The 61,502-nt window shown below is 39.3% G+C and overlaps 5 protein-coding genes and 1 pseudogene across 7 annotated transcripts; 2 read left to right on the plus strand and 4 right to left on the minus strand.

The window, feature by feature from the left end:
- Window positions 1-24,295: 24,295 nt before the first annotated feature.
- Window positions 24,296-28,638, plus strand: LOC121760055 (nuclear transcription factor Y subunit A-1-like). 2 transcript variants are annotated; one of them, XM_042155658.1, is made up of 7 exons: window positions 24,296-24,375; window positions 25,517-25,623; window positions 25,802-26,069; window positions 26,574-26,689; window positions 26,770-26,835; window positions 27,748-27,909; window positions 28,033-28,638. In XM_042155658.1, exons 3-7 carry the CDS (start codon window positions 25,817-25,819, stop codon window positions 28,294-28,296), a joined length of 861 nt encoding a protein of 286 aa, XP_042011592.1. In that variant the 5' UTR covers window positions 24,296-24,375; window positions 25,517-25,623; window positions 25,802-25,816; the 3' UTR covers window positions 28,297-28,638. The 2 variants fall into 2 exon arrangements, with proteins under 2 accessions (XP_042011592.1, XP_042011593.1); XM_042155659.1 differs by having other exon boundaries at window positions 25,517-25,569.
- An 86-nt stretch (window positions 28,639-28,724) lies between these two features.
- Window positions 28,725-34,144, minus strand: LOC121760054 (annotated as a pseudogene).
- Window positions 34,145-35,581: 1,437 nt separating this feature from the next.
- LOC121760382 lies at window positions 35,582-36,196 on the plus strand. Its single transcript, XM_042156064.1, has one exon. The coding sequence runs from the start codon at window positions 35,582-35,584 to the stop codon at window positions 36,194-36,196; it is 615 nt and encodes a 204-aa protein (XP_042011998.1).
- Window positions 36,197-38,416: 2,220 nt separating this feature from the next.
- On the minus strand, window positions 38,417-40,300 carry LOC121760383 (centrosome-associated protein CEP250-like). The gene has a single exon (XM_042156065.1). It carries the CDS (start codon window positions 40,298-40,300, stop codon window positions 38,417-38,419), a length of 1,884 nt encoding a protein of 627 aa, XP_042011999.1.
- Window positions 40,301-42,784: 2,484 nt separating this feature from the next.
- On the minus strand, window positions 42,785-45,129 carry LOC121760066 (golgin subfamily A member 6-like protein 1). The gene has a single exon (XM_042155669.1). The coding sequence runs from the start codon at window positions 45,030-45,032 to the stop codon at window positions 43,137-43,139; it is 1,896 nt and encodes a 631-aa protein (XP_042011603.1). The 5' UTR covers window positions 45,033-45,129; the 3' UTR covers window positions 42,785-43,136.
- Window positions 45,130-56,269: 11,140 nt separating this feature from the next.
- LOC121761024 (factor of DNA methylation 1-like) lies at window positions 56,270-60,605 on the minus strand. Of its 2 annotated transcripts, none has more exons than XM_042156606.1 (7): window positions 60,475-60,605; window positions 58,698-59,589; window positions 58,283-58,464; window positions 57,860-57,949; window positions 57,435-57,722; window positions 56,793-56,996; window positions 56,270-56,693 (listed from the first exon to the last, which is right to left on the minus strand). In XM_042156606.1, exons 2-7 carry the CDS (start codon window positions 59,587-59,589, stop codon window positions 56,463-56,465), a joined length of 1,887 nt encoding a protein of 628 aa, XP_042012540.1. In that variant the 5' UTR covers window positions 60,475-60,605; the 3' UTR covers window positions 56,270-56,462. The 2 variants fall into 2 exon arrangements, with proteins under 2 accessions (XP_042012540.1, XP_042012539.1); XM_042156605.1 differs by lacking the exon at window positions 60,475-60,605 and adding an exon at window positions 60,290-60,405.
- Between the last annotated feature and the right edge of the window lie 897 nt (window positions 60,606-61,502).

Genomic DNA, 61,502 nt, shown 5'->3' on the forward strand with positions numbered 1-61,502 from the left:
ACCTCTATAAATACCACTCACCATCCCTAATTTTTTCACAATTTTCACACAATCCCTACATTCACTATCTACACTTTCACTCTCTAAAAATGTACGGTCGAGACGACAAATCACTCCGCTCATAGGAATCGGGTTATGGAAGCAATCCTTCACAGCCGTCGACGGGCTATCCTTCACAGCCATCGGGATTTAGCGCCTATGCTTCTCAGCCGTCGGGCTTTGGCGGAGCTCCATCCCAGCCTTGGATTTGGAATCAATCTCCCCCGTCGTGGGCATCGAGTCCAAACCTTCCTCCATCTCAGTCGTGGAGGTCTTCTCCAACGCCCCCACCTATATAGCGGAATCTGAGTCGCTCCGCATTTGGAGATTACAGACCCAACCTCGACGCGCTTAACCAGCCGCGTCCGGAGTCCCCTTTCCAATCCAGTCAATCTCCGTTCACTGACGCAGATCAATACGCACTGGATACTATGATGGTTCTGCTCACTTCCGACACACTAGATACGCCGGCGGCACGGGTGGAAATGCCCATTCCGACCCGAGGCTCTGGCGGCAGTCGGGGCGCGGGTGGCGGTAGGGGCGGAAGCGGCAGTCGTGGCGCGGGCAGCGTCGGTGGCGGCTCGGGCAGCGGCGGTGGCGGTGGCGGTAGAGACGGCTCTAGCTCCAACCGGGGCAAGCCCTACACCAAACATGAGAGCATTGCCGTGGCGAGGGCGTGTGATGCCATCACATATGACCCCGTGGTGGGCACCGATCAGCCTGAGGGGAGCTTTTGGAGGTGCGTCATGATGGCATACGAGGAGTTAAAACCCGACGGCGCCGAGAAGCGCGACCCAGAACAACTCTGAAAAAAATGGGGTAGGATTCTGCGGGCTACCAAGCGGTTCGCTTCCATATACCAGAACAACATTCTCCACGCTGAGAGTGGCCGAAGCGAAACATACGTGAAGGCCCTGTCGATGGGCCAATATAACACGGAGGGTTGGCCGAAGTTCACACTGTGGGAGGAGTATCTGGTCCTTGCTGATTGTCCGAAATTCAAGTCCATCGTGGCGCAAGAGGTCAACACAGGTCCTGGGCCGAAGCGTACAAGGCACAACCTTGGCGGGGACTACAGCAGCGGAAGCGGCTCGCACGAGTTCGAGCAGCCCGAATAGCAAGTCGAAGAGCCAGCCGCTACTCACACTAGGCGACGACGGCCCCCGAGACAACAGGCCTCTACCCCCAGCGCTAGAGGGGCTAGAAGTGCCTCCCGCCTATCGGCGGCCGCGTCCGGATCTCACATCCCCCCGCCCGCCCCATTCCCACAGCACATGGTGCAACCCCACGAGGTCTTGAGAGATACCATAGATGTACAGTTGATGCAACAACTGCAAGACGTATGCAGCAAATACGCAGCGGAATCTGACCCGTACGTCAGGAACGTCTACAAGAGGCTCATCACTCGGATTAAGAATCGGCTGGGGTTGGTAGATGATGCTCCCGGGGAAACCGCGGCCGGCAGCAGCGAGGGAGGAGAAGAAGAAGAAGAAGAAGAAGAAGAAGAAGAAGAAGAAGAAGAAGAAGAAGAAGAAGAAGAAGAAGAAGAAGATGATGATGATGATGATGATGAGGAAGCCGACTCCGACACCGAGTAGACAGTGGCGGAGTTTTTAGTTGTATTTTAGTTTAAATTATTCGTTGTATAATTTTACCCGTTTGCAATACAACGAATATTCGGCCCCAATTACCTCGTTTTCTAATTATTTACATTGCGATAATTTTAATTATACCTGATTGAAACTAAAAACAATTTAAAATGAAAATTGATTATAAAATTTGGGGCTATTGGAAGTGTCCACCGTAATGGGCGGAAACAAAATTTTGGGGATATGGACAAAAAAACTGGGGCTATGGATAAAAACTGCGGCGGGGCTATTGGGGTGTCCGCCTTATTGTGGACACCCTTACTCTTCTTGGAATTTGGGTGTTTATCTTTAGATCTAGGTAGATTTCAAGCTTAAATTATTCATCCCTCACATTAGTATCTCAAATTTCAATCGGGTAATACTTATAAATTTCAACCACAACACTACTCTTTCAATAAATCAATTTTTTAAATATTCAATTTCATATATTTTTTAAATTTAAATAATTATAAAATGAAAATAATTAATTAAAATTCAGAATTTACGTAACTAAAATTTAGAAAATTACATAATTAAAAAATTAAAAAGTTATATAATGCAAATAGAAAAACTACGTAATTGATATTAGTTGGAGTGTTCAAATTTCTGCAATAAAATCATGTTGGGTTTGGTCGAAAATTCGTTTTCCCAAAGAAAACTCTAAGTTTAAAATTCTCGAAATTGAGGTGGTGCACCTTGGATGGGTTGGCATGGGGGTCGTCGAGCTAGATGTGGCTTCAACATAGGCCAAATTAGTTGTGTTTTTTTCTTTCATCTTTCATTATGATGGTGTGATGAGTAATACATGCATACATGACGTCGATGATGCGTGATTCGTACCATATACGCGACAGACCTTTTGCGATTGTCCAACAAGAGTACATCGAAAGCGCGTTCAACATCATTTCGCGTTACCTCTTGCCATTGAACAAACGATGCGCTCTTTAGGTCAATTGGACACATAAATTTGACTAGCACCTGGCATATTGGATATGCATATCATCGGTCAAGTACTAGCCCATGTTGTAGCGTTAACAATTGAGATTGAATTTTATTGACGCTCTCATGCCAACGCATACTTTGTTGAAGATAGACAATTAGTTCATGGTGTTGATGTCATTGTTCGATCCGGACACGCCAAAGAGTGCATGACAAATCCATAAGAGTTGGTCAACAACTACTTGGAAGAGTGATCGTCGATTGCATGTCTTTATATCCGCTGGTGAATGCGTCTCTGAAGTCGGCAGAGTTTGTTATGTGTTTTTGTTTGTTGTGAAAATGCGATGCTAGGTCGAGACACCAAGTCCTATGAATCCACTAGATCACTTGGTCTAGGAACTCAATGTAACAAGGAATACTCTGTCGTTGTACACACAAACTCTCCTTCAAAGATCCCTCAACCCGAATACTATGGATTAGTATAGAGAAGCAGGGGTAGATCCCACGAAGATGGACACGTAAGAAAGCATTTAGAGACTCTTGACAAAGGCGGCTGCTGCCACGCAAACAGGGTTGAGGTATAACTACTACTAGACCTGGGAAAGAAATGTAAACGCTAGACCTAGAAAACTGTAAACATGCTGAGATCAAACATCATCGAGACTTTGGTATATTAAACTCACTTCCTAGACCGTGTAAACGACTACCTAATTTAGCTAGACAGAAATCAACTAACAGTGGGGACCATGACCCAGAAATAGCGCGTACGGTTAATAAAGCTGCAAATAACTAACTGAGCACTTAACTAACACGGCATGCATTTCTTCAACGGAATTAAACACGGAGATGAAGGAAACAGAGCACATTCCCAGATTCGAACAGAATGTAAAAGTTTGGTCATCGGAAACTTACGACAAGCCGAAAATAACGCAGATCTACATATACTAGACGAAGCGAAATGAAAACTCGAAGACTAGGCATCAAAATAAACCAACTCTGCTCAGATCTCACGTCGAACGCTTAATCCACTTCGGATCCAAGCAATCCGAAACCAACAACAACTAGATTCCACTCCATAACTTCCGATCTAACAGATCTACTCCGATCAACTCCTAATCTAAACGTTTCCACAATCAAGCTACAAAACCAAATTCAAACCTCCGATTCATTCACCAACAAACTCCGATCACTCCGATCAAGCCATTACTCTGCACAGATTCAGTAAACAATTGCGAAACGCATCCAAAACAAGTAAGCTAGCTCAAACTCTAGAAAATCACAACGGCAAAAACAGAAATCAACATTATCGACATAACAGAAAATTAAACTTGCATAAAACACGGAATAGTCGATAAAACAGAGTGTCGAGCTTCGAGCAGCGAAGCTCGGTGAAAACCACAAAATACGAGCAAAATAAACGGAAACTTGTTTCTTTGCCCTCAACAGGACGGTGTTACACCACGCTTGAAAATGCGAGAAAGCAGAAAATGAACCCAAGCGCGAAACCCCCTGAATTTCCCTCTAAGAACCCAAATGTATAGAAAAGTGAACTAGCTGCAGACTGTTAGTGAGGCCTCCACCGAGAAGATCCCTCCAGAATGCATGCATCCTTCCTTTTATAGACACGGACATAATCTTCTAGAACCTTCGTAGAAATCTCCATTCTACACTTCAGTTCTGAGATTTACTCCGTCTTGCAATTTCTTTCACAATGTTCACTTATTCGCCAGTTTCCTCAGGCGTGTGATTGCCTCCGACACGGACATAATCTTCTAGAACCTGGTGAATTTCTTCTATACACCTGACTTAAAACATGTGTTAGACCCAGCAAATTCACGGATTTATCCCCTAGACCTATGCATGAAATTAGCCTTATCAGTCTCTCTACGTCATAAGCCAATTTTTCCATTGCTAGTGCATACAATCAATGCTAGCTAGCATTATAGGGAAGTGTGAAACCTCTAGTGCATATTCATTAATCAATAGGTGTCTTGCATCGTTGATCTTCTTGAATATGTCTCGTGGAACGTTTCAATGAGCTTGCGAGAAAATCATTTGAGGTATCCTTGCCCCACCATGTCTGCAACGTACATATATGCAGTGGCGGACCTACATGGGGGTTTGGGGGACCCATGGAACCCCCATTAACTTCGAATATTAGTATATATTATATATTCGTTGGAATTATATACCAACTTAGCCCAGTTGGTAAGAATCCACGCCTACCATCTCCCACCCTATGTTCGAGCTTCATTTTGGTCTTTTTTATTTTCAATCGTATTTTTACTAATTTTCTGATGTTTATTTATACTATTTCTTACACAATTACACACAAAATTCATGTTTTATGTACTTCATTAATTAATCTATTTAAAATTAATTATTTCAAATTTTCTTTTAGCCAGTATATTTTGTGATGTTTTTTTCTCTACAACTATTATACACAAAAATTTTCTAAGTTATATACTTCATTACTTAACTTATTTCAAAATTTATTCATGATTAATAATATTAAATATATACATATCTAGTTTCTATATCATCTAACTAAATCTATCTCTTTACTCATTTCTCTCGCATCTTAATAATACCGCGACTTTCGGCTACGACGACATCAAATAATATTTTACGATTGTTATCAGAGAATTGGACCCCCCCCAACTTCAAAATCTTGCTTCCGCCACTGCATATATGTACTCGTCGAATGGATCCCAACTAAACGCAAGTTGTCAAATAGTCGTTGTATATTTTTGCAACGTCGAGAATCCATGCAGCCATCACTATCGGTTTGCTGCTAGAAATATGCATCAGGTCCTACCAACGTGTTAGGCTGTAAGCTATGCACATATATAAAATATAATATGTGCATATAAAATCGGCACTGAAACACAATTGCACCCATTGTGGCTTGCCGAAGAAATAATCCTGACGCATGTCGTCATTTTAATGCTCTCAATGCATGTACGTCCTCGGTACATGAAGCATCAGCGGAGGCGACAAAACCGATCTTTCTAAGTACTTTTTCTAAGTATTTACCCTAGAATAGCAACTTTGACCTTATGGTCTATGGAGTATGGGACACAACTGCTTTGGTTACAAAAAAAAGTATAATCTGCAAGAAGAACAACTAAAAGGGATGAGCTTCACAAGCTCAATAGTGTAATCACATATAATTCTCAAAACTCAAATGATGTATATATAGTCATCGTATATGAATAGTTATAGTGACTTTACCAATTTGGAAGATTCGATTGGTTTTGTTCAATCCATATATAATTAACTCATAAAATATGGAGTACCTATTTTATAACTTCACATAGCCAAAACTAACATTCATGTAGTCCACATGAGTTCAATTGCTCAACAATCCTCAACCTACACCATATTAAGCCCAACTACCAATATCACACATTATCAAATACTAACATTTTAAGCAATCTATCATTTATCATCTTCAATTCATATTCTTTTGCTTTTACTAGCGGATTCACATATCACATATGATTTCAGCGTGTTGTATAACTTCCATATTATGTCATAAAACATTACTTAACCCATTCATTATCAACGTGATTCGGAAAATATATATATCAAATTACTTTGTACGAACTCGTTTAATCATAGAATATACCTAGTAAGTTTTGAATATGCTGCCAAATTATACCACGTAGTTCTAAATGTCAAGTTAAAAAAACCCTAAAAACTTGCACCAAGGACGGCATAAGCATTTGAGGTATATTTAAATACAATTGTCCTTAATATATACTCCCTCCATCGAACTATCTTCATTTTAGTCCATCTCTTGAAATTATTATTTTTTATTTAGGAAATCTTTCTCTCTCTAATGGGGTGAAAACTATTCCCCATTGTCAATAATTACAATTAAGCATTGGCCCTTCAAAAATTAATATTTTTGAGGGATGGGGAGAGTACTCCTTAACATTCACTCCACTTCTTACAATTATGACTCTAATTTAAGTTTATCTCAAATTTTCTTCTAGTATTTTTTTTTCCTTTATACCATTTCTTAAAATTTGCCTAAACTCAATCGAGACTCATACTCACGGACGGAGGGAATATATATTTTCTTTTGTTCTTTTTTATTTACCCCATTGTTAATTGACTGCTTTCTTTTGCATTTCTGTTTTCTTTCTTATATTTTTTTCTATTTTTTATTTTTCTAATGTTGAATAAAAACTAAATAAATAAAACTGAAATTCATTGTGTTAATAGTATGAAGGGGGCATAAATGTTAAGAATTAGAAACAATAAAATTTTGATTTTATGCAAAATACTTCAAAAACTTAATATGATCCTTGATATAAACATAAACTGTTTATTTGGCTTGATTTGGTCATTATGAACTTATTTGATCTTCAAAAGAAAGCACTAGTATTATGCATTACAAAAGAAGCCTAATTAGACACTTCTTTCTTTTGAATTCGATTGAAAAAGATAATCAAGGCATTAGAAAAACGGGACATAGAAAACTCCGTCAGATATAAGTGAGACATTTGTTACTCAAGGCATTACGTGTCTACTTCGTTTGCTCTTTCTGTTGTGTATTACTTTTGTTGTTTTATTTTCAGTCTATGATTCCAATCTGCCCTTACAACTTTATTCTAATTAAAGATTGTGATGAACTTCTAGAAGAATGATGTTTAATTTGGGTGATGCAAAGCTCAACTTTTTATGTCCTTGCAAATGAGTCAAATGAGGCTATGTGAGAGATTGTGAAAGGCCACCCCAAGTTCTGCTGCGATGTTCATTGTGGTCCAAAGAGAACGAAGTCTCCGCCTCCTACCAATACCCGAGTAGCGGCGCAAGCACCAAAGATAACCTCACTCTCGAGTCAGAGGACTCGGGGTCGAGTGATAGTCTTTCTATTGTAAAAATGGTAAGAGGGAAGGTCGGGGGCAGTGGCGGACGCAGGATTTTAATGGTGGAGGGTCCAAACCAGTGTTTCCTAGTATCATGGTATTTTTTAGCTACGGCGAATTAGAAAATCAATTACTATAAAATTAAAGATATGTGTAAAGTGATTATTGATAGATGCACCACCAACGTGAAAAAAAAACTGTCGAAAGAGTTTAAAAAATAAAAAATAAACTATTAAAGAAAAGAAAAACTTAAATTGAATTCTAAATTATAGCAATTTAAAATGTAGAGGGACATCACTGTCATTAGTTGATAAGGAAGCCAACTGAGCTACCAAGTAACTTTAGCATAACGTTAACATTGACAATATATATTCATTCGTAAAATGGTTGGGGGTTCCATGGGAACCCCATACCCCTTTGTAGGATCACCAGTGGTCGGGGGAAGATGAGGCGACAACGAGTAGTGGAATCAAGGGTTCAGATTATGGATAATGTAGCCGATAAAATGGATTCAATAAGTTGCGCGATGTTGGTCAGCATGTACTATAAAGCGTTGTCCAAGACATGTCCACGCTGAGCAACGCATTCGGCAAAAGTACGAAAGCTTTGTCGACCAACTTGATGGAGTACCATTTAGGGTTAAAGTGATTTCTAATTTTTTAATTGTATTATTTTATGATTTTATTTATATAACTTTTAGTTTTCAATAATGTACTTTATTAATTTTAAAATATCCAATTTAAATAAATGTACTCCATGACATTAGAGAAATAAAATAGTACTGTGAGACTATTAATGTGTAGCTAGTTTGTTTGAGACAAGTGGATTGTGGGTAATTGTGAAACTCTATTGCTGTCCATTAAAAAATAATTGTAATACTCTCTGATGAATCCGCGAATTTCTGGTGGTAGTAAATGCAGGAAAGTAGAAATCACAACACAGAGATTTACGTGGTTCGATTTACTGAGGTAAATCTACGTCCACGGGAAGAAAAGAGGGCAGAGTTGTATTGCTTGATCTGTTTTCTACAGCTTACAAATACAAGCTTGCTATATGATATTCTCTCTCTAGAGTTGGTGTATCCTCTATCGGATCTAAGTTCCGTTTATATATAGAACTGAGATCGTGGCTTGCATCACCACCCTAAGTCGTGGAGGTCACGGAGGTCATGAGATCCTGCATGGCCACTAATTAGGCGGTGGCTTACATCATCAGTAATTATGTCGTGGATGTCGTGGAGGTCATGAGAGCCTGCATGGGTCCACCACTAGATAGATCGTGTCTCCCAGTCCGGTATTGCCGAGCAGCTTTTGCCGATGCTGAGACCGAACTGCTGAACTATTGCCGAGCAGCTTTTGCCGATCTGAGAGTAGAGCTTGATGCCGACCTGAGGGCAGAGCTTGATTGGTTGGTTTTTACTGAGCTGTAGGCTGAGGCCGAACTCTTTGGTCATGCCGAACTGATACTCTTTCTTGGGCTTTGTGCTGGCTTGTTTAGTACGTACTCCATCACTACCCCCCCCCCGAAAAGCGAAGTGAATCACTTCGGCATCCTGGATAATGGTACGGGGTAAGTTGATGTTTGTCCTCGGTCTTATGAAGTGAACTCTTCTTTGACCAGACTTGGTCCTTGGTCTTGATGAAATAAACATCTTTGACCGGACTCGTCTTTGGCCTGATGAAATAAACATCTTTGACCGGACTCGTCTTTGGTCTGATGAAATAAACATCTTTGACCGGACTAAGCTTGTGTCCTAATTTGGCGAGTTTTATCGCTCGGATCGGGCTTTCCGTTGTCCTAATTTGGGGATCGGACTTTCCCTTGTCCTAATTCGGCGAGTTTTATCGCGTGGATCGGACTTTCCCTTGTCCTAATTCAGGCAAGTTTTATCGCGAGAATCGGACTTTCGTTGCAGTTCGTTTCAGACGAAGTGCTTGATTTTTAAGCCGAATTGTGGTCTTGTATCCTCTTTAGAAGCTTGGACTTCACAATCGTTGGCTTATTGCAGCTCGTTTCAGACGAACTGCTTGTTTAAGCTGAATTGTGGTCTTGTATCCTCTTTAGAAGCTTTGACTCACAATCGTTGGCTTGTACACGTTCTAAGAAGGGGATCAGCCTTCGAAGAACAAGATACCTCAGTTACATTTGTAAGAGACGACACTCACATAGACAGACACAACGCACGTAAGACAAACAAAAACGCACATAGGCAAAGAGAGCAAAATAAAAAACAAGGAAAGCACATAAGACTGACTGACCGACCGGACTGTCTCTTACAAATGGAACTTCTTGAGGTTGGAAATGTGCCATGTTCGGGGTACCTGTTCTCCTGACATGTGAGCCAATCTGTAAGACCCTTTGCCGAGGACTTCTGACACCCGATACGGACCTTCCCATGTGGGTTCGAGCTTGCCCAGCTTTTCTGCTCGGCTTACTTCGTTGTTTCTCAAGACGAGATCTCCCACTTGAAATTGCAGCTTCTTCACCCGTTGGTTATAATACCGGGCTACTTGCTCCTTGTACTTGGCTGCTTTTATGCAGGCCAATTCTCTTCTTTCTTCGGCCAGATCTAACTCGGCTCGCAGTCCGTCATCATTCATTTCTGAGGAGAAATGTAGAGTTCGTGGACTGGGTACGCCGATCTCAACCGGAATCACGGCTTCAGTGCCGTACACCAGACTGTACGGAGTTTCACCGCTGGAGGTTGTGGGTGTAGTTCGGTAGGACCATAGGACTTGAGGGAGATTTTCTACCCATTGTCCTTTGGCTTGTTCTAACCGAGCTTTTAACCCTTTCACCAGGATACGATTTGTTACCTCCGTTTGTCCGTTTGCTTGTGGATGAGAGACCGAAGTGAACCGCTGTTGAATATTCAGCTCTTGGCACCAATTCTTGAACGTCTTGTCGGTGAACTGAGTCCCGTTATCCGAGATGAGGATGTGGGGTATGCCAAATCGGCACACTATGTTCTTCCAGACGAAATCCAATGCCTTCGAGCTCGTTATCGTAGCTAATGGTTCAGCTTCCACCCACTTCGTAAAGTAGTCCACGGCAACGATTAGGAATTTCATTTGCCGAGGAGCTTGAGGAAGTGGTCCCACTATGTCTATGCCCCATTGCATGAAAGGCCAAGGGCTCTGCATAGTGGATAGATCGGTCTGCGGCATCTTTGGGATATTTGCATGGATTTGGCACTTCGGGCAGGTCTTGACGAGCTGCACTGCTTCTTGTACCAAGGTTGGCCAATAATATCCCCATCTCAGAACTTTTTTAGCTAAAGCTCTGGCTCCGATGTGGCTACCGCACGATCCTTCATGAACTTCTCTGAGGATGTAGTCCGTCTCTCCTGGTCCTACGCACCGCAATAATGGCTGGAGGTAAGACTTTCTAAAGAGGACTCCTTCATGAAGTTCGTACCGAAGTGCTCGGCACGTGATCTTCCGAGCTTCTCTCCTATCCTCGGGCAATTGTCCTTGATCCAGATACTGCAAGATCGGCGTCATCCAGTTCGGCGAGCTGGATACCGAATGTACCTCGGCTTCATCAATGCTTCGATGCATTAATTCTTCCGCCTTTGAGCTCGGATCTGAGGCCAACTTGCTTAAGGTATCTGCTCGGCTATTTTCCGCTCTAGGAACGCGGATTATCCGAAAATAGGAGAAACTTCGGCTGATGCTTTGCGCTTTGTCCAAATACTTCTTCATTCTCTCGTCACGAGCTTCACTTGTACCCAACATGTGATTTACTATGACTTGTGAATCACAATGGACTTTGAGAGATTTGGCGAGCAGACTTTGCGCTAACTGGAGTCCGGCAAGAAGGGCTTCGTACTCGGCTTCATTATTAGTAGTGGGGAATAGGAAACGAAGTGAGTAGGTTACCTCGTGTCCGTCGGGAGCGACAAGTAAAATACCAGCTCCACTTCCCATCTTGTTTGAAGCTCCATCTACGAATCCGCTCCAGCAGTCCGGCGGCTCTACTTCGGATTCCAAGGGCTGTGCTAGTTCGGCATTGGCAGACTTTTTCTGTTCGGCAATGACAGGGATTGCTTGATCGAACTTGGCCTCTGTAAGAAAATCTGCCAAGGCTTGTCCCTTGATGGCTTTCCGAGGTAGGTACTCGATTGAGTGTTCTCCCAGCTCTATGGCCCATTTGGCGATTCTGCCTGATGCTTCTGGCTTGGTCAAAACTTGCCGAAGAGGCAGATCGGTTAAGACGCATACCTTGTGAGCATAGAAATATGGCCGCAGTCTCCTTGCTGCATTTACTAACGCCAGAGCAATTTTTTCCAGAGGTTGATACCTTGTTTCTGGACCTCTTAATGCTCGGCTTGTAAAGTAGATGGGAAACTGCTTTAGGCCTTCTTCTCGTACAAGCACCGCACTGATGGTTTGATCTGATGCCGCTAAGTATAAGAATATTACTTCGGCTCCGGTTGGAGCAGAGAGAATAGGAAGCTCGGCTAGATAACTTTTGAGCTCGTCAAAGGCCTTTTTCTGCTCGGCTCCCCACTCGAACTTTGGTGCCTTTTTCAACACCTTGAAGAACGGCAGTTGCTTTTCGGCTGCTTGGGAAAGGAATCGATTCAGTGCGGCTAGACATCCAGTTAGCCTTTGCACGTCATGTATGGACTTCGGCATTGTCATGTTCTGAACGACTTGAACTTTGGAGGGGTTTGCCTTGAGTCCGTCCTTTGAAACCCAACAACCCAGAAACTTTCCCGAATCTACCAAAAAGGTACACTTTTGGGGATTAAGTTTGAGGTTGGCTTTCTTGAGCACGTTGAGAGTGGACTTGAGGTTGTCTTCGTACTCCGAAGTGCTTTTGCTTTTGACAACTATGTCGTCGACATACACTTCAACCTGCTTTCCGATTAGGTGCCGAAAAAGCTTGTCTACCATCCTTTGATAAGTGGCTCCGGCATTCTTTAAACCGAATGACATCTTTTTATAAGCGAAAATGCCGAAATCGGTAATGAAAGCTGTTTTCGGAGCGTCACTCTCATCCATCAACACTTGGTGATATCCTTTGTATAAATCAAGAAAACAGAAAATTTCGAAGCCGATCAAAGCTTCTACTTTTTTATCTATATTCGGAAGGGGATAGCAATCTTTAGGACAGTGCTTGTTTAGATCGGTAAAATCTATGCACATCCGCCATCCTCCTCCTTTTTTCTTGATCATCACAGGATTGGCCACCCAGGAAGGATATTTTACCTCGAATAGTACATCCGCTTTTAGTAATTGGCGGACTTCGTCATGGATGACTTGGCTTCTTTCTGCCGCAAAGAGTCTTTGCTTCTGTTTTATCGGCCGGACCGAAGGATCAATATTTAACCGATGAGTGATTACCTCGGGGGGCACTCCGGTCATGTCCAACGGAGACCATGCAAAGACGTCTTTATACTCCTTGAGGAGCTGGATGGTTTTTTCCCGGAGTAGAGGCGTTCCTGCGAAGCCGATCTTGACCACTCTGGATGGATCATCTTCGTATAACTGAACGGTCATTGAGTTCGGCTCTGAAGTGACTTCGGTCATCTCGCTTGCCTCTGACTCCGGTTGCTGTGATTGCTATGCTTGATGGTGCCGAACTGGTTGCTCGGCACTTTTAAGCGCAATCTGCAGACATTCTTTTGCTCTCTTTTGATCACCTCGGATGACCGCTATCCCACCTTTAGTGGGGATCTTGATGGTGAGGTGATAAGTAGAGCAAACGGCCCGAACTGTGTTGAGCCAGTCTCTCCCCAGGATGATGTTGTACGGGGACCGAGCTTTTACCACAAAGAACTCGATCATCGTATTGGAGCTTGTAGGCGCTTTTCCCACCGTGATCGGAAGGCTGATAATACCTTCAGGGCGGGTGTCTTCCTGGGCGAAACTTTTCAGAGGAAGTGGAGCCGGACTGAGCCGAGCTGGATCCACTTCCATTTTATCAAAACATTCTTTAAAAAGAACGCTGACTGACGCTCCTGTATCCACAAATACTCTGTGGATCAGTTTGTTTGCCACTCCGGCTTGAATGACAATAGCGTCTTGGTGAGGAGAGATGGCTGGGACGGGATCGGCATCTGAAAATGTAATCACTTCGTCTTTCTTCAGCCTTTTATGTGTCGGCTCCTCTTGATTGGAACCTCTGCGTTCTGCTTTTAGGGACGACTTAGTTTTCCCGGCAGGGAGAGCATCAATAGTCTGGATTACTCCATCATATTGCGGCTCGTCGTCGTCTTCGGGATCTTCATGCCTTTTCGGATCCTGAGGATTGCAGTTCGCACCTCTCTGCTTTTTGTTCTTTTTCGGCTGCTTGCTTTGGTATTTTTTTAACGTTCCTGTTTTCACAAGAACATCAATACCTGCAGCCAAATTTCGGCACTCCTCGGTATCATGACCGTGGGCTTGATGGAAGGAGCAATATTGATCCTGAGGTCGCCGCGCGGCTGATTTCGTCATCCGCTTTGGTTTTTCGAACATATCGGAATGTAGTTCGAAAATTTCCGTTCTTGACTTGTTTAATGGTACGAACTGAGCGGGCGGCTTCTCAGGATTGAGCCGTGGCCCCAATCTGCCTTGTACCGGTGCCCTTTGAATTCTTTCAAAAGGAGTTCGGCGAGGAAGCACCTGGCCGCTTTGATCGGGCTTCTTTTTCTCTTCTTGGGATGAGCTGTCTAAAGACCGTTTTCGACGGTCTGCCTCATCCGCACGGGAAAACTGGTCCGCAATGTCCCACATTTCTTGAGCTGTTTGCGGGCCGCACTCCACGAGCTTTCTGTAGAGAGCTCCGGGCAGGATTCCATTTTGGAATGCCGAAATGACAAGTAGATCGTTAAGATCATTTACTTGTAGGCATTCCTTGTGGAATCTCGTCAGGAAGTCGCTGATCTTTTCGTCGCGACCTTGACGTATAGAAAGCAGCTGAGCCGAAGTAATTCGGGCTTCCGCTTTCTGAAAGAACCTCCTGTGGAAAGCATCCATTAGATCTCGGTAGGATCTAATGCTGCCTTGAGGAAGGCTGTCGAACCACCTTCTGGCGTTCCCGATGAGCAGCTCGGGGAACAGCTTGCACATGTGGACCTCATTGAGACCCTGGTTCGCCATATTATACTGATAGCGTCCCAAGAAGTCATGAGGATCCACGAGTCCGTCATAGGTTATCGACGGAGTTCGGTAGTTCCGCGGCAAAGGAGTTCGGATGATATCGTCCGAGAACGGAGTCTTTAACGCTCCGTACATGGCGAACCCGACATCTCTTCGGTACGGAGGAGAAGGAGTTCTCCTGTGATTCCGGTGCCGAGGAGAAACAGGAACATGTCGGGGTTGAGGATTCTCTCTCCTGGAAGACACGTCACTACTGCGGTAGTGACTTTCATGCCTAGACGAGGAGGGAGAATCCGTCGTTGTCTTCTCCGGCTGTTGGCTCTTCTGCAGGAAGGTTAAGAACTCCTCCTGCTTCTCAGCCAAGAACAGCTTGACAGCCTCATTCAAATCAGGCTGCTGGGAAGACTCGGTGTGTGGACCTTTTGAGCGGCTTGTTCCTTCACCGTGAGAACTGGATACAGACTTCTCACGAGGCTGCTTTCCAGGCCTATGGGCTGCTGGGTTAGTTTCCTCATGGTCATCACGGACGGAGGCACGGGAGTTGTGCGGTCTGGCATGCATTTTTTTTTTTTTTTTGTAGTGGAAAAAGGGTCAAAAATTCGCTTTATCACAGATTTGGTTCTCTGTTTCCCACAGACGGCGCCAGTGATGAGATCCGCGAATTTCTGGTGGTAGTAAATGCAGGAAAGTAGAAATCACAACACAGAGATTTACGTGGTTCGATTTACTGAGGTAAATCTACGTCCACGGGAAGAAAAGAGGGCAGAGTTGTATTGCTTGATCTGTTTTCTACAGCTTACAAATACAAGCTTGCTATATGATATTCTCTCTCTAGAGTTGGTGTATCCTCTATCGGATCTAAGTTCCGTTTATATATAGAACTGAGATCGTGGCTTGCATCACCACCCTAAGTCGTGGAGGTCACGGAGGTCATGAGATCCTGCATGGCCACTAATTAGGCGGTGGCTTACATCATCAGTAATTATGTCGTGGATGTCGTGGAGGTCATGAGAGCCTGCATGGGTCCACCACTAGATAGATCGTGTCTCCCAGTCCGGTATTGCCGAGCAGCTTTTGCCGATGCTGAGACCGAACTGCTGAACTATTGCCGAGCAGCTTTTGCCGATCTGAGAGTAGAGCTTGATGCCGACCTGAGGGCAGAGCTTGATTGGTTGGTTTTTACTGAGCTGTAGGCTGAGGCCGAACTCTTTGGTCATGCCGAACTGATACTCTTTCTTGGGCTTTGTGCTGGCTTGTTTAGTACGTACTCCATCACTCTCCAATTCAATAAACATGAAAATTTAATTGCGAAGATGAATCAAACTTATGAAATAAATTATCACCCGAAAACATTGGATTCAACTTCCGAAGACCTGGGGAGTGGACCCTTTGTCACTGTCGGTTTTAAATTATTTATTTCAAACTTTTATCGTACCTCCAATTCCTTAATTAATTTATACGCCACACCAATCTGTCACATTCTAAAAAAAATCTCAACATATATTACTAGGCCATCTAGCCCAGCAATCCTCCTAATCAAATCCTAATAAATGTCTCTTTGTGACCAAATAATTGTTCTCCCCAGAGATAACACATGGGAATTTATTATATTTAGACAGCGATCGCAATAGAATTTTATTAAGGGATGATTGTTTTATATCAATAGTTTTGGTAATTAGCTTTTATCTATACTTTTATATCGTTGTAAATAAACACCCAACAATCAAATTTATTTTGTAATTACAATCGTCCAAATTTAATAGCAAGTCAAACTTTCAAAGTAAACAAAGAAATGTACTCCTATTGTGCATCAAAGCATGAAAAAATAATCAAAATGAAGGTATATAACACATAATCCAGACAATCATATAAGAGACTCTTACATTAATTCGGTATCAACGAGATTAATTAAATCCTCCTGCTGTAAGTACAAACTACATTGAGTAGTATATTTGTTTTGATTTTTTTTATAAATTAGTTATGTACTTTTTTTATGGTTAATATAAGTACATAAAGTTTAAAGGCTGCGCCACGGATGACTCGAACCCGAGACTTTTGCCATCAGATATTATTAACCTCTCTACCGCTTAACCAACTCACACACACATTAGTTATGTACTCTTTGTTTGACAGTGTGAGGTAAAATCTTTAATTTCAAGATTAATGTGGAGTATGTGGAGTATTTATTAATTTAATTAAGGGATGATTGCTAGTCAAATAAGAATTTTATGTTGATTTAACTCATTTTGTTTTGAGTGATAAATAAAATAATATTAAGTTATCTGAAACACTTTGGTTTGATTAGTTTGGATTTTGACATTTGTGAATAAATTAAAATATTATAAATTTAAATTCCAATTTTATAAATTATGCATTGAATAGAGATAAATGAAAATTTACGATTTAAGTACGTAATTAAAGTTTTGTACTTACTATTTTAGAATGGATCCTGGATTGATCTATATTCTTTCATGTAGGAGTAGTCTGTAGTAGAAAGGAGTTCTAAATGATTGCACTGGGCCTGATTTTTATGATCAAACCCACACGAATTCCAGTCACTAAATTTTTTATGGAGTAGTCAATTTTTGAATTTTCAGAGCAGAGAGTACTTCAACCTATTTTTTCTATCTCACTTCAATATTACTCCATTTTTGCATCCATTTTTGCATCCATTTTTCATGTCAAACTGTATCTAATCATACTGCACACCTCACACACTTAGATAATGATGCAGATCATACCAGCAATCAAGGTTAAATAGCCAAATAACATAAGCAAGGACATATTCATCCAACAAGACAATGCCAGACCTCACATCATGCATAATGATGCAGAATTTCAGTCAATTGCAAACACAGATGGGTTCAGATTCCATATCATTTGCCAACCATCTAACTCTCCTGATTGTAATGTCTTGGACTTAGGATTTTTCAGGGCCATCCAGTCAATACAGGATGACAAATTAGCTAGGGGAGTGGATGAGTTAGTGGCTAATGTGCAAGCAGCCTTTGATGAACTTAGTGCAGGAACATTGAACAATGTTTTTCTGACTCTTCAAGGATGTTTAACTGAGATTTTGAAGGAGGAAGGGGGGAATTGATACAAAACTCCACACATTAACAAAGAAAGGTTGACAAGGCTGGGGATACTGCCAAAGACATTGGAGATTGAAGAACATATAGTGAAGGCTGCAGTGGCTTACCTCCAACAGCCTGAACATAATGAGATCAACTCATATGACATCTCAAGTATCAGTACAACTGTAGGGTTCTAAGATCAGTAAGGTAGGGAACATTTTTTGGCAGTTGACTGTGGAAGCCTCAAGATTAGGTGTGACTTATGCTATCAACTGGTTTTTGTACACTTTTGTAAAGCCTCCAAACCTACATGTGTAGGGGTGGCTTCTAAAATCCTAATCCCTCATAACATTGTCATCATAGGACTGCATAACTACCAAAACAGCCTCCTAACCCTGTAAAGGGGTGGTTGTTGTAAAGTCAGTGTGTGGTTTTTATTTCCCTCAGATATTGTTGTTTATATCAACTCACAAATAAGCCTCCTAACCAAACAAGAGGGGTGGCTTAATAATCAACACATATCTATAATAACAACACACTGCAAATCATCATAGGGTAGGGTATGATCAACATAATAAACAGCAACATTCAATCAACAAATGAAACCACAACAGCCAACACAACATCAAACCTCCAACCCATACCAACAAACCACAACCTCCACCCTACAAAAACAACCACAGCCTCCAACACATACCAACAAACCACCAGCCTCCAACACAGACCAACAAACCACCAGCCTCCAAACCCATACCAACAAACCACCAACCTCCAACACATACCAACAAACCACAGCCTCCAAACCCATACCAACAAACCACAGCCTCCAAACCCATACCAACAAACCACCAGCCTCCAACAAACCCATACCAACAAACCACCAGCCTCCAAACCCTACAAAAAAAACCACAGCCTCTAACCCAACCCAACAAAACAACAACAGTGAGTGACAATATATTTAGATTAAATCTAAAAAACCAGGCAGCAAAATGTCAAGCATCTGCCTCTCAAAGTCCGAATACACGACGGGAGGGGCTTCAGCTGGATCGGAGGGTGTGGCTGGTGGACCATCGGAGGGGGTGGCTGGTGGACCATAGTAGGCAGGTGGTGGCGGCCCGTAGTAAGGGCAACCACAGTCCAAGTAATCGATGGCGGATTGAGAAGGCCAAACATCAACGGGAATGAAGGATTCCAGTTGGGTTTCGGGAACAACAGTTTCAGCTAGGTTTCCGGCGACGACAGAGTCGTCGATGGCGGAGGCGGAACCCCACATATACTCCGGCGTCTCTGGGACGACGAGATCGTCCAGATCGGCCGATAAAATGTCAGGAGGAGAGTCAGGATGATCACCCATCGCCGTAGATCTAGGGTTTTCAGAAAGCGTAGGTCCAGTATTTAGACCTGATAGGGTTCGATTTTGTGTGGAGGCGGATGAAAACGGTGGAGGCGTTTTGTAGATCTAGGGTTTTCAGAGGGAGTTTGTGGATGAAGAAGGGGAATCGATTGTGTGGAGAAGGAGACGAAATGGTGCAATGAAGTGGAGTAAATGGTGCAATTGGGGTAGGCGAACCAGCAATTAAGAGGAAGAGGAGGAATCGGTGGAGTAATGAAAAAGGAGATGAAATGAAGTTGAATTTGGGTAGCCGAGAGTGGATTAAGCATGGAGTAATTTGTTGCCAAAAATGGAAAGTTTGAAGTGGGACAAATTATGTGGGACGGACCAAAATGAAATACTGGGACGAATTGTCTGGGACGGAGGGAGTATATTTCAAATCACAAACTTTAATAAATAATTTTTAAGTGTGTTTACGCATGGCCAATCTTATCTTAGCGGCTTAGCCAGTTAGCCCCACCCCATAATATATACAGACACGGTTAAGGATATCCTTCCTTAACGATCGGATTCCACACAATCAAGAAACGGAACCGTAGCCGTCGAGCGCCCAAGAGGTTTGGGTCGGCGAAGACTTCCGGCAAAGGGGTGTTGAGCGCGAGTTGTACTCGTCGGCAGCTTAAACGAAGGTTTCTTGTTGCACAAATAATTGAGCCAAAATAATATATTTCATAGATTCATTGATTGAATAAAATGATAACAACCTAGCCCTATTTATAATACTAGAATACTAGCTTATGGAACAAGAAACAAATATAAGAAAAGAAATGCAAATCCCTAATATATCTAAACTAATTAATAATGATAGAATACTCGTATCAACTCCCCCACGGTTAAAATCCACCTTGTCCTCAAGGTGGGAACCACGAGCAACGATGACAGTTGAAAACAACAACTTTGACGAGGCTTCCCCTCCTGGATCAAACGCAAACCAATTAGGCGAACGTCTCCCATCATTTCCGTCCAATTTCTGATCATTAGTGACGACAACCAGTTTTGCTGGCATGTTTAGCCCGAGGCTACAGGTCTCTGTGGCAAACAAGCACTTGATAAATCCTTCATGTGGCAGCTCGTTATTATTATCTGACAGCATATTCATAGCATTCCCGAAAACATTGTCAAATTGCGGTTTCTCATTCTCATCACATAGATCCATTTCTGCCAATTGCGTAGCAAGAAATTCACAATCTCGTTTGCTACAACTGACACATATACCAGGATCGAATGCACACAAAGGGATCAATGTCATCATCTTAAATATATTACGAACTGCACCACCTTTACCCACAACTAAACCTTTCGGTCCGTTCGATTTTCCTTCCATCGGACTTTAACAGCACTTTCTTGCCACACAACATCTTTCTCTCTGTTCCTCACGTGATGCACTTCATCAAAAATAATCCATGCCACCTCCCTAGTAATTTTTTATCCTTCCGCATATGTAAGTGCATAGACCACGACGAATGGATAAGTTACTTGGCGAAGGCGATTCACCACTTCCTCCATCAACCCATTCTCAACACCACTATGTATATTTGTTTCCTTCATGATTGAAGTTGACTTCTCTTCCTCTACGGTTGTCCTTTCTCTCGCAATACCATCTTCCAACCAAGACTCTTTCTTTCTACTAAAATTGGGGTTGCACGACGGAGAGATCACGACTGGTGGAGATGGCAAATTGTCTAACAATTCTTCATCTTCCTTTTTCAGTGAGCTCGGGACAACATCTTGTGGATGTGGATTAGCGGCCAATAGTGGAGATGTCACGGGCAGTGATTGCAAGGGCCGGTAAGCCCCTGGTGAGGCGTAGGGCGGCAGCTCTAAGGATGATGTCGGACTTGACTGCTGTGGCGGGCGATCTGATTGCCTCGGCGGTGGCGTTGCAGCCGCAACAGGCAGTGGCGCTGCCGAGCGGCGGTGACTTGGTGGCCACAACGGTGGTATAGACCGCGAGGGTTTGTATTCGTGCCGCCATTGGTGATACTCTACTACCGAACCCGTCTGCACCAATTTCGAGAGCGGGCCAATGCAATTACGAAAGCTTTGCGGATCAAATCTGTGGCGCACGTCCTCCAAAAATTCCCTCCACGTCACCACTGGGTTATTCTCACGGTAATTGAATATCCATTCGGCAGCCGGTGGTCGAAACAGCCTGACCACATAGTGTAGGCGTTCGGGCTCGGCCATCCCCAGGTGGTCGAAATAATAATCGACCCTCGAAATCCAATTCGTCGCGTCCAATCCGTCGAAGTGAGGAGCCTTCATGGAAAGCTCTTTCGGTCTCTCCGTCTTGTGGGTACCGTGATCTTACCGAGGAAGGGGTGAGTCCCAAGACATCGAGTGGCGGTACCCCCGAAAACCCGTGTCGACATCCCCCAGATATCGGTCCCGTGGCCTGTCCCAGCACGTGCGGTGCCGGGGCTCTAGGCGATCGCGGTACGGCGCCCGATGAACGTTCTGCTGCGGAAAACGGTCGTCGCTCCTATGTAATGTGTGGGCAGCGCCTCGTCGACCGTGGATGAAAGGCCGGTGGACATCGTCGTCTGCCGCCCAAGCGTCGCGCGGGGAGTGATACCCCTCGTCATCAAGTTCATCCGAGAAATATGGGGGATCAGGTTCGGGAACGCGCGGCGCTTCCAACTTCTCCAGCCTGAGTTCCATTCTGTCAAATCGCGCCAAGATCTTCTCCAACCCGAAGGAGGAAATCGCGGTTGTTCCTGCCACATCGTGCGGTGCCTCGGCGGCCGCCTGGAAATCGCACCGCGGATATCGCGGCTGATCGTCGCCGCTTGAAGCGCTTGTGGACGCGCGGCGCGAAGAGTCTCCGATCAGGACTTGCGCGTTGCCTCCGGTGAGGAGCCCTGTCGGCGGTATACGTTCATCCGATCCAGCCATGGTGAGCTCTCAATGAAAGCACCAGTTGTTAAGGATAGCCTTCCTTAACGATCGGATTCCACACAATCAAGAAACGGAACCGTAGCCATCGAGCACCAAGAGGTTTGGGTCGGCGAAGACTTCCGGCAAATGGGGTGCTGAGCCCGAATTGTACTCGTCGGCAGCCTAAACAAAGGTTTCTTGTTGCACAAATAATTGAGCCAAAATAATATATTTCATAAATTCATTGATTGAATAAAATGAAAACAACCCAGCCCTATTTATAATACTAAAATACTAGCTTATGGAATAAGAAATAAATATAAAAAAGAGATGCAAATCCCTAATATATCTAAACTAATTAACAATGATAGAATACTGTATCAGACCCACACATGCGTTGCTTGGAAAGAAAGAATCACGATGCCATGTATATATACACTATTTATTGAATATATAGTCCATGTCTTATGCATTTTATAAAAATGTTATTACGTCAAAAAGATTATCATCCAATCGATGAGATTAATAAAGTTTCACAACCTTATAAACTAGCAATGGACTGAAAAACCTAATTAATTTAATCATTGCAGTGTTTAGGAAAACTCATCTAACCTTTGGATTGACGAATTCAAAAAATTCACAATAAGAAACGTCTTTCATGTTGGGCAACAAAAAAATGCCTCGAGAATTATGCGGAGGTCAATGATTTTTTGCAACCTAAGAGCATCCACAACCGTGCTCTTGCCAGCGGCACGGTTGTGGGCCCGGGCAGTACTATTCATGCCTGCTCTCTGGCAAGAGCACAACACCCACAACTGTGCTCTTCCGCAAGGACGAGCACAATTAATTTAAAATTCAATTAAACAATAACATTTCCATAATACTAAAATTCATTAAAAAACCACAATAAATATTACAAATTATAAATAAAATAAAAAAGACATAATTAAAATCCTAAAAATTAAAAATTACATAATTAAAATACTAAAAATTAAAATTACATAATTAAACTCCTAAAAATTAAAAATTACATAATTAAAATCCTAAAAATTGAGATTGAGAGAGTTGTTTAGTATAGTGTCATTTTTTGTGTTTGAAATGAGAGTATTTATAGATGAAAGTATGAATTTTGGGGTAAAAATAATGAAAAAAATAAATTAAAAGTGTGGAAAAAATGGATATATTTTATTAGGAAGTGAGACAATATTTTTTTTATTAATTTTGAATTTTTCAGATTTTTTCGATTTTTTTAAAAAAATAAATAAAAAAATGATAAATCAACGGGCCAATCGGAAGCTGCCACGTCGACGCGCTGTGCTCTTGCCGCTGGCACGGACGTGCTCTATGCATAGAGCAGCGCCCTGCCAGCGGCAAGAGCGCAATGGTGGCGGAGCGCGTCCTTGCCAGCGGCAAGGACGGACGGTGAGCTGCTGCTCACCGTTGGGAATGCTCTAAGATTGACATCTTGAATAGTAATAATTAATATCTAAATGATGTCAATGGTTCAATTATCTGTTAATCAATAACCACTCCTAATTTAGAATATCTACAATTATAAGTATTGGTTATAGCACATGTTTTAAGAAATGTAAAGAAAAATGGGTTGAATAAGTTAGTCGAATATGAGTGTCACTTATATATAGGGATTTGGTCCCTAAAACTATAAACTTTGCCTAAAATTTGGTATTTCACATTAACTTTAAAATTGGTCTATAATATCACAAACTTTACATTTTGTTTAAGAGTATTTCCCAAACTGATTCAAATAGATATTTTCATCAAAATTTTAATTTGCATGGACAACTGTGGTACGTTTTATGATATTTTAAATTAATTTTTAAGTTAATAACAACAAGTAGGATAAAAAAACTCGTAAGTATGATAAAAAAAACTTCGTAAGTTAGTCAAATATTGTGATAGACATGCTGTAAGAAATAACAAAGTGCAAAGTTTGTGATTTTAGTTTTGTAATAAAATGTGAATGGAATAAGTTGGCGGAATGTGAAGCTTACATACTATTTATGGTAAAAATGAAATATGATTCTTAATGTAGGACGGACGAAATGGCAAAACAAGACTCTTATTGTAGGACGGATGTAGTATTTATTAATCTCAATAAATATATTCACTATTATTTTTTTATAGAATTTAATATTAGATCAACATTTTTTTATATTAAAATCACCAAGTAAAAGATTATTATTATTATTATTATTTTTATTATTATTATTATTATTATTATTATTATTATTATAGCGGATCATGTAACACGTGTGGCGTGGAAACTGTGGTTTGTACGCAGTCACAGACGGTGACTGTATCAAACCCCAACTTCTGCTGTTGTAGACTCTTTTTTAAAAAATTCTGCAGTCTACCCTTCACTCCAAATTCTCTCACATCCCCAAATTCTAGGGTTCTTTTCCCGATCCTCTTCACTCCTCGCCTTAACAGGTCGTTTTCTCTCTTTTCTTTACCTACAATTTTGTGTATTTTCTGCTGCATGTGCCCTTTCTACGCATGTTTTCAGCTTTATATGTCTCTATTTGCATATGCATGTGTGTAATTTTCTTATAGAATGAGCTTTCTTATCTGTGTTTTCTTCTATTTGTGAATTCTCGCTGGTTTAAGCTTTGTAGCAATTATTTGAGTTGTTGTTTCTGTCCCCTCACCATCGTAGTAAGCGCCAGTGTGTTTTTCTATCTCTCCTTTTCTTTTGGGTTTAAATTTGCAAGGTTGTGTCTTGGCATTCTTTCTTTTCAGTTTGTGAAGGTGTATTTTTTTGGGCTCAATTCAATGAAGTTAGGGCAAACAATTTCGAGGTTACAGTAATTGAAGTGTTCATGTCTTATATTGGTATGCCGAAATTATGTTAAAGCCTGTCTTGCTTCAAGAAGAGGAGACTTTTGATTTGAATTCATTAACCGGGAGTGCTTGCTTAGAAGTATTAGAATGAGGAATTGGAATGGGGATCCTGGAATAAAATCAATTGTGATTCTTCAATTTTCATTGACTACTCCATACTGATCAGAATGAATGACCTCTTTTGACATTATCCCTACGTATGGCAAAGTAAATGTCAATATTTTAAGCTATTTTTAAATAAAATGTTTTTACAACATACACAAAAGATGCTGAATGCAAAATCTGAAACACTTAGAATGGCATGTGGTATTGTGCAAGCTGTAGGTCTTCTTGTACATATGTTCTCATAAATTTTTGCTCATAATTTTACAAAAACATTATGCATATATATCTCATTTTCAAAGATGCCGGCTGGTGGTAATTGCTTGTCATGAATTTCTGGCTGCCTAAATTAGAAAATTGCTTGCCTATTGATCGGTGTTACAGAAGATCTATCTTTGATACTTTTCTTCATCTCTCTCTTGTGCAATTCATTAAAATATGCATTGTTGTGTGTTTGTTGTTTTCCACTCACTGAACTTGGAAACTAAGCTATTCTTTTGTTTGTCTTGATGATCCGATTTAGGTTCGTAGATTGGGAATCCCATTGTTACCGATTATGAGAATTTCTGTACTTATCTTTACAAAATTGCTAAATAATCCAAGTGAGTTTCTGTGTTGTGATTGGCAGGGTCTTGGATAGTAACTTGTTATTTATGAGGCCAAATATTAGCATTACTGGGTGTAAGTTTGCGAATTGATTCCCTCACAACTTTGTGTTTCTGGCTCACTTTTGAGGTACTTAATTGGAAACCATATTTATGGTGGATGCTTATAGAATCTCTTCTGCAGTATTCTATACTGGAGTGTACTGTTTATTTTTAATATTTAAGCCGTATCCCAAGTTTTAACTTTGACCTCATTAAGACTAACTTGGTCTTCCGTTTTGTGTTAATGTACCACATCAACCATTTAGAGAAATCAAAGGAGCATGCAATCCAAGCCTAAGAGTGTTAACCAAGGACAATCCAACCTTTATAATGCTGCAACTTCTACTGGATATTCTGGTCCTTGGCTGAATAATAATGGATTTAACTCCTTTTCCTCCATGATGATGCGGGAAAATGCATCAGATTCATCATCACCGGAACAATCCGTGGATGAGCAGTCACAGTCTGAAGGTGGGATAAATGAAGATGATGATACTGCCAAACAGTCACCAAGCACTTCACCTTTGCAGCCTGGTAAATTTTAGTGCTTGCGACTTAGGTTTCAAGATTTAATGTTGACTTTTGGTTGAGACGGATAGTTGGTTCAACCAGGCTTCTTCCTTCTGGCAAGCAGGCGTTGTTGGTTGTGTTTCATCTTGTTCTTAGTTACATTGTCAAGTCATTAACATATGATGATGATGATGATAGTAGTAGTAAAATCTATTACTATTATAAAAGTGTGTATTCGTGAATTTTGACGACTAGTTTCCATTCTCTTTATATTCCTATTAGAAAGGAAATTTTTTGATTGTTTTATGTGTTCCATGTCTAAACAAAAACTAATGTTGGTGAAAGAAAACTAACATTATCTTTCAATTGTGTGCCTGATAGTAGTTTCTTCATTTCTTCCAAGCTACATTTTGTTTACCGAAATGGGAAACTAAAGGTTGTGTTTCTTATTATAATAGTGTACATTTTTATTGAATTTCTTGTTTTTCTGACACAAATTTGATACACTAAGTCTTGCTTCAACTACAGAAAGAAACTATGAGCGGGAGGTTCCAAAGCATCTGCAAGTTCCACCGACCTTCCATCCAAGACCTGATGTAAGCTTCAACCAAGCTCCACAAGCTGCGCTCGTTGCACACTCAATTGTAAGAACACTGCACACTGTCGCAATATCTTGAAGTGTTCAAATCTCTTGTTTTTCACATGAAAATATGTTTATCATCAGGCCTGTGGATCTAATCCGTACGATCCATATTATGGAGGAATGATGGCAGCTTATGGCCAACCTTTGGTATGAGTATGGCTGCAGAACTTTACTGTTGTTTTTTATTTTTCTCGCTCTTGTAGTAGGAAATTTGCTTACTGCCAGGCGGTATTCTAGTTTCTGTTCATGTTGTTTGTGCTTGTATCTGTGTGCTTCCTGCAAGTACCTATGGGCATCCCACAACTTACCTCTGCAATTGATATGAATTTAATGAAAATGGTGCCATTGGAGGGATCATATCAACGTTGATTGCTTTTACTTTGTGGTATAGGCAGACAGAGTCAGAGAGAGGTGCAGATTCACTAAGTTCGTTTCTACTATGAAGTATGTTTGGACATTGAGTTTTAGTTGCATCAAAAACCTATAAATTATCCTGTTTTGTTCTGAAGTTTCTTTTGTCAAATTTGGTCTTATAAAAGGTTTGTGCTGTAATACAATTGGATGTTTGAGTTTTAGTTACAAACTTTCAATAGAAATCTCACCATAGTTCTGTTGTGGACTAGAGTTTCTTTGGTCTTTGGTCAAGTTCTCCCTAGAAATGTTTGTTCCTTATTAACAATTAGTTGTATTTGATGTCTAAGATGCGTTTGAAAGTAACAAGATATCACTACCTAAACAAAGTCTGTTAGTGTGCTTGACACTTCTCAATATTTATAGTTTGGTTCTAATAGTGTTTTACTATGTATTTGAATCTGCACAGTTTTGTGGTCTAGTTATTTGGACAAGATTACTGATTCTTCCATGGTTCTCTAAGCTATATATATCTTCAATTTGATTTTGCTGTACTGATGAGTTATAGTGTGTACTTGCAATCTAGTGCCATGTAACAGAAACCATTATTCTAAATATCAGTAAATCCTTTGACATAAACACCTTGAAAATAGTTTCATTTAATTAAATGCTTGCCATCATGATCATGAAATATGGGTTTTTGTAAAGGTCCCTCATTTGTACGATATGCACCACACAAGGATGCCTCTACCCTTGGAGATGGCGCAAGAGCCTGTATATGTTAATGCCAAGCAGTATCATGGTATTCTGCGAAGACGACAATCCCGTGCTAAAGCAGAGCTAGAGAGGAAACTAATAAAAGCCCGAAAGGTGTTTTTTCATTTTCTTGTAATCAATAGATGTGTCAAGAATCTTTGGGCTTGTTTCTTCTTATACTTCTCTGGTATTACTACATAATGTTTTTTTGGGTCTCTCTCTCTCTGATATCGTCAGCCTTATCTCCATGAGTCCCGGCATCAACACGCCTTGCGGAGAGAAAGAGGTTCTGGTGGACGTTTCGCAAAGAAGTCTGATGCGGACAGCTGTAAGGATACAGAGCCCAGCTCAGGCGGTGTCTTGTCTCGCACCAACAGTTCATCACATGCCAAGTCCTTCCTCTCTGGAACTAAATTGCCTGGGTTTCAGACCAATGCTGGTGCGTGCAATTTTAGGAAGCAAACCAACTTGCAGAAATCTCACCAGCCCCTTTCTCACTAAAGACAGGAAAGAACTACATATGCAGGTGGTGGTGATTTTCAAAGGCTTAAAATCCTGGCTTTTCACTAGCTGGGCGGCAATTCATTCTTGGCTTGTTTCGATGACTATTTGTTACTTTCTGTATAAAATCTTGTGAGCGAGTGGGAAGGAAGCTTGAGTTTTGAATAGGCTAAACCTGCTTTTCCTAGAATTATTGTGAAGTTGTGCTTCGTGTTTTTAATGCTTGGAGTGGTCGAATTTCCAGATTTAAAAGTGCACTTGCCATAATATGTTGGATTAAACCAAGCTATGCTACTACAGTATTTGGTTTGATATAAATTGTCAATTGTCAATTTTTGAAAATTTTTAGTGAAAATATAAACCAACACTCTATTGCATTGTCCCACTTATACTTGCATGGCATTTGGAAGGTTCAATAAAATTCTGTATTGATAAGGCACACTTGTAAACTTACTTCCGGCATAATATATCAACTTACAACAGAATAACAAAATCCACAGACAAATGCGAGGTGAAAACATTATTTGAAAAAAAGAAAAGAAAAAGAAACCTAAAGATAAAAGAGAATACATAGACGGTAAGGTGAAAAAAGAAACAGATGTAAACTTGGAGTTGGGACTTTCATTACTGTGGTAGCATATCATTCCTAATATTTAATAATGGTGATCTGGGGTTTCATCTGCCTCAAATTCCTCCGGAATTGTTTCTCCAGCTGTATGATCGGGCTGAGGTGTTGCCTTGACACCATCATCAGTTGTATTGTTCTCGGAATCTGTCTCATTAACCTTGTCCATCATACCTGACAGGGCAAGCCTGGGAGACCATTCGAGAACATCATCTATTATATTGGACACCCGCTTCTGGTACCTATAAACACAGAATAACCACACTTCAGCTTAATGCAATTTATGGTCTCACTAATTAGGCAGGAACACAAACAAGCAGGGGCAATTTACTTTGGTTATATTGAGAATATCGAGATTACATGATCAATAAGCTCAAAATTGTTCAGCCATCAAAGCACTCGGTGAACAAACATATATGAATTTAGCATATCCAATTAGTATCATAGATACAAAAGAACTATTCATATAGTTTACTGGCAAAAAAATATAGACTTCTTAGAAGCTATCATAAATTTTCAGTGGATAGATGAAAGTTGATAACCAGTACCTGGCTCTGGCGGCTTCATCCGGAGCATGGTGCCTCAGTAATAGAATGATAAGAACGGCAACAAGTGCAAAAAAACAGCCGAGCAGTCCACTTGGGGCGCTCTCCCTCATCTTTCTGGGGCCAAAACTGGAATAACTCCTTAAGAGTTGCTTCTTCTGCAAGAATATTCGGGAAGAACCATACCCTTTTTCCAAGAACAATCCATAGAGCTCCGAATACAAGGGCTCTTACTGCAGGTAAATGAAACCTAATATTAGTTCAAGGTAAAATACAAATCAAAAAGTACAACCAACAACTGCAACATAAATATTCATGCAGTGATCTACAAAACATGGAGGAACTACTCAGGTTATGATGATACAAGAGATAGCATAACTCATAACAAACAGCTCTTGTGTCTTGGATATCAATCAGGCCTACATGCTAACATAACTTTCAGTGTATATGAAGTTATTGAGATACTTCAAAGTGAATACATACATACCTAGAGATCTATTCTATCAGTTAGGTCATGTGGATATAGGTCGGCAGGATGATCCAATGTATAAAAATGACAATAACATCAACACCAAAAACTTACACAAAAGCAGGCAGAGTATAAGAAGCAATACACCCGCACAGAAGTAGAGAATAAGTAGCTTGACTTGGTGGGGATACACAGGAAACAAGCATATTGCTAGCGTCAAAACAGGCCAGCAAAATGAGAGAAGAGTCTGCCATAATGGTCTTCGGTTGACAAAAGTCCATGCAAAGAATGCGTCATTATCAGAAAATACTTGGTCCTGCATATCACAAAAAATAAGATATGGAAAGCAAGATATCCATACTAAAAAGATAATAAACCATCAAACTCACTGTCTAATATGCAAGGAGAGTCAACCCTCCTGACTCCAACATTTTTTCAGATTACAATAAAAAAGTAAAAGAAAGAAGAGCTACACAGCCCAGGTGGAAAAGGGTCACGATCAAAGTATATCCACACAAGAAATGTAAATACAAGCAAAGAAGAGAAAAACAAATTCAATGGCACAATAAAATTTGATCATTCCTATCTGTCAGATGCAACTCCACGACCTTCAGCTTATCTTTTTAACACCATGTCCCCAAAGAGGTGTAATGTTATTGGTATTTCCATGTAGCATCCATTTCATATTTATTATTGGGAGTGATAATCGCATTGACAGATCTCGATACACCAATTCTTTATTTTTTACTACTACCTCCGTCCCGCATTGACTGTCACATTTACTTTTCTGCACTCGTTTTGTAAAAATAATAATAAATAGTTAAAGTGGAGAAATAGTAAAGCAAGAGAGAGAATAATGTAAAGATGACTCTTATGTACCTTATTCTCTCTCTTATTTTACTATTTCTCGACTTTAACTATTTATTATCATTCTTAAAAAACGAGTGCAGAAAAGTAAATGTGAAAGTTAATGCGGGACGGAGGTAGTACTTTTTATTTATAGTGAGAATGACCCAACGAAAAACAGTGTTGTTAGGGTCGCGGGGCGCCCCGGGGCGATGAGGGGGGACCCCGGGTCGCGGGGCGACGGGGCGAGAGACCCACGAATCGGGGCGCCAGAATAGCCGAATGCTGATTATATTTGTGTCTCTTTTATAAGTTTGTTGCTTGAATGTTTATCACATCAAATAAATCTACATACATCATTACTCCATATTAAAAAAGAAGATTAGACGAAAAATATAAAACAACATAACATAACTAAATAACTGAATTTTATTATAAAAAATCATCAAAGTTCAAAAAAAATTTGCAAAACATAAAATAATTAACTAAATAATATCGTAATTTATAAAATGCAATTCTAAATTAAACAAATAAATAAAGCGCAGTTGCAATTCTCTAAGAAATTAGTTATATAGTTAAATAAAAGTCAACATATATTTAATTTAATTAGAACATCACAAAATATTTAATTAGATTTGAATGTAATTTTGATTGGTAATTAAAGGTATTTTTTTATTTAAATTAGAACATCACAACATTATTATAGTAAAATACATATTTTGTTAGTCAATTTTATGTATACAATTCAATAACGCTAAAATAAAGTATGAAATCATTCTTAAATTCGATTTATATATAATATTTATAATTTTATATTTTAAAATCTAATATTCCCTTGTATTTTCAAATTCATAAAAATATAAGAATTAAAATAAGAAATTACTATTTCCACACATTTACACCAGTCAAGAATGAAGACCAACTAGCAAAACAGAAGTGGCCCCCACCTCATTCTCTCTCTTTCACTTTCCCTGTAATCCCTCCCCCATTCTCTCTCTACGCTGGTTCACTTTCCCTGTAATCCCTCCCCCATTCTCTCTCTACGCTGGTTCGTCAGTGAAACCGACGATCTTCTTCTTCCTCGCCCCAGCCGCTCGACCCAGCCGCCTCAGCCGCCCCAACGGCGACCCCTGAATCTAGTCCCACCCACCCACAATGGGGCGACGTCGGTCTCAACCCTTGCTACCCGCGACCCAAGTGCGCTCGGGGCGCGATTTTAACAACACTGACGAAAAATGATGAAAATGGCCCTAATTAGCTCTGTCATACCACCATTGCCCCTTCTTCAGATAACATTGAATTATACAGGAACAGCCAGAACAGGACTGCAGATCATGCTGCTGTCAGATCACCAGACCGATGCACAAAATTGCTTCTCTGCCACCAATCACCACCTGAAAACACCACCCAGAATAGCTTCACCATATTTACCAATGACATCACCATTCCATCCTAAAACTATTGAGCAGGTTGAAAGTGACACCCGCAAGTACAGCCACTTTAGCTGAAAAGTTTGTGTGAGCTTACGAACTCACAACACATCAGTCACCTCTATTAAAAACCCCCCATCAACTGCCACTCAATACCAACACCATCAGCTGCTACTGGTATTCATCAATGAAGTAAGTGCAACAACATCACCACCCACTGTAGTGGCTATGAGATGTTGGTAACTAGGTGCCTGGTCATCCCTCAAAAATACCAGCATCCAAGGAGTTGTAGGAGTTGTAGACCAGCAGGACAATTATTATGGTTTAGGGTTTTTTCTTTCTAATGTTTGGAAAGACTTGGATACTTGGTTTGTTTTGTTTGTTGAGGAAAGAAATCATGCATGAGAAGCCCTCCCTCCTTTTACTGTTTGAGTCCAGTTAGTGTGGGTAGAATTAAAAGGGTGCTAATAGCCACACTCTTTTATCAGTTTTTGAGTCAGTCACATGAAAGTTAGAAATGTTGACCAGCACGTCTAGTGAAAGGAGTAACACAAGTGGTAAATAGAATTTCCACCAGAACACAGAGCACTGAGCAGTAGACATTTAATCCTTATTGCACAAATTAAAGTGTTGGAAGGAACTTACTGGAAAAATCTCCAAATGTGCAGGCCATGTAGATAGTTTTCTCTTTCCAGGTCGAACAGTTTTGACAACACGGTCACATCGCACTATAAGATTCTTTCTCAGCAGCGAGTTTGCAATATCTTCGATTTCTAAATTCTTATCTGATTCAATTAAGTCTTTGATTTCGGGATGATTTCTCAAGAAACTAACAAAATCTTTCCCTCTAAAATATTCAACTCTTGTTTCCTGCAAAACAGCCCACCTAGACTCCAGTTCTTTATGGTCCCTCACTTTCTCAGCAAATGTCTGAAAAACATCCTTCTTTGCAGCTTGCTTCTGAAATTCAAAGTTCAACGTCAATGTGAGAGCAAATTTCCTACCACCCTCATTTCATAATTCATACAAATAGGAAACAAACATCATAAAAAAATCAATTTAACTTATTGGACATTCCTTTTATAGGTTAATTCCTTTGTGTGTGTACTAGGATCCAGAGGTTGTGCTGTTATCACCATATCTAGCACATGGGAGGGGACAAAGTGCGCAGTGCAATCACATCATTACAACTCAATCAAACTAACAAGCTAGGGTCAAGGAGACAAGGAATGCAAATTTCATTTTCTAAGATAATAAAGAATTTTTACATGCAACGGGTACGTTTCTTTTGCGAATGCCCCTAAATAGAGTCATTTTCTTAATACAATATGTTAAATCAAATAAAAAGAAATGAAGGAGCACATAAACCATGTTTATCCCTGCAGGAAAAGGGCAGAAAAGTGGAGGAGAAACAGGAATACTCCATGAATTTGTTTCGCTAACTAAATGAACCATTCACTATCAACTTGAACTAATTGGAACAGCCGTTGGATTAAGTCTTCCTAATTTACATTCTTAAGTAACAATTTCATTCAAGATGACTGTCCTTCTAAATGTACTACTATTCAACCAAACCAAGATTTAAAGTTTTAAACAGCACAAATTCAAGTAAACAAGAGATCATCTGTAAATTATAGACTGCAGATCTTTCAGGGAAACATAGCTGCGCGACCAAACACAAAAATCAAAGAGCAAGCCTTCAACGGAATAGGGTGAAACGATCAAAATCTCAAATGCGGGCACAATTCAACTACAAAATTGAGAATATAACTAACCCTAGAAGGGATATCGGTAGAGGAGTCGACGTACGAGCGGCGCCCTCTCTTCTTATCGCCAGCTGCTCCACTGCCTCCGCCTCCGCCTCCGCCGCCACTTGTTTTCTTCATTTCAACAGCTCTCGGTTCTGCTTTTCTTGCAGTTTCAGTGTCTTATGCTGTATAAACATTTTGGGGAAAAATGAATTAATTTTCTTTGCATTTTATAACGGAAGATAGTATATTATTGGGCTTATGGCCCATTTAAATATTTTAGTTTGCGGCCCATTTCTCTGATGCGTCTTTGATTTTAATAAGAAATGGGATCACAATTCTTCTTTTGATTAATATTCTCACACTTGTAATCTTTTATTTTTTTTTATATTATATTGATTTTGTAATTAAAATTTGTGTAGTCAACTAGACGTATAATTGAAAATCTGTAAGTAGGAGTAGCTATCAAAATAGTCTCATAAATCATAATGTTAGTATTGACTATAGAGTTTGGATTAGAAAAGTAGTTAAAAATATGAATGAAATTTGTGAAGACACATTTTTGTTGGAAGTTGAATTATAGTGCCTCATACTATTAAACATTGTACTATAACTAGATATTTCTATTTCTTATTCAATTTTTCCATTGACCTTCATGTAAATTGAGATCATAAAATTTAGAGGGAACATCATTTTAGGTCCATGAACTTTGCCAAAGTATCATTTTAGGTCCGTAAACTTTGAAAATCTTATTTTAGGTCCGTGAACTTTGAGTTAGTATCATTTTAGGTCCTTTTTACTATTTCCAAGTTTTTTTGGACGAAAATACCCTCAATACCTTAAAAAATATATATTTTTAATAAATTTATCATATACTCATATTTTTTTATAAATATCTTTACAATATATTTTTATCAAATTTTCTAAATATAATTTGACCTTAAATATTATCACTTAATTTTGTGACATGCAAGTAAAATTGCTTCTTCAATTTTTTATATTAATTTTTTTAAAAATTGAATAAAGAACTTTTCTTTAATAATAAAAAAATTGAATAAAGATCTTTTTATAAATATATTTACAATATATTTTTGACAAATTTTCTAAATATAATTTGACCTTCAATATTATAATTTAATTTTGTGACATGCAAGAAAAGATCTTTATTCAATTTTTTATTATTAGAGAAAAGTTATTTATTCAATTTTAAAAAAATTAATATAAAAAATTGAAGAAGCAATTTTACTTGCATGTCACAAAATTAAGTGATAATATTTAAGGTCAAATTATATTTAGAAAATTTGACAAAAATATATTGTAAAGATATTTATAAAAAAATATGAGTATATGATAAATTTATTAAAAATATATATATTTTAAGGTATTGAGGGTATTTTCGTCCAAAAAACTTGGAAATAGTAAAAAGGACCTAAAATGAAACTAACTCAAAGTTCACGGACCTAAAATAAGATTTTCAAAGTTCACGGACCTAAAATGATACTTTGGCAAAGTTCATAGACTTAAAATGATGTTCCCTCTTAAATTTAATCCAAAGGAAATTACCTCCCTTTTAACGGCTTGAGTTCATCTTTCAATCTCTCATCTTTGTTTCGCTCTTGGAAATGGCAGCCTCAGCTCTAGCGTTGCTTCTCCTCTTCTCCCTCCTCGCAGCCACCTCCTCCGCCCGCCCCTGCAAAACCATTTTCTATTTCTCGGCCACAACGACCACCACCACCACCTATTACCCTTTCCAGTCCCACCTAGCAAACCCTAACCCCCATTCCGCCCTCCGCCGCCTCAATCCCCGCTATGTCACCTTCATCTTCACCTCCACCGCCCCCAAACCCTTCTCCGGCCACCGCCCCTCACTCAATTTCAAATCCGATCCCTCCTCCGACGCCAATTCTCACTCATCTCCAGCGATGACGTCATCCGTTTTTTTCCCTCTCAAATTCTATTCCTCCGTCTCCAGCTCAATCCGCGACCGGGCCGCTGATATCATGAGCGTCGTCGGCGCGCTGCTCTTCGGCGTCGGCTGCGGGGCCCTCACCGGGGCCGTGATGTACTTCTTGTACGCCCTCTTCTCCCCCGGCCGATTCGATTTCGACGATGTTTCCGACGATGACGACGACGACGACGTCGCCGATATCAAGAGGAAATTAGGGTACTTGTCGATCCCTGCGGTGACCACCGACGATCTCAAGAAACCTGCGCTGCCTGCCAAGGAGGTGGTTTGATGATTAAATCAGTATATATTATACATATATTTGTGTGTGTTTTGTGGATTTGATAAGATGCGAAGGGATTTGAAATTCAATTGCCTTAAAGTATCTGTCTTTTACTGTTTGTTAGTGCTATTGCTATACTTCATATTGGGAATTATGACTTTGATTGAGTTTTGTTATGTGGGATTTAGGCTTTTCTGTTTAACTCAGGATGTTGAATAAAGCTGGATCATTTATGTTTGTTATGTGATGTTTGGTTAAGGTTATCTTAGAGAGCTTAAAAGCTTCAAGGTATTGGATGTATTGTGTTAAAAGATTATAAGTTGTCAATATGTTGTGAGCTAGAGATATCAAATTGGAGAGGTGTATAAGGCTATGGAGATAACAAATCATAGTAGAGTTATTTTAAAAAATGAGTTGGGGTTGAGTAACTTACTTTTGGGGAGCTTAGAGCTTATAGGCTGTTTTGAGGAGCTCATAAGCTCAGCCAACCACCCCCCCTCTTATTCGAATAGGAAGTAGATATGCTTGTGCTATATATCAACTGACCCGAGGCGCTTCTTTCTGATTTTTTTTGTGTTGGCACTGTGTTCTACCATTCGTATTCCACGCTACATGACGTGAAATTCGTGAGTAGGAACATGTGTACTGGCCTGTGCTATGAGTTTAGATGTCCATACCCACTAATAAAGAGATGGAAATCAGAATTTTTTTAGTTGCAATATATTTGACCTACCTCTTTAGGTTTTATCTTTGGTTTTGATTTTCTGAGCCCTTCTAAGTACGCATATGTTAGTAGTGATTAGGAAGGTAACTTCTAGGAATCAATTTATCAAGTTATTTTCTTTAGCTAGGAATTTGTGCTCTTAGTATTTGAGGAGCATTGCCAATCTGCTTCTTTCTTCTTTGGCATTTTGATCAAGTACACTAAGTGCAATGAGAGAGAGACTACATTTCTGCATTATTTCATTCATTAGGCATATAATGTGTGGCATGTTATCTGAAGTAGTAGTTCAGTTTAACTTGTGGATGGTGGTTTAGGGAGGGTAGTGTTCTTCATTGAAGCACTTAGCAACCATTCCTTTTCTTAAATAGTAGTACTACTAGTATTATTTATCATTGATTTTTTCTGTCTCGAGGCGTTTGGCTTTCGATAGTCCTTTACATTATTTTGTTTGAATGAAATATTAGTACACTCGCATTCTTACCTTGGTAACTTCTAAATTAGCACTATTTTTTAATAATAAGCCTATAGGGAATCATGTTGTTCATAATTTTCAGTTTTTTTTACTATGTCTATGATTTACATCTTCTTTTAAAAAAATCTTCAGTTTTGTGAATAATTTGATTTATATCCTAATTGATTATAATCTAAAGTTAAATAATGAGTCAGCTCGTTGGGTTCTTAGCTGGACTATATGTTAATGGGTTTAACGAGTTAATCATGTATTGCAATGACAACTTTCTCGTTTTGCTCTTTAAAATTCACAATATTCAGGTACAAAATATGAATAACCCAAAAATATTTTATCTTAATTAAACTATAATACACCAAAGATTTGCCGTTGTTGAGAACGGGGGTAAATCAAACTTTTTGTCAGATTCTAGGTTTTGGAAAGACACCATAAATTAGATATGGTTTATGTAAAACATTAAAATTAGGGATATAAAAGTATACGTTGTAAGGGCATTAACAACCTTTAAATATTGAGGAACATCATTCACATGTTTTCATTACTCCTACTATATAACAATTGAATACAAAGAAATTATTTGTCCATTTTTCGTATTTTAAATTTTAAAATTATTGGAAATGTCATGTGGCGTCGTCAATGGTTCGACGATGTGCTCGAGTAAGCGCAGATGTGGGAGTGCCATGTGTGATCTAACTTGCTCGAGTAAGCGCAGAAGTTATTATCAACAGCATTTCACCGAATTGGTGGCATCACACACACAAACAGTAAAGTTAGTGTAGTAAACAAAATTCATTGAAACAGGAAACAGGAAACAGGAAACAGGAAAAGAAATTAAGCAGCATCACTTGGACAGAGTAACTGCATAAAAGAGATGAAAGCAAAGGGTAGTTACTCATCTACTCACTACCCCTGGCATCAAACTGCCATTAGCTTCAAAGCTTTTGCTTATTTTTTCATAAACCAGATCTCTCAACTATTGTACTACCTCATCATAGTTTGTTTTCACCTCTAGTTAGCATAACAAAACTCAGTTGTTTCAATGGCCACGAGCAACATATGCAAGGGACAATGCAGCCAAGAGCGTGGTGGCCGATGACAACATAGTCCAAAAGCTCTTCTTCTTCTGCTCGTCCATCACACTGCTCCGCAGCACCTCCAACTGCCTATTCATCTCCTCCACCTTAGCAGCTTTGCTCTTGAAAGCATTCTTTATGGTCTCCATTTCCACTGCGTGCACCTTCAGCGCCTCACCATTAACGTGCACGTTGCCAACTTCGCCCTCACACTTCTCTTTAGAGCAGAAAGCGGATGTACCCTTCAGCATATTCAGCACTAGCTCTGAGTTGGCATCTGCTATCTCTGCCTTACTCTTCATTGAATCAAATTCAGCCTGCAATTTAGCAATGGTTTCTTGCAGAGAAGCAATCTCCTCCCTCAGCATTCCACATTGGCTCTCCAACTCCACTTTCTCACTCAGGATTGCAGCCTTCTCTGTCTTCACCTCCCCACTAGCCCTGTGGCTTTCCTCGATTTTTTTCTCCATTTCTTTAATCTTAGCCTTCAATTTCAGAGCATTCTGCTTCTCCTCACCGAGACAACGCTCCACTCCTTCCCTTTCAACATAAACCTTCTCAAGTTTACTCTTATACTCACCAACTTCAGATTCTAAGCTCCTGATCTTGTCAGCATAAGCCACATTTGATCCCTCCAACTTAACAAGAGAAGCCCCAAGTTCATCAACATGGCTTCCCAACTCTCTAACTTGGCCCTCCACGCTACTTTTTTCCTCCAAAATCGCAATCTTCTCATTAGCCAAGCCCTCCAATTCATGACTCCTCTCAGCTAAATTCTTACGCGCATCATTCAATTCATTTTCAATTACACCTTTCTCAGCAGCCAACTCCTTATACCTCTTCTCACTCAACTTCACCTCCCCAACCAATCGATCAGTATCCTTCCACATCTCACTAAGCTTCGTCTCACCCTCAGCACACTTCTTATCCAATTCAGCCACCATCTTCAGCAGCTTTGCCTCTTCTTTCTTCAAGCCAGCCACCATCTCGTTGATTCCGGTCACAACATTCTCCAACTCTTGTCTTTTGCCAATCTCCCCATTCTTCTCCTTCTCAACCTCTTCTTTTTCCCTAACAATCACATTGATTTCATCCTTCATCTTCTCCATAAGCTTATTCGACTCCATCAAATCCCTCACCGACAAATCTTTCTCTTCTATCAGCAACTTGATCCGTGTTGCCATTCCTTCTTTCTCACTCACTAGAGCATTGTAGGCAGATCGTGACTCTCCAATCTCCCTTTCGAAATCCCTAATTTTTTCACTCAATTCAGCCAGATTCGCCCTCAACCCTAAACCCTCATTAATTTGCCGATTCAGCTTAGCTTCAAAAACATCCCTCTCCACGCGTACTCGCTTCGAAGCCTCTCTCTCAGCCCCCAACGCCTCTTCACTCTCACTCAACGCTCCATTCAGCCTCGTAATCGCACTCGCTCTCTCCTCGACCTCTCTCTCCTTCTCTCTCAATTCCATCTCCAACCCCTTCATTTCCCTAACAAACTCCTCTCCTTTCACACCAACCTGAACACCTACATAAACTGCCACAACTCTCCTCTCAACTTCGAGCTCCGCCACCCGGTCGACAAGCCGAGCCAAGTCGGATCCCAAAGCCTCCTTCTCCGAGTTCGACTGATTCAGCTCCGTCTCCAGAGAGCCTTTGGACTGGAGAAGGGAGTCCACCTGCTGGCGGCGCTCGACCGCCTCCTTGAGCAGCATCTGATTCAGCGACTTGAGGCTCTCGAGCTTCTCCGAATCAACGGAAGACGGCGGCGGCGAGTCCATGGATTGCGATATCACCGTTTCGTCCTGCTTGACGTTGTTGGCATTGGATGCTTTCTTCTTCGCCATCTCTTTTTCCTTGAACGGCAAAATAATTTGCCCTAATTTTTGGTGGTGGAGAAAAGGATTGAAGATGAAGGGTTGAGGGTTTTTGTTTGAATTATTGTGAGATTTTAACTCGTTATCGAATATAATGCCGCACGAAAATACGAAGTGTAACAGTAATAAGAAAAAGGGGACTGCAGAGAGTGATATGAAAGGTACGGGAATCAAATTTAAATTTTGGAGGGCTCGAACTACGAGGGGATTTAAATTTTGGTCGAGCTTCTGAGGGCTTCAGTGTCGAACCAATTTCCAGCCTCGGGTCCTTCGTCTTGGACAATCATATTGTGCAAGATTATGCACGAATACATGATGTCAACCATGCTCTCCATGAACCACGTACGAGCCGGGGTTTTGATAATGTTGAAGCGCGCTTGGAGAACCCCGAACGCCCGCTCCACATCCTTCCGAGCAGCCTCCTGCTTTTGCGCAAAAAGCGCCTGCTTTGCATTCATAGGTCTGGTGCATGTCTTCACGAAGGTTGGCCACTTCGGGTAGATGCCGTCGGCAAGATAGTACCCCATTTTATAGCGCCGGTTGTTAGCGGTGAAGTTGATGGCCGGCGCTTTACCATCCAAAACTTCGGCGAAGAGGTCGGATTGGTGGAGCACGTTTATGTCGTTGTTCGAGCAGGGGACCCCGAAGTACGCATGCCAGATCCATAGCCGTTAGTCGGCGACGGCCTCGAGTATAACAGTGGGGTGGGTGCCTTTGTGGCCGCTCGTGTACGACCCCCTCCACGCCACCGGACAATTCTTCCATTGCCAAGCTAAACAATTTTTTAAAACTAACGCCGAGTCAAATTGAAATAAATTGCGGACTAAAAAAGTACTAACAACTAAGAAGTTAGGACATATTTATAGGGACATCGGGAGTATATAATATACTATGTTTTTTTTGGGTAAAATTATAGTATATTTTTTTATCCTAATCAAAATAACACGTTCTTCTTTTTAGAATATCACATTAAAATGAGATATTTATAAAAATAAAAATATTACCTTTTTCACTTTATTATCTGCCGAATATCTTGAGTCAGTAAACTGTATGTATTTTCTACATGTTTTAATAATAAAATTACCAAAAGAATTATTTAATAAATGAATAAATAAGAGCAAAAAAAGAAGAAAAAGAAAAAAAAATTGTCATAACAAAGAAAAATAAATAAATTTTGTGGAAACTAAAATAAAAAAAGACTCCTTTTGTTTCAAATAAGAATCTTACTGTATTGTTATTAAATTTTATCAGTCTCATAAAACTAGTCCACTCTTATTTTTTTTTCATAAATTTTATCTCTTTTACGATGAACCACACTCTATTTACTTTTTTTCTTTGTCTTATTTATTATTTTTGCTGATAAGAATCATTTAATACTCCATAAATGGAGTTAGTAGGAGTATGTATCTCGAATAAATACGAAGCTTCGTCATTTTTAGTGCCCAACCCTCGTTGGGTGCCCTAATAAATGCGTGTATGTAATTTGACCAACGCCCTTTTTTTAATTCCCTAACTCACAAATTTATTCATTTATTGTCTGTTGAGCCGCTTTGTATCTAAAAGTTAGTAGTATAAAATTTTCCAATAATTAAATAATGTGACCTCTAATACAGCGAATAGATATACTTTCTCCTCGTCCCAAAAGAAGTGAGCTATCTTTTTTGAAATGTCCCATTATAAATAAGTTATTTTTCGTTTTAGTAAAAATATCATTCCTCTTATTTTATTATCTCTTTACTTCTCTACTTTTCTCTTTCTCATACTTTACTCTTTCTACTTTAACTCTTTAAATATCAATTCCTTAAATTTCGTGCTAAAAAAAATATTTCGCTTATCTTGATAAGGAGGGAGTATTCATTACATAGGTGTAAATAAATATTTTAAAAAATATCAAAAATTCTTTGTAGAATTTTTGTGTCGAGATTACTAATTTTACTTAGATAATTTGCCAGTGCTCACTTGTCTATAGTCGATTTTCAGCTAAGAATATTGCTTAGTAATTTGCTGAAATGAATAAAAGAACGTGATAATATGGCTATTAATAATAGGAGAAATTTATCACCGCATCATTATCATTTTGTACAACGGCTACATCTTATATGGAGTACTAATACTAACTATTTTGACTTTGAAGACAAAATACAATGACTATCCTGATTTGAAAAAAAAATTACTCCATCCGTCCCAATTAAATTGAGTCGTATTCCTTTTTAGAACGTACCAATAAAGTTAAGTCATTTCCGTTTTTGACAAAAAAAACATCAAATCACTCTTATTTTATTTCATCATCTAATTTACGCTCTCTGTATCTCTCCTACATTTTTTCTCTTTCCTATATTATTATACTTTCATTTAATTTATTTAACACAATTTCTTAATCTATGTGCCTAAATATTTTGTACCATCTTAGTTGAGATGAAGAGAGTACTGCCCTGCTACACTTGGGCACAGAGATTAATCTAGGAAAATGAAAGCTGTCGGTTAAAACTCCAGAAACAATCAAAAGAAACAGAGTAATTTCTTGAACTGAAGCCTGCAAAACGCAATCAATTTCATTGAAACAATGAGGCAAGGAAACGAAATTAAGCAAAAAGTTGATGAAAGAAAAGAGTTGTTACTCATCTACTACCTACCACAATGGTTTCAAACATTTGCCTTTAGCATCAAAGCTTTTGCTTATTTCTTCATAAACGAAATTTCTCAACTACTATTATACTACGTCTCTCTTCACCTCTAGTTAGCATATCAAAATTCAGTTCATGCCTCCAACACTAATCAGAGGTGAGCCCCCAAAAAACGATGTTATTCAATGGCCACGAAAAACATATGCAAGGGATAATGCAGCCAAGAGCGTGGTGGCTGACGATAACATAGTCCAAAAGCTCTTCTTCTTCTGCTCATCCAACACACTGCTTCGCAGCGCCTTCAACTGCCTATTCATCTCCTCCACCTTAGCAGCTTTGCTCTTGAAAGCATTCTTTATCGTCTCCATTTCCACAATGTGCACCTTCAGTCCCTCGCCATTAGCATGCACATTGCCAGCTTCGCCCTCACACACCTCTTTAGAGCAGAAGGCCGATATGCCCTTTAGCATTTTCAGCACTAGCTTCAAGTTGGCATCTGCAGTCTCTGCCTTACTCTTCATTGATTTGAATTCAGCCTGCGATTTAGCCATGGTTTCGTGCAGAGAAGCAATCTCCTCTCTCAGCATTCCACATTGGCTCTCTAACTCCACTCTCTCACTCAAGATTGCAGCCTTCTCTGTCTTCACCTCCTTACTACCCTTGTGGCTTTCCTGGATTCTTTTCTCCATTTCTTCAATCTTAGCCTTCAGTTTCAGAGCATTCTGCTTCTCCTCGTCGAGGCAACGCTCCACTCCTTCCCTTTCAACATAAACCTTCTTGAGTTTACTCTTATACTCACCAACTTGAGATTCTAAGTTCCGTATCTTGTCAACATAAGCCACATTCGATCCCTCCAACTCGACAATAGCAGTCCTAAGTTCATCTACATGGCTTCCCAACTCTCTAACTCGGCCCTCCACACTACTTTTCTCCTCCAAAATCACAATCTTCTCATTAGCTAAGCCCTCCAATTCAAGACTCCTCTCAGTTAAATTCTTACGCGCATCATTCAATTCTTTTTCAATTACACCTTTCTCACCAGCCAACTCCTTAATCCTCTTCTCACTCAACTTCGTCTCCCCAACCAATCGATCAGTCTCCTTCCACATCTCACTAAGCTTTGTCTCACCCTCAGCACACTTCTTATCCAATTCAGCCACCATCTTCAGCAGCTTTGCCTCTTCTTTCTTCAAGCCAGCCACCATCTCGTTGATTCCGGTCACAACATTCTCCAACTCTCTCCTTTTGCCAATCTCCCCATTCTTCTCCTTCTCAACCTCTTCTTTCTCCCTAACAATCACACTGATATCATCCTTCAGCTTCTCTAAAAGTTTATTCGACTCCTTCAAATCCCTCACCGACGATTCTTTCTCTTCAATCAGCAACTTGATCCGCGTTTCCATTCCTTCTCTCTCACTCACTACAGCATTGTAGGCAGTCCGTGACTCTTCAATCTCCCTTTCGAAATCCCTAATTTTTTCACTCAATTCAGCCAGATTCGCCCTCAGCCCTAGATCCTCCTCAATTTGTCGATTCAGCTTAGCTTCAAAAACATCCCTCTCCACGCGAACTCGCTTCGAAGCCGCTCTCTCAACCCCCAATGCACCTTCGCTCTCACTCAACGCTGCGTTCAGCCTCGCAATCGTACTACCCCTCTCCTCGACCTCTCTCTCCTTTTCTCTAATTTCCATCTCCAACCCCTTCATTTCCCGAACAATCTTCTCCCCTTCCACACCAACCTGAACAGCTACATAAACTGCCACAACTCTCCTCTCAAGTTCAAGCTCCTCCACCCGCTCAACAAGCTGAGCCAACTCGGATCCCAAAGCCTCCTTGTCCGAGTTCGAGCGAGTCAGCTCCATCTCCAGAGAGCCTTTGGACTGGAGAAGGGAGTCAACCTGCTGGCGGCGCTTGACCGCCTCCTTGAGCAGCATCTGATTCAGAGATTTGAGGCTCTCGAGCTTCTCCGAATCTACGGAAGACGGCGGCGACGAGTCCATTGATAGAGACTTCACCGTTTCGTCCTGCTTCTGCGATGGCTTCTGGTGGTTGGCATTGGAGACTTTCTTCTTCGCCATCTCCTTTACTTTAACCGGAAAAAATTTGACCTAATTTTTGGTGGTGGCGAAAGGGATTGAAGATGGAGGGGTGAGGGTTAAGGAGAAAATATAGGACACGGAGATGGGAATCAAATTTGAATTTATGAGGGCTCGAAATACGAGGGGGATTTTTTTTAATATCCCCACCCACTGCATTTAAAATTTATTTTTTCTCGATACAGCATTACTCCCTCGTCCTACTTTAAGGGGTCGTTTGGTTCCCAACATGGGTTATCGCCATGTTCGGGCTTCACTGTTGGCGAGGTTATGTATATTACACAAACTAGTTGTTTGGTTGCTTCAAAGACTTTTACGGTCCATCATGGGTCCATTATTTGGTAGCCTTGTTAAATAGAGATAGTAAATTGGAGTTTGACTTATAACCCTCCAACCCAACCCTCCACGCCATCCACGATATCGTCAACTTCCTCCAGTCCAAGGGCATCCACCTCAAGGACCTCGGCAGAATCTTCGGCATGTGCCCCACCGTCCTCACCTCCGACATCAAATCCGACCTCGCTCCCGTCTTCAATTTCCTCTCCCATGACCTCCGCGTCTCCGATCTCAATTTCAGGAGAGTCATCAATTTCATGGAAAAAAAGAAAAGGAGGAAAAGAAAAGATAATAACGTTTCTCCTTAAACCTCCACACCTCTTCTCCGTTTACCCCTACAAAGTCCGCCGCCACCGCCGCCGCCTCCATTCTCCGACGAGGCAAAGCTTATCATCCATTCCCTCCCCCAATTTCACTACCCCGTCAATTTCACCACTAATTGCTCGATTAATTTAACGTAGATCTCTAATTCACCCTCCTCCCTCACCCGCCACAGCCACGGCGGCTCTATCATCCGCCGCAGACCCTCCCATTCCTATTCCCTCCTTTTCCAGCACAAATCGATTCATCGCGGAGCCGCAACAATCCGACCTCGCCCATTACTTCAGAGAATGGTTCATGTCCCGAAAAATTGAGATTGTAACAAGGGCAAAAGACAAGAGGGGACTTATCACACACAAATAGCAACACATGATTATAAACGGACCCCCAACACTGAGTTAGATATCTTATGTGAAGAGTATCTACAGTGCGGGCCTGCCGGGCTGGCTACGGGCCCAACGAAAACTAACACGGAAACCAAACACTTGGTTAAAGTGTGATTAACGGCTGGAACTTGAGATAACACGGGAACCAAACGAGAAAGTGTGATTAACGACTGGAACTTTAAGTCTTAAGATAAAACACTTTTAGTTTGTCCTAATTAAAATGACACACTTCTAATTTTGGTAACTTTCTCTCTTCAATTAATACTTTTCACTTTTAAATTAAATATTCAACTCTATTTCTCTCTCCATTTAATACTTCCACATTCTCCTCTCTCCAATTAATCACATTAGCCAATAACTCCTAAAATCTCGTGCTGATTAAGAAATGTGTCATCTTAGCCGGGACAGAGGGAGTATATATTAATTAAAGATATTCATAATATCTTACTATGAGATAACACATTTTTATAATAACACATTTTTATTCTTTCTAAACTTAACTTAACAGACAATATACTACTACATTAAATCTCATGTTAAAAAAATATGTTTCAATGAGAGGGAGTGGGTAATTACAGTGAATTGGACGTAATTTTGCATTTTTATAATAATATATAAAATAATTTTAAAATAAAGGATTTTTTTTATATGGATAAATGAATATAAATTTTAAACGTTGTAGACTCGAATCCGAAACCTTTAATGTTACACACAGGAAGATCTCATCGTGGGGTGTCCTAATATATGTTGGGATTTGGATCCCCTGCTGTGGCAAAATGCACAGCAGGGGATGATGTGGACATCACCACCATTGATTTGTGAATCAAAAAAATTGTATAACTTCATAAAAATAAATGGAAGGTGGTGATGTGCACAACATCCCCTGATATACATTTTGCCATAGCAGGGGATCCAAATCCTATATGTTGTACGGTGTATGCAATACGACCAACAGGCAACGACCTTATTCTATTCCCCAACTTAGGGCATCCACAATGGGGCGCCTTAAGGCGCACCACGTCATCAGTTTTATCCTCCTACTCCCACTTGCAATGGGGCGCCCTAAGGCGCGCCCTATATGTTTTATTACTATTGTTTGTTAATTAATTTAAATATTTTCAAATATATAATGCAAACTAATTTAAAAACATAACGAGTAGGGATGTCAATTTAGCCCGCAACCCGTGGGCTGGCCCGAATAGCCCGCCAAATTTATAGGGTTAGGGCTGAAAATTTCCAACCCGATAAAATTACAGCCCGATTAACCCGCACCCGTTAACCCGCAACCCGTTAGGGCCAGACCCGAAAACCCGATGGGCTGGCCCGGAAACCCGATAAAAGCTCAATTGTTCTATTTGTTTGACTCTAATTCGACACTTCATTGATTATTTTATAATATAGATTACTGAAAAAATAATTTTCCATTTTAAATATTAAATATATAAATTGTATATTAAGTTTTTATTAATACAATAATAGATAAATGAATTAGAAACTTCAAATTCACTACAAAATATGTTTAAATTTCTAAACATGCTTTCAAATTTCTTGATGTATACGTTTTATTTTGCATAAATCTCAAATATTAGTATTTGATCATGTTTATGTTTGAGTTTAAGCATATATCTCAAATTTATCATAATTAAATATTTTACATTTTATAAATATAACTAATTTTCACTATTATTATTGGATTGATCGCATGTTAATTTTATCGGTAGCAACCCGATGGGCTAGCCCGAAACCCGAGCTTTTAGGGTTAGGGTTGAACTTTTATAACCCGAAAAAATCACAACCCGATTAGCCCGCACCCGATTGACCCGCAACCCAAATAGGGTTGGCCAGAAATCCGGTGGGCTGGCCCGATTGACATCCCTAACAACGAGTAACTACAAACCGGCGAAGATTGCATTAATTACACAAAATTTACACGATTCAGGTTGACTAATCTACGCAATTCCCAACTTCCGGCGCAGCTCAACGATTAACCCCCGGAGATATTCGGCTTCGGCGGGGTCCGTACACTTCTTGAGGGCCTTGTGCGTTAGCAACAACATCTTCGCCATCGAGGCTGTTGCCAACGACTCATACGAGGCGGCCGCCGCCGGGCTCGGGGTTGGGATCGGGACCGGGATCGGCGATCGCGCGGCGGCGGTCGAGGATGATGTCGTCGCCGCCTTCCCCGTGGCCTTCGCAACCTTGATGCCTATGGGACGCAGGGAGGACATCGGTGTGGCGGAACTCTCTTCCTCCATGTACGTCCGGTTGAGGTCCACCGGACGAGTTCCGCTTTCGCTGCTCGTGTAACCACCAGCTTCGGTGGTCTTCGTCCTCTTTGTCACCCCGGTGTGCAGAATCCCGCCTTGGAACTTCTGCTTGTCCCTCAAGAGCGCCCAGATGACATCGTGCATGAAGACGCCGTATAGGGACTGGTACGACAACAGCCTTTAGCGCGCACGTCGCTCAAGCTCTCGCCGCTCCCCTGCTCCCTAGCGCACTTCTCGTACTCCGACGCGAACAGGTTGACTTGCTTCTTTACCTGATCCCAGTGCTTGCGGAGCTACTCCCGTTAGCGCTTGTACACGCTCGGCGGCTTCACCGCATTGTAGCGCTCGGCGATGCGCTCCTAGTACGCCACCTACCTCAGGTTGTTCGCGAATATCGGGTCCTTCGATATATCCACCCAACACCTCGCCAATACGAGGGTTCATCCGGCTGGTAGTTCGTACGGCCAGGGGCGTACTCTTCACAAGTTCCCGGAGGTGGCAACTTGTACGCGCGCTGCCGGTTCCGCTTCTTTTTGGCGGGGGCGGAAGCGGCGGATGGGGTGGCGTCGGCGGGGCGGCAGATGGGGGCGACGGGTTGGTTCGGAGACGGCTTCATGTCATCCAAACCGTACGATTCCGTACTGAATTCGGGATCGTACTGCGTGTTGGCGTCGAACGACCGATATTCGTCTGGTTCTGTACCCGGCCAACGCGCCTTACCAAACATCGGACTATTGGGACTTGAATCCATTTCGTAGTAAATGTGAGTTTCGAGAGTGGAATCGTGAAATGAAATGTTACAAATGAAGGTGGGGTAGGGGGTATTTATACAAAAAATAAAAAACGCGTGCCATCGTCCGCGCCCATTGTCCGCCGAGCCCACAATGGGGTGCCCGATGGCGCGGACGATAGGCCATCGTCCGCGCTTCTTCCGCGGACGATGCATCGGGCGTGGGCGTAGAGCGCGGACGATGGCGGGCACCCACAATGAAGGCATCGTCCGTGCCCGAGGACGATGGCCGCCATCAGACGCCCATTGTGGGTGCCCTTATAAATTTCTTCATTTATTATCTTTTGAGGCGGTTTGTATCTCACATTTAAAAATGCTCAAATAATTAAATGATGTCTGACCTCTAATCCCTCAAAATGCAATGTTTAAAAACCGGACCGGCCGGTTCGACCGATCCGGCCGCGAACCAGTGGGTGGTTCGGTCCGATTTTCCCTATAAAACCAGTAATATGTTCGACTGCCATGAACCGCCGAAACCGGCCGGCCGGACCGGTCTAGTCGGGAACCGGAAACCGGTTTGAGTGCTTTTCAAAATTTTATTTTAAAATTTCGGCCTTGATAAGTGTCGAACTCAAGACCTCTTGGTGACATTTCCACTACTACACCACAATGACTTCTTGATAATAATTATTTTTATATATTAAACATGAAATATTTTATCTATATAAACCAATAATTCGTGTTTAATAGCAAAGTAATTAGTACTACTAATTATGATATTTAATTATCATCCACTTTAATTATGTATCGCTTAACTAATGCTAGTTTTATTATTATTTGTATAATATATATGTAGGATTGTATTCAATGGCGAACTAATTTTAAAGACCGAACCAGAGACCAAATCTCATCCGCACATTGTTGTAATCTAACGGTTGTATAAAATCAACCATATATCAATTTTTTTATTCAATTAATAGGCTGGAGGGTCTTTTAGGAACTACCAAATTACTGTAGTTATGTTGTTTCCTTAAATCATGCGACACCAATACGGAATAAATCTTTTACAAATTTTTTTATTCAGATTTAGACTCATCCCAAGAAGAAGAAGACCCCTCATTCGAAGGTTAACTTTTTCGAGTTATAATGTATGTGAACATGATGCATGTTCAATTAGTAATCGAAGCTCAAATTGTAAAGATTCAATTTTTTAAAATCGAGTAAGTAATGAATTGAAGCAGTTTTTAATTTTGTTTGTTATGAATTTCGATTACCACCAGTGCATTTGTGATTTAATTCGTATGTAAAATGAACTAAAGTGGTGGTTATTATGAATGTTTTGAATGAAAATTTAGAGTAGATATGTGTGTTATCAATTTCAACATAATAGCACTCCATGGATCTAGCTTTGAGTGGTTGCACGACTAGGAGCAAATCCTCAAGATTTGTGCGACGACACTTGAGCAGAAAGACTAAGATGAAGACGACGCTACCCATCTGATTCAGATTGGCGAACGGGATAGCGAAGATGACATGTAATTGGAGAAGTTGGTGTCGAAGTTTATAAGTTCGATAGGCTCGTTGTCTGATTCTGATTCTGATTCTTATTCAGAATCATCTCAAGAAGATGACATCCATCTATCTGTAGGTTAACAATTATATGTCGTCTGTAGTTATTTTCCTAGGTAATGAACTGATTTTTATATGTGATGAATTTTTCATGGTTGTGTGTTCTAATATTACTTCTTGTTATATCAGTCAAACACACCAAATTATTGTCTAATTTCATGCTAAAATATCCATTTGGAAAATCAGAACACCCAAAAATTTGAAAAGATTTATCACTTTCATGCTAAAATATCTTATAATTATGAAAATTCAAATTCTCGAATTGTGTCTCATTGTACAATCTTCACATCTATCGTCCAAAATCGATCAAATCTAAATTAATCATCCATAAACACGACGATCGTCAATGAAACTTTTTTGTTTGTTCTTGAATAATAGCACATTTTTTCAAATGAGTAGTATATGATCTAAATAATGAACCCAATGAATGTTAGTAATAAAGCTATTATAACCTTTTAAGGTATACAGTAACGATAGCAACAAGGTTAACTATCGTTGTACTTAGAATGAATTAAATAAACGTTAGAATGAACTAAATAAACGCTAAAATGAACTATTTTTAATAAATAACAAACAAATATTAATATATATTAAAATACAATAGTAACATTATTTTATAATATAGTAATACATTAATGATCAACGCGTATCATTCTAATGAATCAATTACACATTTTCAATTCAAAAGTGCCCAAGTGGTTCGTTGGTTTAAAGGTTGAAAGCAACGTGGGTGGGTGGTTGATTCAATGCAGGTACCTCGTTAGTAGAAACTGATTTGTCTTCATAAAGAATAGTTAAGTCATTAGTGATGAACCAAATGTACAAAATATTACGCAATGTAAGAAGGCAAAGTATAGTATGAAGTATTAATTTCATCGTATAATGTTATAACTTCATCATATAAAGTTGTAACTTCATCCAAATAAATGAACCAAATTTGAAATGAAACAAATCATTTCATCTTATAATATTATAACTTCATCTAATATATTGTAACCACTTTATCTTATAATGTTTTAACTTCAATCGAGACTTGGAAACACATCAGTTAAAATGAACCAAATTGGGAATGACTCAAATTTGAAAAAAAGCATTACATCTTATAATGTAACAATTTCATCTATTACTTTTAATACTTCATCTTATAATGAAATAACTTCATATACAACCCTGACCAAATTCATATACAACATAGCAGCAGATACCATGGAAGCATTGATGACTACATATCTGTTCACAAATTCAGATAAAGCACAACCATCTTTGACTCTTAAATGAAAATAAGAGTATCTAATCAACTTTTTTATTGTTGAAAACATCATACAAGTTAAGTTACAGCAGACCACAAACAGAATTCAGCTACAGCAAACCACAAACAGAATCCAGAGCATCATAGAGTCAAAAAAATACTTCAGCTGATGTTGAACATACTTCATCTTATAACTTGATAATTTCAGTTACATCAGTCGAACATACTACATCCAATAAATTCAACCAAGATTGAATGAAAAATAAAAATTTAATCAAGTAAATCAAACGAAAAACTGTGAAGAAAATTAAAATTCCAGAATTGGGGATAGCTCACCCGTTTGGTTCCATCGGTTTTGAGGTGGACCTCGGTTTGGTTTTAGGATGACGTCCCCATTTAATCTATACAATTGAAGGCAGTGGTACTAGGTTGAAGTAAAACGAGAATCAAAAAACATAATAGATTAACTAAATTACCATATGCACTGAAGCAAAATGAGAATTATAAAACACAAAATCTATATTAAATTAACAAATGAGTTGAACTCACCCGCACCGGATGAAGTTCTGGAACGCAACAAACCGAGTTGAAATGGTGTAGTGAAACGGCGGAGAAGAGAGTGGGGCTAAAGCTGAAACGTCGAGCGGGAAGAAAATGGGAGAGAGTTTTACCCTAATTCATAATACCGTGATTAACGCCTCCATAATTTTTACCATGTTTGACCACATTAAGAAATGACTAAGATGCCCTTTGGCTGAACAATTTAATGCAGAGGATGAATTACGAATTTAAGATGTAGGATCTCTAATCTCAGCCACAGAATTACAATCCATGGGCTAACATTTAGTCTCTAGTTCTACACTAAGAAGGTGTTGTGGGAATAAGGGGACCCTATATATGTATATTATGAATATGTGATCAATTATACTTAAAGTTTACTAGGAGTACTATTTGTTTATATATTACTATTTACTAAATATATATTTTTAATTCATGTTTATTCGTATATCTTCATGTATGACATTATTTTGTTGTATTACTTTTTTAAATTAATACTATGAACTTATTTATTTTTATACATAAAATATTAAATTTTTTATTTACAATAACTTACTACTAGTATAATTTATATATTTAATCATATTTATTGATAAAAAAATTAATAAAATTCAATCATTCACTAAACTTTTATAGGTGGAGGTGTAATGTTTTTGGGATATACTATTAATACGAATTAAAAATATTTGGTATATTATTTAATTATATATGCATATTTATAACAGTATAACGGTTCGACCAGTGATTAAACCAGTTGGACCGATTAAACCATGAACCAGTAACTTCGCCGGTTCACTCACCGGTCCAGTTTTTAAAACATTGCCTCAAATAAATACTGTATATTCATTGCATTGGTCTAGTAAAATTTTAAAAAAGAGCAAAAAATATTTATAGAATTTGTGTGTCGAGATTACTGCTAATTTATTAGGAGTAGAAAATTTGGTAGTCCGGAGTCCGGACCCACTTATCTACAGTCGATGTTTTAGTTTAGAATTTTGTCTGATATTGCTTGCTAATTGTTCGGAATGTATAAAAGAAAATGATAGCATGGCTATTAATAATAGAGGGATAAATTTGAATATCCTTATCAAGCAAAGTGTGTATGCTCCATAATCATTTTGTAGTAGTACAATTTACTACTCATTGAAGTATTATGCTGCTTTAGACATTGCAAGCAAAAATACAATTGCAGAAGTATATAACATAATATGTATGTTTTTCATGATGCAACAACATTTTACTTTGCATGCCATGGACGCAAATACAAATATAAATGATGATACTTGATTGAATAGTAAAAGTCACAATTGTCCAATTAAAATTGAGAGAATGGTGGAGGTGAGGTTAATTGAGACTGAATGATCTAAATAGTTTCCAAGTACAACACAAGGAAACTGAAGTTATATCTCAAAAAATGGAGTATATCTTATTAAGAACTCTTGTGCTTGAGTTTCTGGATCTGTCCCAAAATGTGAACAAGGAGTTCATGGAGGCTGGGCTCACTAAAATTCCACAGCGTCGGTTCCTCACGACCCCCGGTTCGGGTTGTATGCCTTGATTTCCCACAATGCAGTAGCAACGGCACCATAGACTTCATCTCCCCATTCTTCTTTGAGCTGTACTAGCAATTCGTCATCCTTCTTCACCACATAGTCTTTTACGGAGTAAGCCTGCAACACACATACGAAATTATGGAAGAAATTAGAAACTGTCATCAGTACTATTGAAATGGATATACAAGGAAGACAGAAAAAATTAATTAAATGATTTGAAGCTACATTATCGTGCACCACCCGCCCGGTATGGGAACCATTCGGGATCTTCCATCCAAAAGGAGCGAGCAGAGTTGGACGGCCTTGATATCTGCTTCTTGCAGTGAATAGCTTTGCTTACATGCATTCCTGAATACTTCAACTTCGAGATCACCCATTCTTTTGATCCCTATAGTATGTATCACTGCTAACCACATCTTCGAAAGCCTGAAAACCAACAGATGATTATATATCAAGACTTACACGGATACAAAGCCAGTTCCATCAAATAAATACTAGTATTCAACATGCTCAACAAAAAGGTGCATACTTAAACCCCATGTTTCCAATATATAGTTTTTGATTCACACTTAATTGCAAATCTGATACGAATCTGTTGGACATAGCTACATGGAATCTATAACCCTTGTGAATGACTGATAATCCTAGACATTACATAAACTTATCAGTTAGGCATACTTTTGTTGAGCAACAACAAATCTTCCAAAAAACAAGAATATGAATGATTGATAATCTGAATAAACTTGGTGCAGCTTGGAAATTGAAACGTTAGTAGTACTATATAGTATCGAATACTACTGCAAGTAGTAGCCCGTTAGCCCCTTCAAGACAACCTTTCATTTGTTTCGTCATGGTTACTAATTCCTCGACTACATAGTTCTTATCCTGCAGTTCCTGATTATTCTCCTCGACATCTAGTTCCAATTTCTCGATACGCCTTTCCAGTTTTTGCTTCTCAACTTCTAGCATAAGAGCCTTTGCCAAACCCTCTTCTCTCTCCCTCTGCACATCAGCATTATAGAATATAGATGCAATAGAAACTGGTGAATAATGATACGACGCGAGATCATACAATGAGGAGCACAGCAGTTTGTTCTTCAACCAGCCTCAACACATTATTTTCAACTGTCATCTGAATGAAAGCAGTTGAATTAGGTAATTTAAATAAAAGCCAGTAAGAGAAACTGTATATATCTTCTGCCAAATAGGTGTATAATTTATAGATATGAAAATTATCAAATTTTAAGAGATGAAAACATCATTAAACTCTAATGCTAAAATTATTTTTAATCGAGTAATTCAAGTAAAATTTTTTTTTTATACTCCGTATTATATATTTTTATCATTTGAGTAGAATAATACTTTTCATTTTCAAAATTTTAATTTCACAGCGAATTATGCTTGTAAATTAAAAGTAATTATTCTTATAATAAATAAATAGTTATAAAAGTAAATATTTGAAAATTAAAAATAATATTAAATCTAAATTATAAAAAGTTAATCGTAATAAATGAGTTATCTAGAAAAATAATTTTTTCTTTCTTGGATTATTCAAATTAAAAATAATTTTAATATTAGAGGTAATGATGTTTTATCTCCTAACATTTGATAATTTTCATATCTATAAATTATACACCTATTTGGCCAACACTTTATACAGTTTCCCTTATTGCCTTTCATTATTCATGCACATAAAATCCAAATAAAACTATAATGGATTAACTCTTGGAAAATTAAATAACGAAAATAGATTAAGCCAACTAAAGGAAACCTATTAAGCTAGTGTATAAAACGGTGTAGTATTTATAGAAATTATGAAAAAGATTAAATTGCAGTATTATGTAGGTTTATCATTATTCGATATAAAATATAATAGTACTACTGTACTAGTATGAACTTATATACTTTTGGGAATTGATTTTAAAAAAAAACTCAGCATTAGATTATAATTAACTAACTAATAAAATAGAAGTAAATTGCATATAACAAGATGGTCGACATATAAAATTATTTATAGGACAAGATATCCACAACATTTGCTATTTGTAATCTTATGTCTAATAAAAATATAAAATCATGTCGAAAATAAAAGATGCATAACAAAATACCACATATAACATGCAGTTTCAGCAATTTTAGTTGAAAGTAGTGTTAAGACAGTTACGATTCCATCAGCTGAAACAACCAAGCTGAAACAACCACTAAGTCTTTAGCATACATATATATATATAAGGATAAGACAACAACATAGTTAGGACAGAGAAATCCTAATCTAATATTTTGCCCCAAAAGCTTTCATCAGTCATTAGGAGAAGCAAAAAAAGGATGCACATATTTCCTAAGGCTTTTGTTCCCATGTTGAAACAGTCACAAACAAACCTCCTTAATTTCTCTTGCGCTTGAGATTCTTCAACTGCTTGAAAATGTAACTGATCACTTCCTTCAGAGTGGCCTTCCTGTTTTCCTTAAAATTCCACAGCTCCTGCACCACATAACGCCCACTTGCGTTGTACGCTTCGATCTCCTTCAATGCTGTACCAACGGCTTCGTAGACTTCATCTCCCCATTCTTCCTTGAGCTGGACTAGCACTTCGTCGTCCTCATTCAGCACATACTACAATGTGAAACCGCATAACCATGGATGAAGTTTTGCAATTGACATATGATCATGTTGGAAGAATGTATGAGAAGCTTATAAGCCATTTCGATCTACCTGATCATCAGCATTCTGGAATGGGTGCCAGTCCTGATTTTTCAACTTTTCTTGCCATAAGGAGCAGAGTTCGGCAGCCTTGATATCTGCTTCTTCAGGTGAGTATCTTTGCTTACATGCATTCTCGAAGGCTTTCTCGTCGAGTTCACCCATTTTTTTTATCCCAATATTAACACGGCTACTGCTCAGCATTTCAGCCAAACCCTGAAAATCAACAAATGAAAACTATATTACATACGAAAAATACAAAGACCTTTCCATTAAACAAAGCCGAATTCTAAAAAACTATGCTGCATCCTCAAGAAAAGTCACATACAGTCTATTATATTGCAGATATTTATGAATTTATCCAATTCCATTTTTTTCCATGGTTGAAGTGGATAGGAACCATGGCCCGACTAAAATCTGTTTATAGTCCTAAGATTACTCAACAGAGCGAATACACAATAAGAACCAAACCTGTTTTTGAACATCAACATATCTTCAAAATAAAAAACATTAAGAACCAAAGTTCTATGCATGAATACACAACAATCCTTTCATTGTTAACTTTGATGAAACTTCTACCCTTTGTAATCGTATCAGTATGGTGCAGCATGTTACAGTTGGAAATTGATTTGTTAGAAATATAAAATATCATACCGCAATTAGTTCCTTGCGAGCCTCTTGCAGCTCATCATTTCTTTGCCGCTCTTTAACTATTAACACCTGGTTTAAATCTTCCATGCTCTCCAAATTCTCTCTCTTTTCCTGTAGGAGATCATTGAACTCCTTCATCTTTTGCTGAACAGCTGCATCGTCATCACCTCCCATATGTTTCATCACGTCCAACTTTCCTTTAAGTTCTTGAATTTCCATTTCCAGTGTTTGCTTTTCAGCTAAATTTCTCTCTAGCTCAAGAACCTTTTTTAGAGCCTCTTCTTTCTCTTTCTGCAAATTACAATAGATGTCATGATATGTGGGAAGCAAGAGAAACTGCTGACTGGATAATAGTACTACAAGTTTATATTATAGTGTACATGTGCTCATTATACAATGAGGAAAGATAAAGATATAAGGAAACATACCTTTTGTTCTGCAACTAGCTTCAGCACATTCTTGTCAGCTTTGCTTTGCTCCTCCGAAGCCAATTGAAGGGAACTGTTTCTCATATCATTCTGACAGAATAAAAAAGTACATACATTAACATCAGTTTAGTTTCACTATTAACAATAATCAAATATAATTACACTATGTTTAGAAGATTGGGAGAAGGTAAATGCATTTGATTTATATAGTTTGTCAGTATAGTCCCAAAACAGAGGAAACTAGATGAGCGGAAAAGACAAAAAGAAGCTGAATATAAATTCAATGTAACATGAAAGACATAAAATCTAATGGGAAAATCATGAGAATAAATTAATAGTCCAGCTTGCCTAGCATTCAGGAGAGAAGTGTAACCTTTTGACGTGGATTTATACAAACTCATTTACAATAGGGAAGTGACTTGCCTTTTTCTTCTCTTCTTCAAGCTTTTGCCTCTCGCGTTCAGTTAACGCCTCACGGTTTTTGAGTTCTCTGCTCCAAGAATCAAGCCTTTTCTTTTTGTTCACCAGCTCCATGTTTAACATCTCTCGCTCATCCATAACTCTCTTAATGTGTTCACGAGCAAGGCATTGCATTTTTCTAGTTTCTGATTAGGAACAAGATTCAACAAAATTAAGCAGTCTCAAAGAGTTTATAACAGTAGGTTTAGATAAATGGCTAGCCAACAAGAAGGTAAGTCATGTTAATGAGTTGAAGAACACAAGAAGGTACGAACAAAAATTGTTTTGGAGCAATGACAGATTTTAACACAAGATTACAGCAGGCTCGTAAATTTAACTGATGAGAGACATGCATACTGATAGAATCTAAGAAACATACCTTCATAGAAGGAACGATTAAGTTCAGCTTTCTCTTCAAGCATCCTACTCAGTGACAATGTCTTCTCATTGCATTTGATCTGCAATTGACCAAGATTTTCATTCTTTGAGTCAATCTCACTGACCAGATTCACAACAATTCTGTTCCTATCATTGATTGCTTCTTGCACGAGGTCAGCAATTGTCTTCAACTCTCCATTCCTGCAAAGAAATTCTCCCACAAGTCCTCTAGAATAGTAATCATCTTCACGAGCAAACCACCCATATAGATTAGGACCTGGAGAAGTTCTTTCTTTGTCCCATTCCTTCTTGCTTCGACCATCAGCTTCAAATGACTTCTCAAACTCCATTGCATTCTTGAACCCAAACCAATTATTATCAAAGCTCAGAACAGCTTGTGCATTTTGCTGATGGTCGTCCCAGAACATCTCAATGTCTATAGGCTTGTATCTGGAGAATTTATTCAGCCAGTAACCACGGATATCAGCACATCCACCACACTTTGACTCATCTTGTATGTTAGCAACTATACCCACCCAAGGCCAGCAATAAAGCTCACTCTTCTCAGGTTTAGAAGCAGGTAAAGGGGCTGATTGTTGAGGCAGCGGCTCAGCCTCATTAGCCAGGTCATGTTCCAAGAAAGTAGCTAGCGCTAGATGGTTAGCTTTCTGCTTTGCACTGGCTGCGCCCTTAGTTACTCCAATTGCATGCTGAAAAAGATGACTATACTGATAATCTTGTTTCTTCTTACCAGCACAAAAAGGGCATCTGAAAAAACCGTTTGTGCACTGTACTTTATAAGTACCCGCCTTAAGCAGTTCATACGGTTTCTCTTTATATTCATTGATCTCCGAATCACTAACGTCCAATTCTTCTTCTGAGCTGCTTCCCATCTGACGGCCATCATTTAACAAACAATAAATGAATAAATGATACTAGTAAAAGACAATACTAGCACATTAGAAAGAAGGGCGAAAAAGCCAATCAAATCATAAAAGATCAGCAAATACTAAAAATCATCTAAAGACAACATCAATTCTCATCACACATGGGAAAAAAAATAACAATATCACTCTCATGTGTAAAAAAGAATGATTCACAAAATCCAGTCATGTTGACTGGTAAGGGCCCTGCATCATTTGAAACAACCAGCTTTAAACCAAAGCTTGTAAGTGAACATGAAATTGAATATGGTATCAAGTATCAACCAGTCCACACAATTATGAGAAAAAGCAACATACATAATCAAACTCAAGTTTTAAGAAATCCAGTACTCCCTATATAACCAACTTAGGAACAGATACCTCATATCACATATACACTAGGCACACCAAATACCACATCAACATTTGATGAATCCATGTAAATGGCCATTCTTTTTTGACAAATTTTCTGAACTAACTATGTGCATTCTTTACTGATTATGACTTACCAATTAGTTTGGGTTGGCATAAAGAAAGCATGCATAAAGTAAATCAGAACTGAGAGCAAAATAATTGCCAAGAAAAAAGAAAACATCCATTGATACATAGCAATTAGCATTATGCTTTCTCCATGCAAGCTAGTAAAACCTAAGAGACCAAAAGCAAGTACCAGAAAATACAGCCTCAATGTATGACAGAATCGAGACGGGGTACAATCGGATCAGCTACTGGTAAAAAAATAGAATTATACAGCAAACTTCAAGCAAGACCCAATTTTGAAACCATTGTCAACTTGACTTTGATTCTAGTGTCAACTTGATGATGAATTAAACAAAAAAGGAGAAATATTGTCACCTTTGGAGCAAGGGAAAGAGGTGGTGGTGAAATGATAGGGTTCTGGCGACGTTGCCGGTGGAGGATGGAGGTGACGAATGAGAAGTTGACAACAACAATATGACGTGGGTTTGGTGTTTAAGGCGTATTTGCACGGACTAATTTTATTAGATATGATATGACTTCCCATTTTTAACTTTTTGGCATCATTCTCTTCTCTCCCAATTAAATAATTTCATTTCAGATTTTATGTTGCTTTATTTAATTGATTTGGTTGTAAAAGCATGAAACTTTCTTTATTTATGTTGATATGAAGAAATAGGGACATGTTTTTTTGTTAATATTTAAAACAAAAAAATGATGTAGAAATCTAATCTCCATCTTCATCTTCATTTTCAACCACTCTATAATGTTAATAATGATGTAGAAATCTAATGTCTTTTCATCTTCATCTTCATCTTCATCTTCATCTTCATCTTCATCTTCAACAATTCTATAAACTATGCTTGGTAGTTTAATGTTAATAAAGTATAGTTAATTAATATTAATAGACTTATTAAGTTGAATTCAACTTTTAAAGAATTAAATCCATTAGAAGATGCAGTGTCGTTTGAATCTCTGACCCAATTCACGACTCTAATAAATAATGTGACTATGTGAATGAGTGACCAAAATTTGATATTTGCTAGCGAACGGATTTATTCTTAGGTCCCACTTGTATACGATTAATTTCAAAAGATAATGGGAAGGGAATGAATTAGTGGTTTTTTTTTTTACTATGAACCAAAATTCTAATTGACTGACAAATTAAAATGAAAATTTTTTACTGTAAAAATCATGGATTAAATATGCCCGGTCAATTGTTTTGACCAAAGAATAAATGTGACAAGACATTTAATTTTGTGAAATTAAATGATATAGCGTCGATCTACATTTTACGTAGATAAATGTAGTATATTCACTTTCTCAAATCCGATTTCCGGTGAGTGAGAAATAGTGGATTAAAGTTGGGCATAATTAGCTTTTAATTAAAGCTTGGAGCATGTGCT

Source organism: Salvia splendens, chromosome 13, assembly GCF_004379255.2.
Source record: "Salvia splendens isolate huo1 chromosome 13, SspV2, whole genome shotgun sequence".
NCBI lineage: Eukaryota > Viridiplantae > Streptophyta > Magnoliopsida > Lamiales > Lamiaceae > Salvia > Salvia splendens.

What these genes read in the sequence shown, in the direction of transcription:
- LOC121760055 (XM_042155658.1), top strand. Translation starts at nt 25,817, where the DNA reads ATGCAATCCAAGCCTAAGAGTGTTAACCAAGGACAATCCAACCTTTAT. An exon ending in CACTTCACCTTTGCAGCCTG is followed by an intron (nt 26,070 to 26,573) that starts GTAAATTTTAGT and finishes CTTCAACTACAG; the next exon opens with AAAGAAACTATGAGCGGGAG. An exon ending in CAGCTTATGGCCAACCTTTG is followed by an intron (nt 26,836 to 27,747) that starts GTATGAGTATGG and finishes GTTTTTGTAAAG; the next exon opens with GTCCCTCATTTGTACGATAT.
- LOC121760382 (XM_042156064.1), top strand. Translation starts at nt 35,582, where the DNA reads ATGGCAGCCTCAGCTCTAGCGTTGCTTCTCCTCTTCTCCCTCCTCGCA.
- LOC121760383 (XM_042156065.1), bottom strand. Translation starts at nt 40,300, where the DNA reads ATGGCGAAGAAGAAAGCATCCAATGCCAACAACGTCAAGCAGGACGAA.
- LOC121760066 (XM_042155669.1), bottom strand. Translation starts at nt 45,032, where the DNA reads ATGGCGAAGAAGAAAGTCTCCAATGCCAACCACCAGAAGCCATCGCAG.
- LOC121761024 (XM_042156606.1), bottom strand. Translation starts at nt 59,589, where the DNA reads ATGGGAAGCAGCTCAGAAGAAGAATTGGACGTTAGTGATTCGGAGATC. An exon ending in TTGAAGAAGAGAAGAAAAAG is followed by an intron (nt 57,950 to 58,282) that starts GCAAGTCACTTC and finishes TTATTCTGTCAG; the next exon opens with AATGATATGAGAAACAGTTC. An exon ending in AGCTAGTTGCAGAACAAAAG is followed by an intron (nt 57,723 to 57,859) that starts GTATGTTTCCTT and finishes TGTAATTTGCAG; the next exon opens with AAAGAGAAAGAAGAGGCTCT.